Consider the following 72,089-nt stretch of genomic DNA (forward strand, 5'->3'; position numbering starts at 1 on the left):
CTCCATTCAGAAGGCTTTAGTATACATTATATGTAATATACCTAAGAAAATGACAACTGTCTTCTTTTAAGTGAATGGGTTTTCACCATAATTTTTCCATTTTTGGTAAGAGTATTCATGTCTTTCACTTTGAACAGTTTGAAACTATACATTATTTTCTCCACTTTTCACATTCTATATACACGTGAGATTCCAAGCAATTAATTCTGTGATTTAATTAAATGAAGGTGGGTCATGAATGTCTTCAACTTGGCAGCATACACAGTAGCTGACTCCAGTCACTGGATGTATTATTTTCAAGACTGTGAACAAAACTGAAGTCATAATTATTCCGGCAAAATATTCTGATTTTCATACAACCAAGTATTTCTTGAATGCCTATTCTACACAAGACCTTATGCAAAGTGATAATCCCATTACTGTGTCTGTATTGTGTGCTGACAGAGTAATTATTGGCTTTTTATTTCCTACAAAAGAGTACTGAGAAAGATTCGTCATCATTATGAGCTACAAAAGCATAGGTAGGGAGGCAGTCATGGAACCTACTGTTCTTGTTAAAATTGCAGGTGAGTCTTTGACCTTATGCAGTTATAGTCACTGGGTAGATAATATTTGCTTTTAATAGTAGGCAGTTGTACTTTATCATCCTCTTTTTCTGCCTGAACGCTACACCTTTAGGTAAACACCAGCGGTAAGAAATACTGGCCTATGTTCCACACCACCAGCCAGCTACATCAGAATCTCTTAGGGTGTAACCTAAGCATCAGCCATGTGAATCCATTGTGTGGCAGTGGCTGGGCATCACAGCATTAGATGAAGAGACACTTTATGCTCACAAGCAGTGGAGTATTAACATGTTCTTAAATAAAGATGAACATAAAATTAAGAGGGGGATGACTATTTCGTAGGTGTCTAATAAAATTTGTTATTTTTCTAAAAAAAAAAGAAAAAAGGAAACAAATACTGGCCTATGTTGATAATGTAGTAGGGTGGGGGTGAAAGGAGGTTCCTCTGCCTCTCTTAGACACACTAGATTTAGGCATTAGGGTAAAGCAATCTGGGCATGATGCCCTTTGTTAATAGTTAATCCAAGAAAGTTTATAACATCAGCAGGTCAAGGAAAGGGGAGAAACTCTCTTAATATAAGAAGGTACTATTTAGTTAGAAATCAGGTCAAAGTACATAAGAAAGACGAATTTCTTTTGTGGCCCAGTTGAGAATAATTGAAAGGAAACTGTCTCTGACAAGTTGAAATATGAATCATTTCAGACACGTTTTAAGGAAAAGAAAACAGTGGAAGCCTTTCACTGTTCTCAACTCCATTCTTAGGACCAAAGGAAATTCACCACTACCCTCTGAACAGAACAAACGGTAAATGGGCAGACCAAATGCTGTTTACGTGCAATAAAACCCAAGTGCTACATTTCCAAGTCTCAAGGGGCCAAGCTGATTTCCTTAAGCAGACGGGACAGGAAAATGGAGGTAAATGAAAGCACAGAAAAAGCCAGCTGGTGAATAAGAGAAAATGGGAAAGGAGATAGAGTGAGCCAGTTAGGAGCATCAAGAAGGTATACGCTCAACGTGGCTTAAGGAGTGTCCCTGGAAAACACTATCCTTCCACTCCCATCCTCCACCCATGGCTCACAATGACCCAGGCAGCGTGGGGTGTGTGTGTGTGTGTGTGTGTGTGTGTGTGTGCGCGCGCGCATGTGCACACAGTACAAGGAGTGTTGCTGGAGTGCTGTGTTCTTTCCCCACCTGCACCCCTCCCCAGCCTACTTTGTGTTGGAACCATAATCAGATTCAGTTGTGACCTTCCTAGGGCTTCATTTGGGTCAGCATATATTGTGATTCCCGGAAAGGCAGGCCAGAAAGTACTGCGAATAGGTGGAGAGCATCTTTCTACCATTCAAGCCCTCTTCCTTTGTGGTCTGCTGAGCACCCACACTGTGCTTTGCAGGAATCAGACCAAACACTCCATGCTATCCCAAACTATTTATTTTAAATAAACAGCCTACACACTATTCAAGTTGACAATTTTAGTTTCATAACAATAAAGAATCTAAAGAGATGACCATCTGTTACCAACACTTTCTGAAAAATACTATGCTCAATTTAGGTATCCAGAAAAACATCAGCGAGTTAAATATGAACAAACCAAATACTGTAAGTGACAAGCTACTTCCCAAAGTCTGGTAGCGTGAACCCCTCCGCACCCCACACTACTAGAAGCTGGATAAGCATATCAAACACAGGAATGTGAGTGTGAGTGAACCAGGGCAAAAACAAATATAATCATAGCCAGTGACAAGTCAGTGGAAAAAGTCCTTCACTAAATTTGAACTACAGCACATATTCTTTACATCAGTAGTGTTCAACCTTGACTGCCCATTAGCATCACTGAGAAAGCAGTTAAAAATCTGGATGCTAAGGCCACAGTCCACACCATTAAATCTGAATCACTGAGGGCTGGATCCAGTCAGCCATAGTTTTATCAACTCCCTGGCTGATCCCAATGTGCAGCCCATTTTGAGAATCCGGGCTTTACACAAGAGTTTACAACCTTATTGAGAACTATCCCTTCAGTATCTTTTACTGAAGTAATTTATGTCTCTATAATGTACATAATCTAACATAATGTAGACCTCCAAAGATGCAAACGTGATCACATATAAATTTGTGGCAGGCTTGATACTTTCCTAAATTAGATGTTTTAATATGGGCTGTGGTTCTAAGAGCAAATGTTCTTTATCCACAAACTGCTCTCATAGGGCTAGGGGGTTCTGATATGATGCATTTCTCCCATGGTGCATATTAGCATATACAGTAAAAGCCCACAGGGGCAGGCTTCATTAACAGGATGCCAATGGAGTCAGGGGGAAAAATCAATGTGGCCCACTTACTGCCAGCATTGGGAAGCATTTGATATTTAATATTCGCTAGAGTGCAATGCTGAAATGCCATTTTCTATTGATTTGCATTCCATGGAAAGGCGGCAGGGAGGCACAGCTGTCCTGTAAAAGCTCTCATACACCTGTCAATACGGTTTTCATGCCATTGTGGTATTTAGTGTTTTAACTTGTCTTAGTCATTTTATATTCCCAGATTCTGATGAGACAACATACGCCACTTATTACTTGGATAAAAAGTAAGAGTTCAGTCCTACTTTTCAAGAATCTGGGTATTTCTCCTGTAAAATCTTTATTTTCCAAATCCATACACTGCTGAAATCTGCATAACTCTGGCTGAGACACTGAATTATCCTAGGTGCTCACTCTGCTAGAGTTCTTCACTCTTCCTCTCCCTTTTTTATTTCTTACCTATTTCCGTAAGTTCCTGTTAAGAAGTGAAGGAAGAAAGGGGAGATAAAATAGTATCATTCTTATTGACAGCTCTCTTGAACAGTTACCACATAAAACTTGGTTTGGCACAAAGAACACTAATAGACTAGAATTTAACTGGTACTTTAAACATCTAGAATTTATATTAACCCCCCACCAAATTCTTATACTAGTTATAACATATTTAAGTTATAATATTAAGTTTTATTTTTATTCTTATACTACTTCTCATGATATGACTCAGAGTCTTAATAGATTACTGTATCAATTCAGTTTGGAAAACCATCTTTACATAAAAATTTATACAGCTGGGGCCATTCTCAAAATGAAAATGACAAAGTTCTATTTGTGGAAACATTTACTCTTTGATTTGTAAAAGGCTAAAGATGTTACAGTTGGGTTAGAACTCCAAAGTATAAGTGATCTTGAATCAGTGCAGAAGAGATTGATTTAGGTCAAAACACAGAAAATGTTCTCCAAGTCCATGTTCCTGGATCCATAGAATAAGTTCTTAGAAGTTATACAAGGTGGGCTGATTCAAGTTCTTACTTGCAATTACTCACTGAATATCTGGTATTTTTCAAAAACTGATCTGGGCATGAGGATACAATATGTATCTGGGACATTTTCAAGATAGAGAGGAAGACAAACATTTAAACAAATCCACTCAATTTGGAACGCAATGGCTGTGTGTATGAGGATGCTATGGGATCATAGCAAAGGTCATAGCAATGCTTTACTGAGATTCCAGCAACATCTTCTCAGGGAAAATTATAGTTGAGTTGATTTGAAATGCAAAGGCGTTCACAGGAAAGAAGGGAATGAGGGAATTATAGGGAGAGGACAAAGCATGTGCAACTACAGAAAATGGGAGGAGCTTGACAAGGACCTTACTCTCAGAGTGAAAGCTGGGGAGCTGCAGGTGACTGGGCCCAAAGGGCAGCCAGGGCCTCAGAAATTAGGCTCAGGGGTCTGAACTTCATTCATTTGGGAAATCACTGCAGTTCTTCCACTTTGAAAGATAAATCTGACATCAATAGAAAGCTGGAATGGCCCAAAGGGGACAGCTAATTTAGGAGGCCAAGGCAACAGTCCAATTGAGGACCTAAGCAAAGCAATGGCTTTCAGTGTAGTGAGAATGTGACAGTGTGAACAAATTTAGTAAACTGAGCTCCACCTTGGAGCCGAGTTTCCAGGTTCTGATTTTGACCCTCCTGCTGCCTGACGAGTTTTAGGAAACAAACTCTATTTTTCTCTCTCTCTGGGCCTCAGATCTGTCGTCCTTTGCAAAACAAGAAACCCCTATCAGTCCAGGTGATCTCCATGGTCCCATCAAGTTCACAAACACTATGGTTCTTATGACCAGGCTGCAGGGATCCCAACATGATATGGGGGCACATACAAAACTAGAAGTAGGAGGATTAAGGCATCTCAGGGAGTTGTAGGGGATCATTTATTCTCCTTGTATTGCAGCAAGCAGGGCTTTTGACATATGCATGTTTGTCAAGTTTCCCCTTTCCTCAGCCTTGCCCCACCCCATTGATGCTGGTGGTGAACACTGGGCAGATGCATCTCAGCTCATTGATTCTCCACAAAACCCTTCTCAGGCTATTCCATCTTTATTAGTCTTTGTCCACTGGACTTCAACTTCAAAATGCTCACAATGTAGCAAACATGTGTCACCTTTTGACCTCCCAGCACCCAACTCTTTTCTTTAATTTGGAGGAATCTGCCCTAATGGGAATCTTTGTGAAAGACAAGGCCCAAACTCCCAATGAAAAGACCAAATAAGGAGCCTCTCCCTTTCTGTGCCACTGGCAAACAGCCCAACACAACTTAATTTTGTGGTTAGGAAATCTGAATTTTGAGACAGTGTCACAAAGGTGAAGAAATGAACAATTAGGTGTACAGCTCTGGAAACATCTGGCACAAAGGGCTGAGTTCAGCAGCAGGGGAAAAAGCTAGTATCCTTTTATTCTTATACGAGCATCCATCCCTGTGTTTGGAGTTTCTCAGCCTGGTCCTCCAGACATCCAGTCAGTTCTGTGAGCTGACAGATATCCTTGCCATCCATTCACTTTCCACTTAAGTAAGCCAAAGTCAGTTTCAGTTTGCAACACAAAACCTTCACAAATATGTATCAGCTTTTAATTATACTCTTTGCAGATTCTTTGGGTCTTAAATCAGTAATGAACAATATAACACCAGAAACTATATATTTAAGGCAAATTTCATCAAAGTGCTCAAAGCAGTGTAGAATATGTAAGAGGTTATCAATTAATATTTGTTAGCACATAGGTTTATTAATGTTGTCAATTCTTGATGTATGGAATGAGGAGTTTCCATTTCTGTGTATCTATAAAAATATTAATTGCAGATTAATTTCATTTCAATATTTTTATGGGACCTTAAGAGTATTGGAAGAAAAAAATGTAAAAAACATTATTTTATTTTTATAATTTGATAGACTGAATAAATAATGTATTTACAGCTTGTGCTCCTCTAAAAACAGAGCCACATTTTAAAACTGTTGATTAGAAAGCCTTGATCTAGAATTGGGTATTCTATAAGCTTCAAGTTAACGTGCAGCCACTCTACAGGATGGTTTCCAATTTTCCTATGACCTCAAAATAGCAAAGCATTGTCAGGGAGACAATGACACCTAAAAATAGTTTCAAATATCTAAATGTGCTCAGGGTAGCCTTTAAATGCTAGCCGTGGCTACGTTTCTCATCTTGATATAAAATTCCCAGGTAGAAATTATCCCTTTCTGTAGAAGGGTATTTTCTTATTTTTGCTACCTTTTTGTTCAGAATTCTTCAGAATAATTCTATCCATGCCAGTAAAGTTTTATCTATATGTTAACATAATCCTTATTCTATCAACCAAATGGAATTTTTGTGCTTGATAAATCTCCTTTGAAATAAAGAAATTACATACAGAAATACCTACCTTGGCCTTACTCTGGACATTTCTGAAGGGTTTTCCCAATGGCCAACCTCCCTGAGGAAATACTTGGGGTCTCCACTAAGACTGCACTAAAGTTTGACTTTTCCCTCCCATCCCCAGGTGTTGATCCCAAGGGTACTCCTTACTAAACATCCTGCCTGCCAAACTCCACACCAGATTCTGCTACCTGGGGAACCCAGTCCATGACCTTTGTCCAAAATCACCAAGAGAGTAAACAGCAGAGCTAGGATTTAAAAATCTTATCTGTTGACTACAAGTCTGTTTGAAAAATATTTATACCAAACTATGACCAATTCAAGATAATGCTTCAATCAAATACATCCAAGCTGATTCCATGGTCTGAGAACTACCCAAAAGGCCTGTTTCTAAGAGACAAATAAATGTCTGCAGTTGATACTTATTGATCACCTAAGATGATGAAGAGATTGCCATTCAATCAATTATAGGACTGACTAGGCTTTCTCAGATTTCAGAACAAGTGACTTGAATCCTCCATGGAACAGCGTAATTCATAGTTCTGCAATTGGCAGGCTCTCTCAGACAATGAGTTCCCTTTTCAGGCACCTTTATCCATCAGTGGCTGCTCCATGGAGTCCCCTATTTCTCTCCCCTGCGTTACTGTTTTGCCACTTCCTGATCCTAAGTGATGCTTAGTTTTCTTCTTAGCATTTAACATCACCCATCATGACTTTATTAATTTTGTTAATTTTCTTCCTTCTTCCACACTGGACTGTAGCTCCATAAGGACTAATGGATTTCTGTCTGTAACCCCAGCATGTAGAGCAAAGCCTGCTACATATTACACCCTAATTAGCATTTGATGAATAAGTGAATGAATGGTCACATCTTCTGTGCAGAATTCCACAGGCCGAATTGTTTTCCCCTATAAATTTCAAAGCTTTTAGTGTTGAACTGGATTATAAGATCTGTGTCATTATATAACACCATCATATGTTTACTTAAACATCTCCTCATTAAGTCTTCTCCAGTCTTTTCCAGAGCTTACAGCTATATTTTTGGAACTTTCCTCAGGATCAGCCTCAGAATTTCACTAACTACTCACCTGTGTTGTATACCTATTTTCTCCATTCCATGCCTTCCTCTTCCAGGATTTACCTTCTAACTTTTGGTGGAACAGGTTTTCCAGTAGCTTTCCTTATCCATTAGAGAAGGACTATTCACATTCTAAAATGCCTTTATTCTATCCTCATTTTTGAAATTTGGTTGGGTATACTATTTTAGGTTGGAAATAACTTGTCCTTAAAAGTGTTACAGCTATTTCTTCATGATCTTCTAGTTTGCGATGTGGCCAATGAGGTGTCCAGTGCCATTTTGATCTGTGCAATCCCACCTCCCTGTTATATTTTCAGATTTTCTCTTTACCATTGGTGTTTTATAATTGTGTGTTTGTTTGCTTACTTTTAATTCTGCTGTCACTGAGTGGGCCCTTTCAATTCAAGGAATTCATGTCCTTTTCTTCTGGAAAGTTTTCTTGGAGAATTTTTTTTTTATAACTTCCTGCCGTCTTTTTTATTTTTCTTCTCCATTTCTTTCTGAAACTCTTGTTCAGATTCTAGTCATCCCAGATTTATCTCCTAATTTTCTTTTTTTTTAATGTTTATTTGCTTTTGAGAGAGAGAGAGAGAGAGAGAGAGAGAGAGAGAGAGAGAGAGAGAGAGAACAAGTGGGGGAGGGGCAGAGAGACAGAGGGAGACACAGAATCCAAAGCAGGCCACAGGCTCTGAGCTGTCAGCAGAGAGCCAGACATGGGGCTCGAACTCACAAACCATGAGATCATGACCTGAGCCAAAGTTGGACACTCAACCAACTGAGAGATCCAGGCACCCCTCTCCTAATTTTCTTGATTTTCTTCATCCTATTTTGCAACTCTTTACCTTTTTCTTCTGTTTTGTGAAATACTGCTTTGGTATTATCTTCTAACCATTTTATTGACATTTTGATTCCATTTCCAAGATATTTTTCTTAGTCTCTAAAGTTGTTTTTTAAAAAACTGCAATAGCAGAGCACCTGGGTGGCTCAGTCAGTTAAACCTCCAACTTAGCTCAGGTCATGATGTGGTTCCCAGGTTCGAGCCCCGCTTTGGGCTCTCTGCTGACAGCTCGGAGCCTGGAGCCTGCTTCTGATTCTGTGTCTCACTCTCTCTCTGCTCCGTCTCCTGTTCATGCTTTCTCTCAGAAATAAACGTTAAAAAATTTAAATAAAAATAAATAAATAATTGCAATGGCATTCATCATACCTTTGAAGGATTTAAATTTTTCCTTATTTTTCTAAAACGTATTATTATTTTCTTTTCCCTGAACTGTTTTTAACAAGTTTCTTCTCTCTCTGTTCCTTCTTCCTTCCCTGTTCCAACCCTCTACTTTTGTTGCTAGTGGCTTTCCCAAGTATCACAATTCTTATTTGTCCATTCATATTTAGAAATGTGATATAAATATGCTGATTACATATACTTTGTGCATGAATGGGGCTTAAAAAATACTGGTCTTCACAAATCTACAAATCAGTAAGGATTCAAGTAATTTCATCAAGGGCTCTATGAAGGGCAATCTTTGTTGGCCTCTGTTCCTGGGCCAGTTAGGAACCGTTTTACAGTTTCTCAGATTACATACAGAAGGGAGCTGTGGGTTTTCACCATTCTATAATGGATCTCACTTAATTTCTCTGTTTTCACTATGACATCTCACTCCTATCCTCAGTTGTGCCTGGTGTGCTCAAATCCATATCCTCTCTGGTTCAACTTTCGCAAGAGAGTACATCTTAGGCATAGATTAAGGGATCTACGTAATCTTAGGGGTGAAGAAGTTTATATACTCTGTTGGCTAGGGCAAGGGATTTGACAGTGTTGAATTGTAGCTGAGCTCTGTGCTCCTAAGACACAGCAACAAGTAAAGGACTCCTCCCCACCATTTTTGTGCTCTGGACAAGGGCTTACTGCAAAGAACCACCCTTCTCCATATGACTTAGGTAAGATTCACGAATGCTTCCCTTGTTTACTGGTGACAAGGCCAGACACACACCCTCCAAATTTCCATTACTTATCTCATAAAAAATTAGCAAAACTGTTTGTCCACCTCCACTACCCCGCCCCCATCAATGAGAACAAAATGGTTGTTAACCAAATGTTCAGATTCTCTCCTTCCCCCAAGTCCCTGCACTTTGACCCATCCTCAGCCTGAGCCAGCATATAGCCCCTCATTAACAGCCTCCCATGAGAATAGGCTGGACTTAGCATAAAACATGCCCTGATCTTTATCTCACTGCCACCTCTTTTCATTCCTCTTAGCCATACCCAATTTGTTTATTCCTCTCTATAAACTAAAAAACTCCTTTTGCCTAATTCTTGACATTCTTGCTGATTTTACGTTCAGAACATTCTCTTTCACAACAACCTGTGCAATAGTCCTTTTGAACAAAACATTTCCTAAGACTAGATTTGTTTTTTTATTTGACAGATTTAAGGTCAAGTTGTCCCTTGTACAAACATACAACCAATTTTATTTTATATTTACCTGGTGAGCAAAACTTTCAAAATTCTGTCTCCTTCGGTTTAAACTTTCCAGAGTTTTGTTCAAATCATTTTGTTTCGCGTTAGCTTTCTTCTTGCAGGCCTGGCTTTCAGTTCTTCTTGCATATTTAGTCAGTTTGATTTCCATGGGTACAAATATATGTCATGTTCATGATTGCTCAATATTTGAATAATACTTTTATGATATTTGGGCAATTTCCTGCATTGTGAAGCTTACGCATCTCACAAACATAAAAAGCAGAATGTCATCTTCCAAACCTCCCTTTCAGCTAGGAAGAGCCATGTGACCAGGCACACTATGGGCAAATATGATTCAAAACTAAGCAGTGTGGGGAACTGGGACCAGTATGGAACTTCCATTCTATCAGCCTTTCCTGGCATAAGAGGCAACAAGCTTTCAGAAAAGGAATGATGCGCTGTCACAGAAATGGCACTGGTGCTGGAAAGCGGCTGTCAAGTCAGGTTCCCGGTCATTACTGCTGGTGGCAGTTGCTCTCACAGCAGCAGCAACACTTTTCCAATTAGGACAATCGTGTTTCTGAGTTTGGAACCCTAGCCTCTAGACTTTCTCGAGGCCTCCCAAGACTCTGTAAGCTACCCAACATTCTTTAATAAATCCACTTCACTTAAGTCAGCCACAGTGAATTCATCGTGCAGAGGTGGTTACTTCTGTTACATCCTCAGTATCATGCCCAATTTTTAGTAACCATCAGATAAACATTTTTGTACAGAATGATGAATTGTGGTTAAATCTAATTACTGTCAGAGAGATGGTTTCTTTGCTTGAGCAAATCAACACAGGCTTGGTATGCAGCTTATAATCTAATAACCGCTTTTCCTCTCTTTGCTAAAAGGCAAAGGACAGAAGAATAGCATGCTTTCACTTTGCATGGTAGGTAGTATTCCATCAATTCGCTTCAGATCCATGTCAACTCTCTCTTCCTCTCAGACCACAAGGACCTTAACTGCCTCAAAACTTCTACAGGACACTCAATCCACTATATCAGTAAGTAATGCTGACAAATCCTACTAAGAAGGATGTAACAGGGATCATAGATGCTTTGGTAAGACTCCTAACTTTGGCTTCCAAGGTAGGTTACTTGGAGAGCACAGTATACTGCATTATTAGCAAATATTCACATTTCCCTGCACCTTATCTTGTGCTCCACAGAAAAATACAACTCTCTATACCACAGATTTAAGCTTGGCCATAGAATTTGTTTTGGCCATATGATCTGTAACTAGAAGTCAGCTGGGTCACTCTTGAGGAGAAGAGTTCATGGCCAGAATGTACCTTCCTATTCATTTCTTTTTTATCTGCCATGAGACTAGGAGTATCTTAGGGCTATAATCAGCCTGGATCCTGGAATAAAGTCACATCGGGCCCATTAGAGATATGTAAACTGAATGAAAGATAAATCATTATTGTGGCATGCCACTGATATTTTTTGCTGAAAGTTACCATAGCAAAATTGAGCCTGAGTTGACATATAAAAAACTGCTTTACAACTTTGCTTTTATAATCAAGCAGTTAGCTTTCATCTGTTGTCAGTGTATGGGCTTTTAAAGTGAAAGACCCATAGAAAACTACAATACAGATATGAGAAAACTTTGGTAAATTTTTATTTGTGTTAAGCTTTCTAGACAAACTTACCTAGTTGTGCTATGGGAAAATCCTAATAAGCATTCTTTTGGTACTGAAAGCTTTCTTCAACCTGGTTTAATGAACATATTTATGACTCTAATCTTCTTTATAGGAAATCTCTGGACCTTCTTGAGTACACAGAGACTCATAACCAGTCCAGTGTAGACAGTGCCCAAAGCAAATATGGAATTAGCTCACCCCAGTAACTTTAAAATATGGAAAAGAAGATAATTTTCTGAGAACTTAAGCACAAAACCAACAAATGAATGATTATTTATAGGAATGTCTCCATTTCAGTAAGATGGTAATCTACCTGAGTGAATGTGCATCTGAAAAATGCTATTGATGAGAACGGGGTTTACTCAGCTGATAAAGTATAGGAAAAGGAGGATGTGTTTTTTTAAAAGCCACTGAGCAGTACCCATCCCGGTATTGTGCAGCGAGAAGATGGCTCTCATGCCAAGCATATTCCTACCTCAAGGCATGGAAGTTGTAGGCAAACTAAACCTGACATTGTAATTTACTTGTATTTTCTGATTTCATGCCAAGCAAGCAGACTGCTGGTTATAGTTTTGCTTTCTGTGTATAGAGAATGCTCCAGTCAATTTCAATTTCATATGTTCAAGTGCATGTGAAAGTAAGGTCTTGTTGTCAAGTCAGAAATTGGTATTCAGGTTTACACACCAATTTCTATAAAAATGGTGTAGTGTATATTCTCTAATTGCTCCTCCAGACATACTTACTCCATTCATTTCTCCACTTTTCTCTTTGTTCCAGAGGACGGATTTTGTAGACTGCATTACCTGGAACCCTTGCTATGTGTCTTTCACTTGCACGTTTGACCCAAGTGTGGTACCAACAGGAAATCAAAAAGCACAAGGAGGGGTGGAAGTTTTGGAATGATGGAGCAAGGATGACCAAAAAAGCCATAAAAACAAAAGGACACTGGCCCAAATTGTCAAAACCAACCTTCTGAGAGCCCTGAAAATTAAATGCAATCCTACAGTAACCAGGGGAGCATTTATTCAAGGGAAACTGTTAATCTGGGAAAGGACATTGAGCTTTGTGAAGAAGGAACTTTCCCTATTTTCATCCCCCTCTCCAACCCTCCATGGTAGCACTGACAACCACCAGCTTCAACAACCTTGATAGCTATGAAAACCAGCAGCCTAGAAAATACCTGAAAAAGTAGAAAAGGTCTGCAGTTCTGCATGAAGCCCCCTTTCTGGAGAACTGCCACTATTTTCTCTCTCTGGCAGCTCCGTGGGAAAGGCCCATGTACAAGGCTTCTGTCAGTCTGATCCATCTCAGAACGCGCTCGGTGGAAAGGTCCTACCTAAGCATGTGTATATAAAAAAAAAAAGTTAGTGGCAGTTGGTCAACACCACTGCTGCCTAAAAGGGCAATACCAGGGGCGCCTTGGTGGCTCAGTCAGTTAAGTGTCCAACTTTGGCTCAGGTCATGATCTCATGGTTCATGAGTTTGAGTCCCGCATAAGGCTCTGTGCTGACAGCTCAGAGCCTGGAGCCTACTTTGGATTCCTTGTCTTCTTCTCTCTCTGCCCCTTCCCTGCTTTCTCTCTCTCTCTCAAAAGTAAATAAACATTATTTAAAAATTAAAAAAAAAATAGAAAAGGGCAATACCAGTTGGGCAAACAAGAGAATGACCAAAAACCTGAAAGGAAGACCTGGGAAATGAGATATTCATAAAGGGCTTTGAAAAGCTCTGACATAATTGTGGGGATTCAGAGAACCACACGCATGTGCAGGGATATGGACCTGCCCAGGAAAGACCTGAGAAGGCCCTAAACTCTCATCTCATGACAACTTTGTTGAGATGATCCAAAGAAATATATTTCTGGTTTTCATCTTAACAGAAAATTTTGGGATCACCCTGAGCAGCCACAGGAAGCTTCCAAGCATGTATTAAAGGATGTTCTCCAACCACGACAATGTTTATGGCAAGACAACCTTTATATGTCTCACTGCATTTCTTTGTGAGGACCAGTCCCACTGGGCCAAGGTATGGAAAGAACACTGTGATGGCTTGTGGAAAAAAGTAATCTGGCCTGAGGTGGCTTTTACAGGAGCAGGATGGCCAAAGTGGTAGGAGAAGGAGCCTGACATCTAGAAGAAAGTTAAAGTTCAAGAAAGAGCTAAGGTTGCCCTAAGCAGTCCTATGAGGCTATTGGATTCCAAGGAATCTAGCTAGGGATTTCCTAGTGTGAAAGCTAGGAGAGAAAAAAATGATGCTCTTGGAGACAGAAAGAGAAGGGTTTTTTTGCTCTTCTTTAAGAATGATGAGGGAAGTTGTTTCTTCTGACAGGATAGAGCTCAGTTACAGGTAGTGTTATTTTCTCTTGGGGACAGTCTTTTTAACAGATTTTTTTTAATCGTTATGTCACAGGAAAGAGAAAACTAGAATTCTTGAGATAGAAAAAAGTAAGATAGTAGCAGGGAAAATTCTAGCCCAGCTGGGGTTGCAGAAATGTGAACTGAATCGGTTGATTTCATTCCATGTTTATCAGTATGGCTTGTGGCTCTCAGATGGGCGAGCCACTGTTCAAGTGAGGTCTGTAACTTGTTACAATGACCAAGGGACTGTATCACTACTGGGTGCTGAGGGGAGAAGGCAACAGTTGAGAATTCCTACTCCAATCACCCCTAATGGAATAAAAAGGATAAATATCCTGACCGTGTAAGAATTAGAGTCTTACTCAGAGAAACATTTCAGAGATATGTGAACACAAAATAAATTTGAAAACTGGGAGCAATAATAGTAAGAGCAAACATTGAGCTGTTATTTATTATTACCAGGAACTGTTCTAAGTGTAAATGTCGTACATGTATTAGCTCAGTGAATTCCTACAACAATCCTATAAGACAGATACAATTCTATTTTATAAATAAGGTATGTGAGGCAATGAGAATTTAAATGGTTTTTCTAATTACTTAGCATGGAAACCTGTCCCCAGAACCCATACTCTGAAACTTAGATAATAATTATGAACAAGACTTTACATTTAATAGAATTCAGTTATAAATCCTCGGTTTCATCAATATCTGAGCATAAACTCTAGGTTAGATTAAGTGATAGTTAATAATAATTAAAAGATTTTTAAAAGTTATATAACTAGGGGCACCTGGGTGGCTCAGTTGGTTGAGCATCCAACTTTGGCTCAGGTCATGATCTCGCGGTCCGTGAGTTCGAGCCCCGCATCGGGCTCTGTGCTGACTGCTCAGAGCCCGGAGCCTGTTTCAGATTCTGTGTCTCCCTCTCTCTCTGACCCTCCCCCGTTCATGCTCTGTCTCTCTCTGTCTCAAAAATAAATAAATGTTAAACAAATTTTAAAAAAGTTATATAACTGAATACAAAAATACCCCCATAAGACATATCTCTATTACTAAGAAGTATTATTTAATTACATTAACATAATAAGGCTTGAAAAAAGTCATTGATAAATACAAACCATGAGTAACCTGAGTATAATATTCTCTATTTAAATAAAGATATCAGAGAAAGGAACATTACCCTAAAGTCCTCTAAATGTTGAAAATTTAATTATCTCAGATTCTGAGGCAGATATTTGCATGTAAAAATGTTCTCAAGAATTATACTTATAAAGAAGGGCGGGAAGCAGGATTGAAAGCAGAGAAAAGAAAATCTGAATTCTGATGCCCTAGTAACATATGCCTTCCTTGGCTGATGTCAAGCTGGCATGGCCATTCAAGATATCTCGAAGGAAGGGAACCTCATCTTCATATCCCTGTATTGTCCAGCCATTGGGTGTGAGTTGTCCCCGAGGAGGGGGCATAACCTTAGGTGAGAGGCTTCCCTTTGGCTGAGGAAAATTTATGGGGAGGAACTCAGATATATTTTCAGATACCAGTGCTCCTGGCAGTCATAGGAATGAGAACCTCAGTTGTGAAGGATAGGTACAGAAGGTGTGCACCATAGCATCCGGTGAAGGTTATGTGAAGAGCGAGCAACTGTGACCCTCTTAAGAATACTCAGTGGGGGCGCCTGGGTGGCGCAGTCGGTTAAGCGTCCGACTTCAGCCAGGTCACATCTTGCGGTCCGTGAGTTCGAGCCCCGCGTCGGGCTCTGTGCTGACAACTCAGAGCCTGGAGCCTGCTTCCGATTCTGTGTCTCCCTCTCTCTCTGCCCCTCCCCCGTTCATGCTCTGTCTCTCTCTGTCTCAAAAATAAATAAACGTTAATTAAAAAAAAAATAAAAAATAAAAGGTAAATCTCCTTTAAAAAAAAAAAAAAGAATACTCAGTGAACTTGTTCTCTCTGAAATCAATCTCTTTCTTCTTAAGTCTATCCACAAAGCTGCCATGACAGTCACCAACACAAACAAATCAATTCCATCATGTAACTTTCCATTTTAACTGTTCCTCTCATTGCTGAGAGAACAGTCTGGCCTCTTGAGTTTGACACACACAATTCTACCTCTACTTCTCTCTTTGGTGTTCATTCCAAACACTGTACACAGAAATCCTCCCAGTTTTCCACACCTATTTTTACTTTTCAAATATTGACATGCTATTCTCTCTACCTAAAACTTCAGGACTTCTCTGCCTAAAAATCCTCTATTCATATTTAAATATCAAATTAGAAAAAAAAGGTCTCCTTCCATATGACACTGCAGCAGTGAAGATTCTTTTGTCTGAAATAACAGAAAATGCAACACTGGCTGAAACAAATAGGGGTTCTTTTTTCCCCACATACAGCAAAGGGTATGGGAGTAGGTGTTTGACTCAGCTGCTAAACCATGTCAGCTCTTCATCTTCTGTTCTTCTGCTCTGACATCTTCATAATGTGTTTATCTGATGGTTTCCTATCTCATGACTGCCAAATCACTTCCAAAACCTCCAGTATCATGATCTTATTCAAAACCAAGAAACAGGAACATAGCTACAGCAAACACACAAGTAGAGGATGAGGAGCATGGAGAGGAGGAGGAAAGAGGCAGGAAAGGGAGAGGGGATGGAGGGAGACACAAAGAGAGGGAGGGGGAAGACACACACAGAGAGGGAGAGAGAGAGAGTGAGAGGGAGAGAGACAGAGAGAGAGATCTCACATTAAGGAATTTTTCCCTGAAATAGCCCTAAGTAGATTTTCTCCAATATATAATTGGACATAACTGGGTCATATGCCATCCCTGAAGGACAGATTTGGTCCTTACCCGATATGAAGGCATTTGTATACAATAATTCATTAGAATAAGAGTTTATTGGGGTGCCTGGGTGTTTCAGTCAGTTAAGTATCCAACACTTGATTTTGGCTCAGGTCATGATCTCACAGTTCGTAGGTTCAAGCCCTGTGTCAGGTTCTGCACTGACAGCATGGAGTCTGCGTGGGACTCTTGTTCTCCCTCTCTCTGCCCCTCCCTCCCTCATGCTCTCACGCTCTTTCCCTCAAAAATAAATAAACTTTAAAAATAAAAGAATCAGACTTTACTCACAGAGAGGAAGCCAGAAAGAACTGTTGGATAGGTACCCATAATGTTACCACAGAAGCCACTCCATGGCATTTACTATGTTACACTATAATTTGTTCACCTAACTCCCTTTTTCCCTTGACTATGAAGTCCTCGTAGATATAGATCAGGGCATTCATTTTTAGATTTATATTATCTATCATGAAGGCTAACCCATTATAGGTATACAATATTTTTAAAATTAATTGATACTATACTCAACACATAATTGTGTAAAGGACACCACTTTGAAAAACACTGGGCTAAAAGAATGGAAAAAATAGTCTGGTCTATAGTCAAAAGTAAGTTCTTGTTTGTTATAAATTTTTCACGACTGTAAGGATGCTAGAGAGCTTTCCTTGGGGTCTATCACTCCTGGGCCCAATACATTTGATAGCCACTCATCTTTTGTTTAATAATTTTTCACAAGTGACTTTCTGTAATGGCATTTCATTTTAGAAAATTTAGCTATCTTTGAAAGGAACCAAGATCCAGTTTTGGCGAATAAAAGGTATCATCCTTCATGATGTCATCATAATTGCATGAATATTTTACAAAACTGAGCCAGGAGCACTGCAGTTTTCTCCTGGGAGACTGAGACACTGAAGGTTATGACACAGAATTAAAAAATTTAGCTTCATGTTTGAAGGTGATCTACAAGTTTAAACCTCAAAACAAAAACCAAGAAATTAAATATTCATAAAAATCACATGAGTTATGAATATAAAAAGTTTTCAAATACTTTTGTCTTTTGTAATACTCAAAGAAACTAAAAATAAAAACATTTATTCTTGGTTCCTTTGCTTCATTTTGTAACCACTGCAATTATATCAGGTACGTGTTATTCTGTAAACACAGTGCTGTTATTCATAAGTTAGACAAGTTGTCAGAAGAAAAAACTAAGGCGCTTTGGACTCTGGTAATTTCTTTTATTACATTAAAACAATTGTTTGATGGGATAAAGTTTTGAATAATAAAAGTTAGTGAATATTTAGCCCTATTTGATTTGAAGCGGCATATTCCATCTTAAAAATGCAAGTGTACCTCTATTTGTTCTATAAAGCCAGTGAGTGTGTGGTCTTAGAACATTTTGAATAATACCTGATTATAAGCCCAGGAACCAATTATTTCAAGTAAACATAGTAATATGGCAATTTTGTCAAGAACTTGATATCTAGAAGTGTGGTTCAATGAAGGATCTTAATAAAAGAGAGCTTATTAATCTTTTCACGGAATTTTGTCACCCAAGAGAGGTAAAAGACTATTAGGACCAATATCAAGGGCAAGATATGCCAGCATCAGAATCAAAAGCCAGATTTTTTGAAAATCTCTGTTAGAGCCAGAGACAGAACAGCATCTAGGAGTTTTACTAGAATTCTATAGCCAGTGGCCACAGGAAAATTGTTAGACTGTTATCATTAGGAAGGATCAAAGTGCCCAGATACCAGACACTAGAAACACTGGATCTCCATATAAAGGGAACAAAGAAACAGGTTTGATTGTTCCCATCAGACTAGGCATATATATATTGGGAAGCCATGCACAACGGGGTTCGCCTGGGCAGACCCAGTTGTTATCCCTCCAGTTTTGTGACGTCCAGTATAGGAAGTGATTTTGTTAACGCAGAACTTGAAGTTGAACCCTGAAACAGATTCACACGTTTTTTTTTTCAGCAGTAGGATGCTTACATCTTGAAGTGGACCAACATTGGCATGGTTTAGAGAGCCGAGAAAGACAAAAAACCTCACCAAAAAAAAAAAAAAAAAAAAAAAAAAACCAAAAAAAAACAAAAAAAAAAAACTACCTCGTTTCTTTCCAATGGCCTTTACTCACATCTAGGAAGATAACATAGAGAAAACAAGAGAGGTATTTTTGTAACATTCTGTTGTCTTCAGCAAAAGCTGCTCTTTAAAATAATACCTCTATTAAGCAGAATTACTCAAAAGAGTTGAAAAGAGAAAGTAACAACACCGGAATGAGCACAGAGACAGAACTGTCTCAAGAGTGAAACTTTCCCTCAGTGGTAAAGTTGTCAGCCATGAGGAAAATACCTTGGGACTGGTTCTCTACCCATAGTTTTTATGGACAACTAAGAGTAATAAAAAAAGATCAAATCTGGAAATTGTCATGGCCTTCAACAACACTTTTAATATCTTTGGGTCTCAATTTCCCCCAATGGAAAAACAAAGGGGCTGGAACACAGTGATCTCTAAAATCAAGCATGAACATTCTGAGAGTCTTTTCTTTATTGCTGTCTTTTCCTGTTTTGTGCTTGAACTCACCTTTTGTATTCCCTCCACTGTATCCTGAATAAATCTCCCTGATGCCTCTTATCATCTCTGCCAAGAAGGAAACTTGCCTAGAGACTGTCAGAGATGCTACATAATTACCATCAATCCCAGACAACTGGTCCTCATTCAGGGAGAGGAGGGCTGAGCAAGCACGGAAGCAACAGGCACTGGACTGAAATGAATAAACGTGAATATCACCACGCAAAAATGTGTATCACACTGGATTACCTGTTTTTCTTTATTTCAGTGTTCCAATCACCTCCAAACTCCGTGCTGCCAGTAGCGTTTTCTGCTTGTGGTGCTTAAATATGTTGTAAAGTGTGTGTGCATGCGTACACACACACACACACACACACACACTTATTTTTTTGGTCTATATCAGCTTTAGGAAGTCAAACCTTTCATGCTTGTGCTAAATGAAATAACGGATCATTTTGACATCTGATGGTATTTAAAGATAGAAGTTATTTATACTGGAGAGAACCAAATACAGAGGATTACGAATTTAGTGTGGATATTGCTGTTCTTCCTCTATAAAAGAAAAAATTCTTCAGTGTGCTTTGTTGTCATTGAAATGAGTCTTAAACACCAACTGTGGTCATTTTTAGGAGTATCCAGTCAGTCAGTCATTTCATTTAACACCAGATATTCAGTGCAGTCACAGAAAGATGAAGAGAAACAATGTGTCCCGTTGTTGAGTGAAAAGGGATTTACGTTTGTGAAGGGCAGCAAATGTCACACATCAAAAATGGGAGAAGTGAAAAAGCATGAATTTAGAGACAAGAAGATTGCCACCATACCCTACTATTAGGCACAAAAACAGAAGACGATGCTATGAATTGTTAGTTCCATGTCTCAAAAGCCTGGCAGTGAATGAGAATATTAGGTGGGCTAGACTGAGATTTAGACAATGACAGTTTCTGAAAGAGTCAAGAGTAACAAATGGGCATTTATTAGGACAAGTTAATGTACTGGACAACTGAATAAAACATATATTCAGGATCTCAGTTGTGCTGGATCCATAGTACCCAAGGGCCTCCAATGAAAGGGAACTTTAACATGAAATAAGGGAAAAGAAAGGAAAATATCGCTTAACACCATGATCTTGCCTGCTACTTGTATGGATATAGAATAACACACATTTTCAAATCACTGCTTTCTGAAGTCGTGCTGTGCTTCACCAGTTTTTGGTTGTTTGTGACTCAAGCTAGTGCTAACTTCACCAGACTCTGCCACTATCAATATAACTGCTATTTCATTATTTTTTTTAAAAAGAGCATAAAGGTAGGGCGCCTGGGTGGCGCAGTCAGTTGAGCGTCCGACTTCAGCCAGGTCACGATCTTGCGGTCCGTGAGTTCGAGCCCCGCGTCAGGCCCTGGGCTAATGGCTCGGAGCCTGGAGCCTGTTTCCGATTCTGTGTCTCCCTCTCTCTCTCTGCCCCTCCCCCGTTCATGCTCTCTCTCTGTCCCAAAAATAAAAAAAATAAAAACGTTGAAAAAAAATTTTAAAAAAAAGAGCATAAAGGTGACAGGGGGAATAAGGTTGGAGAGAGAGAGAGAGAGAGAGAGAGAGAGAATGAATAATACTAGCAGTAATACTAGGAAGTACCTGTTCATTCATTCACTGAGCAAACATCTATTTCCATGTCCTACAAAATTTCCTAGGAACCAGGAGAAAAGATGGAACACTGTGTCCCTCTTCTGAAAGAACACATAGTATTTAGGAGGAGACAGATCTGTCAACAGAGAATTCAAATGAAATGTGCTAAGTGTAAGTAGCATCCACAAGGTGCTGTAAGAGCATGACGGGGGGTGGAGGAAGGAAGGTCTGACTGCCTGCAATCAGCATTTTTCACCACCATACTTGATTCCTGAAATGTCACTACTAATTTTCAAATAAAAAGGGAAAAGGGGAGCACCTAGTTGGTTCAGTCAGCTAAGCATCTCGACTCTTGGTTTCAGCTCAGGTCATGATCTCACGGTTGGTTTATGGGGTCAAGCCCTGCGTCAGGGCTCACCCTGAGAGTGTGGAGCCTACTTGGGATTCTCTCTCCCTCCCTCTCTCTCTCCCCCACCTCCTGGTCATGTGTACACATGCACCGTCTCAAAATAAATAAAAAAAAAAAAAAAAAGGAAAAGAACCCACCCCATCAAAAAAAGCTCCCAAAGGCCAGTAACATTTGTGAATGATTTCCTCTTGTTATATTTTACAATGTGTTCAGCTTTATTTTATGCCCTTACTTGTTTGCTTTCCGATGTTTTCTCAGATGGAGCAAATGAGGAGATATTAGAGCTAACATGAAGAAATCGCACAGAACCTTTCTCATCTTTTATCTACTTCACTGCCAGAATAAACTACTTTAATGGCTGAGGGGAACAATTACCACAGTATTCCAAAGTTGAGATTTAACTTTTCATTTTGTCTATGATACATTTTCATAAAGAAAAAGGAAAGTATTACTCAAAACACATATATTTAGTTCATATTTTCTTTAACCCTGTGCAAAAAAAAAAATTGTTGGGGGTTATTAAGTTCTGGGCATGGGCAAGGGGACATGTCACTCATCCAAGTGCCTCATGCTAGAAGAAAATGTGTGACCCAGTCATCTACCAGATTCAGGAATGCTATAGAAAGAGGGGGCATTTGGCAACCTTGGGAGTTTGGGTTTATCAGAATGGAACAAAAGTTTTAAGCAGGTTACTTATGTGATTAGCTATGTACATTAGACCAGTCTGTGTGTGTGTAGAATTTGATTCTGTGCTGGCTGAAAAGGGCAGAAAGAATATGAAGATATTTTTGTAATACTTTCAGCCATAAATGAAAGTACTTTGTGTTGAGGAGAGTGGGGGGATGAATCAAGAGAGGAGGGGATAAATAGAGATATAATGGCAAAATGAATATATTAGTAGCCAACTGGTTCTGGTTCAGGCTGTTGCCTTTTGAGTCATAAACATCAGGACAGTCTTGGGGGGAACAAGATAATAGTCAAAGTATAGAAAATGGTAGAGTTTAAAATACCTCTGAAATTGATGAAAGCAAAATATGTAGTGTGATGGTTAATTTTATGTGTCAATTTGACTAGGTAAGGGATGACTGAATAACTGGTAAAACATCATTTCTGGGTGTGTCTGTGAGGGAGTTTCTGGAAAAAATTACAATTTGAACTGGTGAACTGACTAAAGCAGAAGGCCCTCCACAATGTGCATGGGCCTCATTCAATTCACTAACAGCCTAGAAAGAACAAAAAGGTGGAGCAAGGACAAATTTGCTCTCTCTGCTTGAACTGAGACATCCATCTTCTCCTGTCCATGGACATTCTTGCTCCTGGTTCTTGGGCTTTCAAATTCAGACTGGGACTTAAACCATCAGCCCCTCTCTGATTCTTCAATATTTGGAGTCATACTCAATTACACCCCTGGCTTTCCTGGTTCTCCAGCTTGCAGAGAGCAGATCATGAAACTTCTCAGACTCCATAATCACATAAGCCTATTTTTATAATTAAAAAAATCCTAAATGTACTGTCTTCCTATCGTGTACACAATAAGTATCAAAGGTGTGCTTTCTATATGAAAAATCATGCAGAATAATCAAAATTGTGTCTTCTAATTGAGAAAATAGTAAAACATGTTCAAAACATGGTGGGTCCACTCTTCTAGACCTGGTATATAATAAAAGGTAAAACAGTATTTGTTGAATAAATGAATAAATACATGAATGAATGGAAAGAAGGATGTGTGGGATGGGGGTTACTGGCAAATAGCTGCCTATTATAAAGTGTTGCTTTTCTTTCTGGAGTATAGGAGAATACTCTTGATGATCTAGAGTTAGTAAAAACACAAAAACACACCATTTGGTATCAAAATGACCTGCATTCATGGCACTGCTTCTAAACTACTTCATCGTGTGAGGCTGAACAAGGTAGTGAATCAATCTGTACCTCATTTTCCTCAAATTTAACACTGAAACTGGGGTGTTATGTGCATTAAATAACAATGTGATATAAAATGTCTGGAATATACTACAAGATGATACATGTAAGTTTCTTTATAACACAATCTTGTTTTCTACCCTAATTTAAAATCTGATTGTTTTCTATTTTGCTATTGAGTTATGTGAGTTCTTCATGTATTTTGGATATTAACCCTTTATCATATATATGACTTGCAAATGTTTTCTCCCATTCCATAGGCTATTCATTTTGTTGGGTGCTTTCTTTGCTGTGCAGAAGCTCTCTAGTTTGATGTAGTCTCATTTATTAATTTTTGCTTTTGTTGCTTGTGCTTCTGGTATCATATCCAAAAAATCTTTGCCAAGACCAATGTCAAGGAAATGTTTCTGTCTGTTTTCTTCAAGGAGTTTTTGGCTTCAGGCCTTATTTTTAAATCTTTAATTCTTTTTGAGTTAATTTTTGTGAGTAGTGTAAAGATTCTACCCTCTCCTCCTCGAATATTCTTGACTTCTTTGTCAAATATTAGTTCTTCCTATATGTGAGGATTTCTTTCTGGGCTGTTGATTTTGTCCCACTGGTCTATGTATATATTTTTATGCTGGTACCATATTGTTTTGGTTACTATCGTTTTTTTAGTATTATTTAAAATCAGGAGGTATAGTGCCTCTAGCTTTGTTCTTCTTTCTCAGAATTTCTCCGGTTATTCAGGGTCTTTTGTGGCTCCATACATATTTTAAGTTAGTTTTTTTTTTCTATTTCTGTCAATAATGCCATGGAATTTTTATTGAGATTGCATTAAATCTATAAGTTTGGGTAGTATAGACATTTTAACAACATTAACTTTTCACAATCCATGAATAGGAGATATCTTTCCATTTATTTGTGTCTTCTTTCATCAATGTCTTCTGGTTTTCTGTGTACAGATCTTTCACTTCTTTAATTCTATTCCTAAGTATTATATTTTATGCTACTGTGAATGGTATGTTTTCATTATTTCTGAATACACTTTTTTTTCCAAAGAAAACATAAAAATGGCCAATGAGTACAGGAAAAGTTGTTCTGCATCACTAATAATTAGGGAAATGCAAACTGAAACCACAATGAGATGATTTCATACCTGTTAAAGCAGCTATCCCCAAAAAGATGAGACAACAAATATTGGCAAAGATGTAATGAAAAGGGAACCCTTGTGCCCTGGTGGTAGGAATGTAAATTGGTACAGCCACTATAGAAAACACTACGCTGGTTCCTCGAGTAATTAAAAATAAAACTACCACATGATCCAGCAACCCTACTTCTCAATATATATCCAAAGGAAATGAAATCTCTATCTCAGAGAGATGTCTGCATTTTCATGTTCGCTGCAGCATTATTCATAATAGCAAGGTACAGAAACAACCTAAATGTCTGTCAATGGATAAGTGGATAAAGAAGATGTGGTATATATATAAAATAGAATATTGCTCAGCCATGAGAAAGAAGGAATCCTGCCATTTGCAACATCACAAATGGACCTTGAATTCATTATGTAGAATGAAATAGGCAGAGAAATACGAATATAAAAAAGCCAAACTTGTAGAAAGAGAACAGTGGTTACCAGGGTGCTATGGGTGGAGAAAATAGGGTTATGTTAAAGCATACAAACTTCCAGTTATAAGATGATTAAGTTCTGGGGATCTAATATACAGCATGGCAATTACTGTCAGGAATACTCTATTATATACTTGATAGTTGCTATGAGTACATCTTAAACCTCATCACAAAAATAAATGGTAATTATGTGACATGATGAAGGTTTTAGCTAAAGCTATAGTGGTAATCATTTTGCAATATGTAAGTGTATTAAATCACCGTGTTGTACACCTTAAAACTGTACAGTGTTATATGTCAATTATGTCTCAATCAAGTTGGGGAAAAACGTTTTTTTTTCTACCTTAGACATTTCCATTGTTCCCCTCTTCAACACACACACACACACACACACACACACACACACACACAAAACCACCACAGACAGTAAGACCTAAAATACTAAAGACCACCCTGATTATGTGTCTTTGAAACTAACAAAAAAATTAATAAATTATTCCACATGATGACTTTAAATTATTTATGGTAAATTTCTTCACCATCTTAATTTGTTCAAATGGCTTTTTGTAATTTACTGAGAGAAATTAATCTTCCTTCTGTTGTGCTCAAATTCTTCCTACTCTTCCAGACACCTTGTATCTTTTCAGGACACAAAGTTACTTTGTGACTCCTCTACTTTTCTCTTCTGATAAATTCCTTCCTAATTTATGAACACCTCTTCAATCCAGTATTTCTCTCCTCTGCCTTGAAACATGACTCTTTACTTCAGTACTCAATGGTTTTGGGTCATATGCAAATTTTAAGTTGAGAAAAACGGAACATCTCATCATTTTGCTACCAAAAGCCTTCATAATGGAGTTAAATACTATTAATTCCAGTGTTAAACATTTCTACTTGTGGCTTTTCCAAAGGCCTTCAGGAGTTGGCAAAAGTAGAGAAAGACACAACAGTGGACATAAAATGTGCATGGAATAAGCAAAGATCATAGAAAAGCAGCACAAAGTCTTACTACAAATCAGAACAAGATATTTAGACAAAAGGGAATCATCCTGGTTTTTTTTTCCCAGTTATTCCAATTTCAGTAAAAAGAAAAAAAGGAAAAGAATTTCTTTGAATGCATGCATCAGGGAAACAAACAATGCCTTTCAGAAATGAAATGAGTCAAGACTTTGTAAATAAATCAGGGGAGATCAGAAGGCTCTGGATCTCTCTGATGAAGGCTACTTTTCTATCATTACTTGGCTTGTTCTATTTTGTTCTTTAGACCTAGGATATATTCTTGATGTGCAACTGAGATTTACTTTCTTTGTATATTTCCAAGAGTCATTGAAAGGTAAACTCTTGGTTAAAGTTTTGTACAATATTTTACAAAACAAATTGAAATTTAAATATATTTGAGTTTTGGAGCTCCTGGGTGGCTCAGTCAGTTAAGCATTCGACCTCAGCTCAGGTCATGATCTCACAGTCTGTGAGTTTGAGGCCCACCGTCGGGCTCTGTGCCAAAAACTCAGAGCCTGGAGCCTGCTGTGGATTCTGTGTCTTCCTCTCTCTCTGCCCCTCCCCTGCTTGCACTCTGTCTCTGTCTCAAAAATAAAATAAAAACATAAAAAATTAAATATATTTGAGGTCAACTGTGTGAGGAATTGATGTGGAAATTTTATTGCCAAGGAATGCTCCCAAGTGAAACAGGAGACAAATATCTCTTGTCCCTAATCCTGTTCACTATGTTTTTTCTCAATCTCTTCTTTGCAATGATTTCTGGATTACTCCTTAACTTTGCATTAAAAAAAATTAACTCTGTCATTTTGCCCTTTCGCCCTCAATTGCTCCTCTCCTTTTCTTCATTAGGCACTTTCTCATTACCTTTCTTTTTCTCGATGTTGATCTTGTATTCCAGCTAGAAATATCCCTATCACCTCCAAATTTCTGAGGAGAGAATCTAGATTTTGTGGAACATAATCTGGGGCAAAAGGACTCTTTAAGAAAAGTTATATAAATTTGACACAACCAGACAGAGCTTTGGAAGAGACCTGTATACGTGAAAGTCCCTGAAGTTTGTGGTCATGGTAAATTTCCCATTACTATTAGTCCATCCCAAACCTGTTCTTCTTTTCCGTTGATTTCTCATTATATATTTACTAGAGGACAAAATATAAGAGGCTTTGGCTATCGTTATTTAGTGCCCCCATTTTCACCAACTATGAGGCAGCCAGTTGTGTGAAGCAGCAGCTGTGAACTTGGTAGAAACTCCCAGAGATAAAATTCTTATCAACGTACACCTGTCTCTGAACAAAATTGGAACTAGATGAGATTCTGAGCTGGGAAGGCAATTGTTTAGCAATACAATTTTCACTTTGAAAGAGAAGGAGCTGGAGATAGAAAGGCATGGATAAACAGAGTTGACACGCAGGAAACCAGTTTTGCATTTCTTAGGGTGAAAAAATAATGTATAAATACAAAAGGAATTTTGGAAGCAGTGGTCAATAGTGAGTTAAGAGATACACCAACTTATTCATTTAAAATTAGTTAATCTTTAACACTCCTATTCATACTGCTAGACAATCAGTATGAAGTGATTTAGAAAAACCGCAGGCTTTGAAATTAAATCGACCTCAGTGAAAACCTTGAGTCTGACACTTACTAGCTGTGAGATTCTAACAACTCTGAGGGAAATATGGAGAGGGGAATGTCCACGTTGTTGTAGAGATTCATTAGATTTGTGTGTGCAAATACTAGATATATTAGTCATCATTTTCATGATTATTAAATACACATACATAAAACAGGTATCTAATGTATACATAGAATGAATACAATTGGCATTTAAATAGGAATTAGAGGTTAAATGTATACCCATCTCTTAGAACAATAAGCATAGTGTTTAAATACTTTTCACCATAATCCTCTTTGTTCAAAGTATTTTTCCAAAAGATTTCTGCATTTACTGTAATTTTAGTCACAAGTTTAAGTAGTTGTGGATTAATAGATGCATCTTTCTTTCATTTCTTGCATTCCACACCTTGAACCAGAGAACTACACTGTATCACTTTTCCCTCCAAAAGTTGTGTATTAACAACTGTAAACTAAGCTGATATCCCTATTAAGCAATTAGATTCCTAAAATTTATCCTCAAAAGGACAGTTTTTTCTATCCCCATTAGCATCTTTCTGTTGAAAGTCACAAGCCACCTTGAGCCAAAACTCAGTTGGGCTAGATGAGGTCAAAAGGGAATTTATTTATTGGTGGCACCTGGCTGGCTCAGTCAGTTAAGTGTCCGATTCTTGATCATGGCTCCGGTCATGATCTCACATTTCCTGAATTCAAGCCCCGCAGCAGGCTCTGTGCTGACAGTGTGGAGCCTGCTTGGGATTCTCTCTCTCCCTCCCCCTCTGTCCATGCCCTGCTCTCTCTCTCTTTCTGTCTCTCAAAATAAACACTTTTTAAAAGGGGAATTTATTGAAAGTCTCATTGAAAAGATAATCTAGAATAAAATACAGTTGGTATATAGTTCCTCAGTCACAGACATGCATCAATAAGAGAGATCTGTAGACGACTGTTTCTCAACATAAGCCCAAATCATGATCTTGCCCCATACAGTTTCCAGAATTTACCTTATTTACTACAAATACATTTTATATATACGATATTTTTAAACTGTCATATAATGTGCATGCAAAACATTCAATCTTTTAAATCTATGCAATTCAGTGAGGTCTGACAAATATATACACCCATTAAAACCACCATCCCAATTAAGATAATGAACCTTCTATCATTCCAGAAATTTCCCTCGTTCACCATTTTAAGAAATCTCCCAATTTAGACAGAGGCCTATTCTGTTCTCATTTGTCTTTATCACTTATTTTTTGCAGTCTAGAAATTCATGTGAAAGAAAGCATATAGTATGAACTCTTTTAGGTTTGATTTCTTTTGATCAACATTGTGTTTTTGAAACTCTTCTACATTGCTGTGAATATCCTAAGTTCAAATCTTTTTATACCTTTTTAGTAGTGCACTGAATAAATACAGAATAACATGGATAAACATTTGGATTTTTCCCAAGTTCTGCTAAAATGATTAAAGCTGTTATGAACATCTTGTCACATATATTCTTGTTGCTATGTGTTTTTATTTCTCTTGGTTCTCTAAGAATACAATTGCCTAGTTATTACACTTCCAAACCAATATTGCAGTTTTAGTTTAGTTTTGTTTTATTCTGTGACTAAGAAACTTCCAGTTGTCTTCAAAGGAAAGGCAAACCAGGGGATCAACAGTCTTTCTCACACACTGTTGCTAAGAGTTTAAAATGGGACAAGTGATATGGAGATAAACTGAACAACCTCTAACAAAATTACATGGGTTTTTTTGCATATTGTATTTGCAAATGTGTAATCTTAGAATCCAAGAAATGTGACTGGATTGAAGGGAAAATGTTTATGAAGAACAAGTTTATTCTACCTTAAATCAAGACTCTTTAAACATTTATTAATGAAAATTATGTAGTGTTGGTACAGATATACAGACCTAAAGAACAGCGATCACAAAACTGACCTGTATGGGTCAGTTGATTTATGACATGTCCTATATCCATGGGGACAAAATTGCCTATTCAAGAAATAGTGTTGAAATAATACGAAATTCAAATGAGATAAAAGCAAATCTAAGCCCTATCTCATACTATACACCCAAAATCAATTCCAGGTGTAATGAAGACTGAAACATGAAAGCAAAGTTTAAAATATTTAAACTATAAATGTGAAAATGTTATTTAGGACATTATGGTATGTAAGACATGAAAAGCATAAATAATAATGGAAAGATGAATAAATACAGCTATTTTTTAAAAGTTTTTATTTAAATTCCAGTTTAGAGTGAAATATTACTCTCAGGTGTACAACATAGTGATTCAACACTTCCAAACAACACCCAGGGCTCATCACAAGTGCACTCCTTAATCCCTATCACCTGTTTAACCCATCCCCCCCCCCCCACCTACCTCCCCTGTGGTAACCATCATCAAGAGTGGTAACCATCATCAAGAGTCTGTTTCTTGGCTTGCCTCTCTCTTTTTTCCCCCTTTGCTTGTTTGTATTGTTTCTTAAATTCCACATATGACTGAAATCAGGTGGTATTTGTCTTTCTCTGACTTTTTTCACTTAGCATATTTTCCAGCTCCATCCATGTTGTTGCAAATGGTTAAGAGTTCATTCTTTCTTATGGCTGAGTGATGTTCCATTGTATGTATATGTATACACATAGTGCACTTATTTATTTGTGTATTTTTTGGTATACACACACACACATCTTATTTGTACATTCATCAATCAATGGACATTTGGGCTGTTTCCATAATTTGACTATTGCAGATAATGCTGCTATAAACATTGGGGTACATGTCTCCCTTTGAATTAATATTTTTGTATTCTTCGGGTAAATACATAGTAGTGCAATTGCTGGATTATAGAGTAGTTCTATTCTTAACTTTTTGAGGAGTCTCCATACTGCTTTCCACAGTGGTTGCACTAGTTTGCATTCTCACCAACAGTGCAAGAGAGTTCCCCTTTCTCCACACACTCGCCAATGCCTGTTGTTTCTTGTGTTGTTAATTTTAGCTGTCTGACAGATGTGAGGTGGTAGTTCATTGTGGTTTTGATTTGTATTTTCCTAATGATGAGTGATGTTGAACATCTTTTCCTGTGTCTGTTGACCATCTGGATATCTTTGTAAAAATGTCTATTCCTGTCTTCCGCCCATTTTTTAATTAGATTATTCACTTTTTGGGTGTTGAGTTTTATAACTTCTTTGTATATTTAGGATTCTAACCCTTTATCAGTTATGTCATTTGCCAATATCCTCTCCTATTCCATAGGTTGTCTTTCAGTATTGTTAACTGTTTCCTTCATTGTGTACAAGCTTCTTATTTTGATTAAATCCCAAAACCTTATTTTTGTTTTTGTTTCCCTTGCCTCAGGAGACATATCTAGAAAGAAGTTGTTATGGTCAACATCAAAGAAGTTACTGCCTGTGTTCCCTTCTAGGATTTTAACAGTTTCCTGTCTCACATTTGGGTCTTTCATCCATTTTAAATTTATTTTTATATATGGTATAAGAAAGTGGTCCAGTTTTCCCAACACTATTTCTTGAAGAGACTGTCTTTTTTCTATTGGATATTCTTTCCACTTTGTCAAAAACTAATTGACCATCTAGCTCTGGGCTTATTTCTGGGTTTTCCATTCTGTTCTATTGATCTATGTGTCTATTTTTGTGCCAGTACCATACTGCTTTGATCACTACAGCTTAGTAATATAAGTTGAAGTCCAAAATTGTGATGCTTCACGCATTGCTTTTCTTTTTCAAGGTTGCTTTGATGTCTTCTATTCTTTTTTTAAGCCCAGAGTACCCTTATGATTATTGCTTTAAATTCTCCATCAGGCATGTTATTTATCTTTCACTTAGATCTCTGGCTGTAGCCTTATCTTGTTCTTTCATGTGAGATAAATTCCTCCACCTTCTCATTTTGTATCGAAGTCTCTGCCTTTTCTGTGTTAAAAAGCCAGTTATGTCTCCTGCATCTGAAAGTAATGGCCTTATGAAGAAGAGGTTTTGCAATGCCCAGGGCCTGGGGCTTCAGGGAGTGTCTCTGGTGCATGCTGCATGCACTCCACTATTGTGTATTGGCTGCTCTATCCTTCAGGCCAGTCTTTTGAAGGGGTGTTCTGTACCTAATGTGGGCATTGTTTGGTCCCTAACTTGAAGGTGGTGAGTTTTAACTATGTATGCTCTGGTCTGTGAAATGAGACCTGTCACCACCTCCTCCAGAAACGAGGCCCTGCAGAACTCTCCATAGTCAGAAGACAGTGGTGTGGGCAAGGGCTTAAGCTGGTCTTCTGGAGGAGGGGCCCACTGTGTTGGGACTGAGGCAAGCTTGATTGAGAAGGGTAGTTCCACCAGAGTGCAGTGGGGTAAGGCTTGGTGTAAGCCAGTTAGGCAGCTAGCATCTGCACTGCACTACTTCATGCAAGTAGCTCTGTCGTTTATGCTGAGGGGTGGGGGAAGGAAATACCACCACCCTGCCAGATATTTTGTTCCCAGAGAGATGTCTCTGTGAACACTACCTCTCAAGGATGAGCTGCAATAAGAATGAATAATCTCCCCCACTGTGTGTCCCAGGTGCCCTTCAGATTGCTGTTTCCATACTATCTGCCCTCAGGTTGTTTGCCTGCCTTCTCTCCAGGAGCAGCACAGGGCCCTCCAGGCTCTATCCCAGCCAAGTCCACTAACCTTTAAAACTTCAGATTTTAGGCCCCACTGGTTACAAGAACTCATGAAATTCAGCCCTCTTGTTTTCCAAGCTGATGGCTTTAGGGAAACATTCTCCTTCTGAGTTCCCCTGTGTGCTCCTCTCTCTCACACACTTTATCACCATGGCTCCCTCATCACCACAGCTCCCTCCCCTCCTCAGCACCTGTGATTTGTTTCTCCCCTAAACCATGTCTCCACACTTGCTATCTTCTTTGATATTCTCTCACTTGAGTTGTGGAGTTTGCTCTGTCAGTTTTCAGGTCAATTTCTGGAGTATTCAGGATAATTTGATAGTTATCTAGTTGTGTTTTTAGGATGAGGAGAGCCTAGAGTCCTACTCTGCTGCCATCTTCCTCTCCATCCACAAAAATGAATACAGCTACTTTATCTTAAGAAGTTCTGTTCATCATCATCAAGAAATGAAAATGCAATTCACACACTGGGTTTGGCTATTTGAAAAGTACATAACCAACATGAATTAATATCTAGACTATATATTTTTAGAATCTTATCAATTAAAACAATCTATTCATTAGTCAAAGGTCAATAACAGCTATTTCATAAATGGAATCATGTAATTTATGTATAAAGAGACAATTTAATTAATAATAAAGAAATCAAAATTGAAGCCACAATTCAGGACCATTTTAGATTCATCAAATTCTCAAAAGTGGAGAAAATATGATAATAACAAATGTTGTCAAGAACGAAGACCAATAGGAATGCTTCTAAGATGTTGCTGACAATGCAAGTTAGTTGTCATTAGGTTGCAATGAAAGTGTCAGAAAACCCAACTACCAGTGACCTAACCTAAATAGTGGCTTATATGTATCTCTTATTGACATTAGAAGTCCATCACTAATATGGAGTTCCATTATCATCTGGGACCCAAGCCCCTTCTATATTTTTTAAAGTGTTGTTCCCATTCTTTAAAAACAAGTGTGGGTCAGCTGGGTGGCTCAGTCAGTTAAGTATCTAACTCTTTATTTTGGCTCAGGTCATGATCTCAGTTTGTGAGATCTACCCCCATGTCAGGTTCTACACTGACAGCACAAAGCCTGCTTAGGATTCTCACTCTCCCTTTCTCTCTGCCCCCCCCCCCCCGCTTGCATATTCTCTCTCTCTCTCTCTCTCTCTCTCTCTCTCTCTCTCTGTCTCTCTCTCTCTCTCTCTCTAATAAATTTAAAAAATTTTGTTCCCACCATCCTTAAGGCATGATTTATTCCCTTATGATTTAAGATTCCTCCCCCTGCCAGCCATCTTCTCTTCATTCCAGCCAGAAGAAAATAAGAATGATAAGGAGAAGGATACATTTCTCTCTTTCAAGACTGCATACTATCTCTGCCTACTTTCTGTTGGTCAGAACTCAGCCACTAGATGAAAGGGAAAGTGACAAATAGGTATTGGATATCCTTACTAACTATCCTCTACAGGCAGGAACATTTTACATCCTTTTAGAAAACAATGTAATATTACCTGATAAATGGAATAAGCATAAACCTTACAAACCAAAAATCACACTCCTAGGTATATACTCCAGAGATACCTATGTTTACAATGAGAGATAGACATGGATATTCCAAGTAGAATTTCTAGGAAAAGAAAAAGTAAAAATAGCCAAAATATATGTTAATATCCATTGCTTTAAGGATAAACAGTTGCATGTTTAGTGAAATATTATAAAGGTCACAGGAAATTTAGAAAAATTATTGAGCAAAAATGTACATTAGAGAAGAAAGCAATCTTCCAGAAGGCTTTCCCAATTGCTATGCTATGCACCACGGATCTATAGTTTTCAGAGGACATCTTTCAGTTGGATTCACATAGACCTCAGGATGTGCCTAAAACTTGATATTTGGTTCATTTCGGCTTTGGTCTCAGCACTTGGAAAGCTGAAGTGCTCAATGTCTACTTCATTGTTGTCTGTGACACTCTTCAATTGTATTTGATCATATGATCACCTACTTCATTCTTGTCAGTGTAATAATCAATAATACACACAAGGCATATTATTCAGATTTATTTTTAAGATTGGGAAATAATGGCTTTCAAAGATAGATTCCCATGATAAGTATAACATGAGGCAAAAATCCTAGGTGTTTTATTATTTCAATTCTGTCATTCAATTGATATGTAAGTTTATATATATTTCTGTAAAAGTAAATTTAACAATGATGAGGAAGGATACACAATTGTTAAGAATTTACAAATTTTTTAAATAAACATTAAAAAAATAATTTTCAAATAGTTAAAAAGGAAATAGATTGCCAATAGGAATTTTAAGGGAACATAAGCTAAAACTTTATGGAGGATGTGGTATCTAATTTGAACCAATGAATGTGCATTTAAATTTAAATGTCAATTTCAGGCAGAATAAAGACTATGTCATGCTGTTTGCCATACTTCGTTCATAAAGATATAAGCCTTATGAAAATATTTAGTATTATTTTTTAAGTTTTATGTATGTATGTATGTATGTATGTATGTATGCATTCTGAGAGAGAGCACAAGCTGGAGAGGGGCAGAGAGAGAGGGAGAAAGAAAATCCCAAGCAGACTCCACACCAGCAGCAGAGAGCCAGAAACAAGGCTCGAAATCATGAACCGTGAGATTGTGAGCTGAGCCAAAATCAAGAGTTGGATGCTTAACCAAATGAGCCATGCCATACCCCTAGTTTTATTTTTTTTAATTCCAGTTAAGCCATGAGTCTTTCAAGTATAAGTTTCATTTCAAAAAACTTCATATCTGATGAAGATAAAGTAAAATGTTAAATTTGCCACCCCAGTTTTTCCTAAGAAAAATTCCAGAATTATCTACTATACATAATAAAGAATAAAAAGATTATGAAAAAGAAGAAAATGTGAGATGTTCCTCCAGAAACACTAGCTGAAAGTGAGTGTGTAGTGTCACCAATGACCAGTTGTGATTGCTGGAGCAATCCTGAAGTTTGCCATACTTCAAAATGGTTACTAAATTTTAATAATTTTATAGTAATTATTAGTTTTAAAACATTTCAGATTTATTCTTGTATTCCACAGGTTCATTTTATAGCATTGGCCAAACCTTGTTTTTACTGTTTGCTCGTATGGCATTTAGCAAAACCGTATACTCAGTGCATTCTATTTTATCATTAATGACCACTGCCTGGGCTTCCCCCTTAAAGGTCAATTAGAAACAAAATCATTTTCTTTCATCTTTTATATCTGCCTCATGTGGTTCTAAGTTCTTAAAGTAAATCTCTCTTTATCAGCTTAATTAGTCCATATTCCGTTATTTTCTTTTATTTTCCTACTGCTCCCATGCAGATAGTAAGTCTGAAAGACAGATGTCAAATTACTCTGGATCCTCCCTGCCTTCTTGAATAAATTTGATTCTCTGGGACAAAATATTTCAATAATAGGTACTTATGTTCCTCTAAACTTTTGGTATTTCAATTTCATTCTGATGTTTCTCTAACAACACAAGATAGCACATCATCCTTATTTTAAGTCTCTCTTTCTTTCTAATTGTTCATTGACAAAATCTACCCCCCTTTCCCAGATGAAAACGTAGTCTGGGTCAATGAGAACCAACATCTTGGCCCAAATTTGGGTAATTAATAAACCAGGTCCGAGTTGAGGTGATATGGGGAGGTCTTAGACTTGAGCATTAATTCCACTTAATTCCAAAAGACTGGACTATCCACTTTTTTCCTCTTAGTTCTCAATATAATTCAAAATTACATTAAGAGGAACTGAACTTGGGGCTTCCCAATTAGCATTACTTATTTACACCTGACACAAAACACATATTGTTGGCCTCTATCCCCCATGATTCTTTCAGCATTTCCTTCTTTCTCACGGCTGAATAATATTCCATATATAGATCTCAAATCTTCTTTATGCATTCATCAGTTGACACTTAGGTTGTTTCCATATCTTGACTGCTGTAACTACAATAAACATGGGAGCACAGATACCTTTTCAATACCCTGTTTTCATTTCCTTTGGATACATATACTCAGAAGTGGGATTATGGTATCACTTATATACAGAATGTAAAAAAACTGAACTTATAGGGGTACCTGGATGGCTCAGTCGGTTAAGCGTCTGGCTTCGGCTCAGGTCAGGATCTCGCGGTCAGCAGGTTGGAGCACCACATCGGGATCTGTGCTGACAGCTCAGAGCCTGAAGCCTGCTTCAGATGCTATGTTTCCCTCTCTCTGTGCCCCTCCCCTGCTTATGCTCTCTTTCTCTCTCTCAAAAATAAATAAAAATTTAAAAAAAGTTTTTAAAGCTGAACTCATATGAACAGAATTGTGGTTACCAGGGGCTGGGGGTGGGAGAAATTGGGAGGTGTTAGTCAAAGGGTATAAACTTACAGTTAGCAGATGAATAAGTTCTGGGGATCCAGTGCCTAGCACTGTGATTATGTTTAACAATACTGTATTACATACTTGAAAGTTGCTAAGAAAGAGGATCGATTTTAAATGTTCTTACCACAAAAAACAAAAGATAATCATGTGACTCGATGGAGGTATTAGTGAACACTATGGTGTGAATTGTATTACAATATATAAGTGTATTTAACACATTACACCCCTTAAATTTATACAATGTTATATCAATTACATCTCAAATTTTTTAATAATTCAATATGTACACTTGACCGTGAAAACAGAAGTTTTCTTTTTTCCCCTTTTCTCTAATGCACAAATGCTTGGAAAGCTCAAACACTTGGAAGGCTCAGCTTGTTTTGATATAAGCCTTAACAAGGACTAAATAGCTTTTTCCTTTGATCATTTAATCCTTATGTCAGCAGACCCTGCTTGGTTAAAAGCTAAGCCAGTGTGGGTCAGGATAAGGGCAGTCATAGTGTCCCATTTTTTATGCTTACTGAGGCCTGTCCTGCCTGATCCAGTTAAAAACCTACTGAAATATAAACTGCTGCAACCAACTAAGGTCAAAAGCTCACATGACATATAAAAGCATTGAAACCTGATGCCTTCTGCTCAGGATGTGCCAGAAATGTGATTTTTTTTTTCTCCCCAAATATCAGGGCAAGATTTCTAGCCAAATATACAAGATGTTGAGATATTTGGTGTCCAAGGAACAGCATTCCTATTCCCTATATGCATGTTAGAAACTAGTTAAAAGGCCAAAAAAATTTGAAAGGAAATTAATCAAAGAACAGTTTTATTACTCTGGAAGCCTGAACTGGTGGCAGCTATAGAGGGATTCCTAAAACTCTTTGTGAATTAGATGAACTTAACTTTAAAGGATCATAAAGAAGCTCATATATGGCCAAGCTAAGCATACACACAATCCTGTATGACTTGAAACTGTACAAGTCCTAGAAGAAAGTACAGGGGGAAAAATCCTTGACATCAGTCTTGGAATGGTTTTTGGGATCTGACACCAAGAGCATAGGCAACAAAACCAAAAATGAACAAGTAGCATTGGGTCACAAATAAAAAATTTATGCACACCAAAGGAATAAAATAAAAAGGCAACCTACAGAATGGGAGAAAATATTTCCAAATCATGTATCTAACAAAAGGTTAATATACAAAATACATAAGGAACTCATATAACTCAATAGCAAAACAACAAACAAATAAGCAAACAAACCAGCAACCAAAAAACCCCATAAAAACCTGATTAGAAAATGGGCAAAGGACCTGAATACATTTTCCCAAAGACATACAAATACCCAAAAAGTATACAAAAAGGTGCTCAACTCCACTAACCAGCAGGGAAATGCAAATCAAAACCACAATGAGGTATGACCTCACACCTGTCAGAATGGCCATCACCAAAAATACAAGAGAGAGGGAGTGTTGTTGAGGATGTGGGGAAAAGGGACCCCTTTTCCCACTGTTTTTTCACTCTTGGTGAGAATGTAAATTAATACAATCACTATGAAAAAAGAGTATGGACTTTTCTCAAAAAAATTAAAAAGATAACTACTCGTCAAATCCAGGAAACTCACTTGTGGGCATATATCCAAGGGAAATAAAATCACTGTGCCAAAGAGATAGCTATACTCCCATATTCATGGCACCATTATTCACAATAGCCAATATATGTCTGTCTACAGAGGAACAGACAAAATGTGTTTTATATAAAAAGGAATATTACTCAGCCATGAAAAAGCAGGAAATCCCACTGTTTGTGACAATATGGGTAAACTCAGGGACACTATGTTAAGTGAAATAATCCAAAGATGCAAAATATTTTAAGATGCCACTTATATGTGGATCTAAAAATGACAAACAAACAAAGCACAATCCTAAACTCACAGTAATAGAGTACAATGGTGGTTGCCAGAAGCTGAGGCTACTGCATGGGGGGAATTGGGAGATAAAAAACAATAAAACCAAGTAAAATAATGATTTCCAGAGACTTCAGGTAGGGGTTATGGGAAGCTAATGTTTAATGGGTACAGAGTTTCAGTTTTACAAGAGATGGATAGTGATGATGGCTGAACAGTATAAATGTCCTTAATACCACCAAACTGTACACTTAAAAATGGTCAAGATGGCTCATTTTATATTGTGTGCAATTTTACCACAGTAAAACAATTGGGGGAAAAAACGAGAAAATAGTGTCAACTGAAAAGTTCCCAGATAAAATTCTTATTTGATATTTATTATGAAACTTGTATTTTTTCTATTGATGACATTAGCAAGTGCCCTATAACTAACTAGGAACCTTAGTTTTTGACAGCATGGACACTACTCAAAATGCTGCCCTGAGCAGAAAAGAAATTTGTAAATGAAAAACCTTCAGAAATTATAAAAAGAGAATACAAGTATCCCATTTGGAAAAAATGCATGCAATTTTAATACAGAAAAGCCATTTTGAGAATAGTAAATTTGGGAAACTGAACTATTAGTTAAATATCTTCCAGAAAATTGATACTTGGCCATTTGATCTCCCCACCCTGTGAGTTGTGTTTTTAGCAACACTCACCTCTATCACTTCCTCGGGTAGGTTCAGCTCCTACTTGCTTTTCCTGTGGTCTGAAATTTTCTTTCTCCTTTTTCACCTGAAAAGTTCCTATGCATCCTTCAGGTCACAGTGAGCAACTCAGGAGCCTATATTATTAATTTTCAATACAAGAAAAGAACATAGTGTTAAAACATCATGAAGCATACTGAAATGTAATGAACAAAGATACATTTTCAGAAAGTGTTAGCAAACTTTTAATGTCTTTATTATATAAAAATATGTAAATGTATTTAGTTATATGAAACTGTAAGAGACACTAAATCCCCTAATTTAAAAATGATTAAAAATAGGAAAGTAACCTAAGAGAATATGCAATGACTAATAAAAAAAATAAAGTATTCAGGGATGCCTGGGTGGCTCAGTTGGGTAAGCACCTGATCCTTGATCTTAGCTCAGGCCTTAGTCTCAGGGTCATGAGTTCAAGCCCCACGTTGGGCTCTGTACTGAGCATGAAGCCTACTTTAAGACAAACAGAACTATTCAATCTTGCTATTGATCAAAGATATGTATATTAAAAATCAGTGAGATTCCAGTTTTCTTCTACTAAATTAACAAATAGTTTGTAAAATGCTCATATTAATGCTGGCAAGAATACATTGAGAGAGACATTCTGATGCACTGTAGTATGGATATAAGAGACTGGTAAAAGCAATTTGATAATATATATCAAGTATCTGAAATAAATCCTAACTGGTCATTTAATTATTTGGCTTTCAACAATCCATTCAAAAAGGAAAAGAGAGAAATGAACAGAGCACTATTTATAATAGTGAGAAACTGGAAATGGTCCCAATGAACACTTTTCAGAGTCACAAAGCAAAATCTGTACCAAAATTCAGTTTTCTATAAATCTTACATTTTAGAACAAGTTAAACAAAGGGATTTAGGGGAAACTTTCACCTAGGTTGAATTTTTAGTAAATGGGTTACCAATTATTTAAAATATTTTAATTGCTATTTATAGAAATTCTGACTGGTGGGCCTTGAAGTATTTTTAAACGCAGGGTGTGCGGGAGCTTAACTATTCTAATAGGTTTTCTGGAGTGAATTCAGGTATAATTTAAGAAAGTGCAGAAAATATTGGTTAGTTTTCCAACAGTCTGACAGCCTTGCTAGAAATCAGTATCAAAATAAAGGAAGAGGATAGAGAATTTTATATTCAATATCTTCTTAATATTAATCTAAATGGTTAGATTGATACTTTGTGAGAAGGTAAGAAATATAAATTCCAATTAATTTATAAGTTATTATATCAATGCATTGATACTTTATATGAATATACCAACACAATTTACTCCAAATAGTTATTTTTCTGCAGAAACAAAGTATCTTGCAATTGGAAAAAAAGTTTAAAATAATTACTCACAAAAAGAACAAAGCTGAAAATAACACAATCCCAGATTTCCACATATACTACAAAACTTTAGCATCAAAATAGTATGGTACTGGCACAAAAACAGACACATAGATAAATGGAACAGAATAGAGAGGCCAGAAATAAACTTATGTTTATATGGTCCATTAATCTATGACAAAGGAGGCAAGAATATACAGTGAGGAAAAGACAGCCTCGTCAACAAATGGTTTTGGGGAAACTGAACAGCTATATGCAAAAGAATGAAACTGGACCACTTTCTTACACCATACAAAAAATAAAACCAAAATGAATTAAAGATTTAAATGTGAGACCTGAAACCATAAAACTCTTAGAAGAAAACATAAGCAATAATTTACAGCATCTGTAGAAACATTTTTCTGAGGTAAGAGAAATAAAAGCAATATTAAACTACTGAGATTAAACCAAAGTAAAAAACTTTTGGACAGACAAGGAAACCATCGACAAAACAAAAAGGCAACCCACTGAATGGGAGAAGATATGTGCAAAGGATATATCTGATAAGAGGTTAATATTCAAAATATATAAAGAATTTACACAAGTCAACACCAGAAAAACAATCCAGTTAAAATGGGCATAGGACCTGAATAGACATTTTTTCAAAGAAAACATCCAGACGGCCAAGAGACACATGGAAAGATGCTCAACCTCACTTATCATCAGGGAAATGCAAATCAAAACCACAATGAGATATCACTTTTTACCTGTCAGAACAACTAAAACCAAAAACCTAAAAAAATAAGTGTTGATGAGGATGTGGAAAAAAAAGGAACCTTCATGCATTGTTGGTGGGAATACAAATTGGTGCAGCCATTTTGAAAAATATGGAAATTCCTCAAAAAATTAAAAAACAGAATTACCATATGGTCCAGTAATTCCACTACTTGATATTTACCCAAAGAAAACAAAAATATCAATTTCAAAAGGTATATGCACCCCTGTGTTTATTACAGCATTAGAGTAGCCAACTTATGGAAGGAACCCAAGTGTCCATCCACAGATGAATAAAGAAACTGTGGTGTGTGTGTAATATACAATTAAATATTACTCAGCCACATAAAAGAAAGAGATCTTGCCATTCCAATAACATGGATGGACCTAGAGGTTATAGTGCTAGTGAAATAAGTCAGAGAAAGATAAATCCCGTATGATTTCACTCATATGTGAAATTCAAGAAATAAATAAAGAAAAATGAAATAAAAAAACCAGATTCTTTTTTTAATATGTATTTATTTTGGGTAGATCACAAGTGGGGGAGGGGCAGAGAGAGGGGGACAGAGGATCCAAAGTGGCCTCTGTGATGACAGGCTGATAGCAGCAAGCCTGATGTGGAGTTCCAACTCATGAACCGCAAGATCATGACTGGAGCCAAAGTTAGACACTCAAGTGCCCCCCAAACCAGATTCTTAAATAGAACTGTTGGTTGCTAGAGGGAAGGGGAGGGGAGATAGGTGGGTAGAGAGGAGAAATAACAATCACCAGTACATTTGTCTTAATGAGCACTGATAATGTATACAAATTTTGATTCATTATATTGTACACCTGAAACAGTATATGTTAATTATCTTCATTACAAAGATAAATAAACCAACAGTTAAGGGTATATACATACTCTAATCACAGAGTGGTTGTCATGTATCACAAAATACACGATTCTCATTTCACAAACTTTAGTAGACAACGTCTTTATTCTCTTAGAATTCACATTTAATCTGACTTCCATTCCACATCCTATAGTGTTGCCTGTAATTTCAATCCCTGTCAATATTGGGAATCCCTAAAACCTTACCCCTTCCATGGCTGCTTCCAACTCAGCATTGTATGAAGTTTCCAGAAAGACAAATAGGTAAATTTCTGTTAATTGGTCCACATGGTGAGATGCCCATAGTCCAAGTCAGCATGGCTTCTTGGTGTTGGATAGCTTAACTGTGTCTAGCACTTATGATGCATGAAACTTGATAAAAGCTATAGCCAGGGCACAAGGATCAGCCTCCCTATTTGTACCAAGCAGTCATTTCCCTTCAACAGAACCAAAACTGGAGTTAATAAGTCCTACTACTCAGACAACTTATTAACCTCAATTTCCTTCCTATAATCTCCCTTTGCTACTTCCAAAACTATCATCTTTCTTCCCTCTTTTCAAGAAGTTTAATCTTCAGAAAAACAAAAGCCAGGACTATTGTTTTGTTTCCTATTTATAGAAACCCATCGTGAGTTAAGGAAGCAATAAAGATTACCTTTTCCTAGAATAGAGGAGTAAAACATGAAGAAAACAAAGCATAATCTAATAACTCAATAGCTTTAACCAGCATTATTTCTATGGATGTTTATGTTTGAGAGCCATATAGTTATTGTGTGTATTACCAGCATGAATAACAAGAATTTTTACATAATTGAAGGAGAACATTTTTCCCCAAAAATATAAGTTTAGATTATGCATCAAACAAATAGCATTAGCTCTCAAAGTCTGAAGTAAATGTAGTATCCAAAGTGTTTCCTAAAAGATGAAATGAGGTCAAATGACATCTCTACTTGTAAGTAAAACAAGTGTATCTAATTCCTGATTTCTGGAATTCTCTCTGCCTGCCTCCTCCCACCCCCAGCTTTATCTGATTTGCTCCCATGTCGGACATTAACAGAGATCACTTCACACACTCATTTCTACGGCACTGTGCCTGGCTCACTTCGTTCACTAATTAGTAAAATGCCATCAATTCTAGCCCCAAAGGAACCAGTTAATTTGTTCTATCTCCAGTGCCACAGACTGTACCATTCATCTCAATCAGCCATTCTACAGTCAGCATCACTGGTCACAGGAGGGAATGGACCAGAGAAGAACAAAGAACAGGAGATGAAAAAAATCCCTCAAAGCATCATGTATTTCCCAGGAGCCAAGAGGTGGTATCAATCCAAGGGCAGGGCTCCCTTTTGTTAACTCCCAGCACAAATCATCAGTCAATCCAAACTAAGTATCTCAATAACATTCCAGGAAAAAAAGAAAAAAAACAAAAAACTTCTTTAAGTAAAAATTTGCAATTCCATTTTGGAGTTTCTTTTGCATTTATACCACAACTCAGACATTAAATTGACAGAAACAATTCAGACTCTGGAAGTTGAAGTTACAGTTATTTACACAGTAGGAAAACCAAGTCATGCTGTGAAGCTTTTGGTTCAACAGTAGCAAAGCTAGAATTCCTTTCCCACCCCCCCCACCCCCCACGAAGGGAGATACGATTCCAGGTCTGATCCATTCCCACAGATCGAGTCAAAACATCATTAGAAGTGCCCAAAAATGTTTGATTGAAATATTTCAAGAAGTTTCACCTCACCAATATGTTATTTCACATTTAGCCGGAAAACTTATCTTAGGAATAGAGACATGTTAAAATGTTTACATCTTACATGAAACAGAAATAGTGCTAGTAATTTTGCTTTTATTTGCCATAGAGTCAAAAATACATTATTGTATTTCATAAATTTAACACATGGTTTCTGGAAACAACTTGTTTTCATGATCATTGCATAATTAGAATTACAGGTTAACTATCTTCTGACTAAATGTGTAATTACTTATCACTAGGTAAATTTCACTGTCAGCGGTAGTTACTACTTATTTTTAACTTAGAATATCTTATAAAACTAATAAAATTTTCTCAATAAATATTCCCATAATTTAGAAAAGGTATCAACTTGCTACTTTAAGAATTACTCTTTTAAAAGCCCTTTCAAGACATCTGCCTGATGATAGGCACAATTTAATAAAATGTCCTCCTTTTTAGCAGCCCAAAGATAAAATGTCTTAAACTGCATTGAGCTTCAAATTTCAGATGAGGCAGCAGTTTCTTGAGATAATTATTCAAGTGTCTTCTTGAATGGGACAAAATATCTCCGAAACTACCAGGAAGATATTTTCACATAACAGCGGTAAGTTGTTGTTGTAGTTAAATGTTACCTCACCTCATTTTAACTATAAGTTTAAAAGTTACTGTGTTATTAAAAGTCTTTGAAATGCTTGTAACTAAGAACAGAAAAAAATTAAATTTAGAATAAGAATGATTTCCTTAATTTTTCCTTCTTGCTTTTGTTTAGTCTAAAACATTATTAAAACTTTGTAAATATTTTGATTTGACATATCTTGGATCTTGCTACTTTATCATTCAAGCCTCATTATCTTAATGCAGAGGGAAAATTTTTAGCAATTTCTTTTTATCTTGCTAACACATAAAGTTTGCCATACAGTTATTTTAGAGCAATCCCCAGCATGTCAGCAATATGCATGTTCTGTTAATGTTTATTTATTCTGAGAGAGAGCACAAGCAGGGGAGGGGCAGACAGAGAGGGACACATGGAATCCAAAGCAGGCTCCAGGCTCCGAGCTGTCAGTGCAGATCCTGACACAGAGCTCAAACTCAGAAACTATAAGATCATGACCTGAACCGAAGTTGGATGCTTAACCAACTGAGCTACCCAGGCACCCCAGCAATATGTATTTTAATTCACATTATTTCTATTTTAGAGAAGTTCTGAAAAGCATATAATGTGCCACCAATTGTCATATTATTTTTAGAGGCCATAACATAGCCATCAAAATTGATAGTAAGTAATGTTTAATATGGTATGTAAACTTCATGAGATCATCATTTTCACATTAAATATAAAAAAAATTAACTTTTTAAAATTATTTTTTAGAGACAGAGAGCATGAGTGGGGAAGGGGCAGAAAGAGGGAGACACAGCATCAGAAGCAGGCTCCCGGCTCTGAGCTGTCAGCATACAGCCTGATGCAGGGCTTGAACCCATGAACCGTGAGATCATGACCTGAGCAGAAGTCAGACACTTAACTGACTGAGCCACCCGGGCACCCAGAAAAAAAAAATGCTTATTTATTCTTGAGAGAGACAGAGAGACACAGCATGAGTGGGGGAGAGGGGTAGAGAGAAAGGGAGACACAGGATCTGAAGCAGGCTCCTGTCTCTGAGCTGAGTTGGGGCTCAAACCCAGAAGCCATGAGATTATGACCTGAGCTGAAATTGACACTTAACTGAGCCCCCTAGGCACCCCTAAATGTGAATTTTTTTTAATGCCCAGGAAAAGTACTTTCTGGTTGACTTTCCTGGCTCTGAACCACATATAGAATTTATTCATTAATCCAAGCAACTAAATCCACCTGTTTCTCATTTTTAGGGAGATGCTAAAGGTAGACAAGAGCCTCCATATGAATCCACAGAGCAACTTGCCTATTTGAGAAATATGTCCTATATTGCAATTGAATATTTTCCAAAACAGCTTGTGGATCATATACTCCAACATAAAGTGGACCCATATACTCCGTCCGAAATTATAAAGGATGTTTCATAGTATTCTGAGGCTTGAAGTAATGTGAAATACACCCCTAAGGAAATTGTGATAAAAAGGGCTTAGACTGTGTGCTTTCGATTGCCTTCTATTAGGCTGTGATGGGCTCAAGTGATTGACACTCTGGAGGCTAATAGTACAGAGGTGTTGAGTAAAGGGATTTCTAGGGCATTGAGAGGAGTAATACCTGTGGGTGGTTAGGAGCCCTCCCAACTCCGGAGTTGGGGCAAGGCTTGAGTAGTAAAAGGCTCAGAAAAAGCCTGTGAAGAAAAATACTTGTGAAATGATGAAGAGAGTTATTCCATACTTCAGGCCTTTTTGAGCAATAGGTGTGTGGTGGCCTTGGAATGTGCTTTATCAAACGATACCTCCTCATCACCTGTATATAGTTAGTAGGTTGGTTGTCAACCCTAGATTATACATAGTATGTATTATATAATATTAATAGATATATTGTATGGTTTGTGTCATCACGGGGAAATGAGAACATATTGGGCAAGCACAGTACAAAAGTATGCAATATATGAATTATAAAAGTTAGGGTATCAATTTCTGGTATTGCAGTTAATAGTTTAAAAGGAATTTCAGCTTTGGGTGCTGATGGTGGGGCTGCTGCTTCTTCCTTGAAGTCTTAGGGAGGGAAGATATTCTCCTTTTTGGTTTACAAGACCAAGGTATGTTATATACTACGAAGAGTCTTCATTTTAAAAGATGATTTTATTAATACCAGAAATAGGTAGGAAGATTAGGAGAGTTGAGAAGTATAGGATGGAGGTTAATTAACCAATGGTAATTAAAGGGTATTCTACTGTCCTCCAATTCATGTTAGGGCTAGTAGGTCCACTACTAAGAATCAGAAGAGGCATTGGCTAAGTGATCAGAATATCATTCCTTGTTATTTTGAAGTGTGAAGTAACGGAATGGTTGCTAGAATTAGGATACAGAGGATTAGGGCTAAGACTCCTCCTAGTTTATTAGGGATGGATCGGAGGATTGCATATGCAAACAGGAAATACCATTCAGGCTTGATACTGGATCCCCAAATATCCTCTGGGAAATATTTACATAGTTTGGGCTGTTTCTTATCACTAATTACCACTGTTTATAAGAGTCATTCTCAATTGTATGGCCTCAATATTAATACTGTTAAATGTGGGCTTCAGTCTCCTTAAAATTAATCCTTATTAAATTGCATACTTAAGTGCAATGGAATAGAAGGACTGCAAACAAATGGACCAAAAAATAAAAAAATCAAAGGTAGAAAATCAACAACAGAAAAGAGAAGGCCTCTGTTTAACGTTAGTCGCAGCTTTCGTGTCTTTTCCTCTAAGACAGAATAGCTCCTGCATTAACCATATCCAAGATTCTTCACCTCTTGGCTGTATGCCTGTTCAGCTGCCCTACAAGTGCAAGATTCATTAGTGTCACCTCAAATTTCCCCCAACGTATCCAGTGACAGATTGGGCAGGTAGCAAACATTGTTGCTCTAATCATTGAGAGAAAAACATGAAATCAATCCTGTGCTAAAATGGATCTTCCAAGAAATATTTTGGAAACTAGACAACTCTTTTGTTATAAAAGTTGTGGCTAATTTTAACGTGAATAAAAAGAACACCCTGCACAAATAGACATTACGGTATAATAAATCATTTATGTCACTTAACACAGGATGGAGAGTAGCAGGAAATTAGACTCTTGAAACAGTTTTATTTTACTGTTGATGGTCAGATGTTTACAACTCGCAATTCTCAAACATCAGATATTAATGAACAGGTTATACACCTGCTGCAATATTACGAAGTCATGATGCTTTGCTAAGGAATGAGGTATACACTCTCAAGCAAACTATTAGATTCCCCATAATATACACATTCATAGTTACCTTTAAAGGTCTCTGGGTAGTATCTGCAGTTATAATAATTAAAGGAATAAATGAACCTTCAAATGCATGGTGTAAGAATAGCACCCATCTGGGTTAAGCAAGACAAGAGAGAGTCTTGAGGCAGCGTGTTATTAAATGTCTGGCTCTGTGTGATCCTCTGGCTCTGCAGTAGATACATGCAGTCATATTATCTGTTATCATTACAAAATGACAGCAGAGATTAGGGATTTGAATTTATGGCAAAGACAAATGCACTTCTGAAAACTGCAAGTCTACTATGATGTCTTTTGTAATTTCTTAACTTTTATATAGCACAGAATGTTAAGTCATCTGTATTTTGCCCCTTTAAAAATCTTTAGAGCCTCATCACATCTCCATGAGCACCACACTGAACATTTTTAGTTCCTTCCATGTTTTAGCAGCTGCCAAAAAGGAAAAAGTTTCATCTAAAATGAAGCAATGGTTCATGCCACTTCTTATTCACAATGAAATTCAGGCACTTGGAAGGAACTGAATATAAAAGAGTATGTGTTGAACTTTGTCTCAATTAGCTTTTGAGATTTGAGGGTTTAAAATCAAATAAATACATTCTTCCAAATATTTCTCTCCTCAAAGAAAACATATAAAAAGAAATCAGACTTATCTTTCCTTTCAAACACGCTTCTCCATCTCTACTTCTATAAAACACAAGAGTTATGATTCTCTCAATTATACAAACTCAAAGGCTCAAAGTCATCTTTCATTTTTCAGATTGGTCATACACTGGGCTAGTATCCAGGGATGTAAAGTAGAGGTTTCCTTCCCTCAAAGGAAACCACACTTTGGTAGCCAGCCACCAAGACGTCCCCCAGTGATTCTTTCCTCCTGGTATCCATACCCTTGTATACTCCTCTCCCACTTTGAATTAAGGCTGACCTAGATGACCAGGAAGATATTGTAAAAGTAACAGTGTGAGACTATTGAAGCTAGGTTGTAAAAGACATTACAGCTTCTACCTTGAAATCTTCAATTACTCACTCTGGGGGAAGCCAGCCACCAAGATGTGAAGATATACTAGCAGGCTTAGGGAGAAACTTACGTGGAGAACAACTGAAACCTCCTGCCAGCAGCCAGCACTACCTTGCCAGCCATGCGAGTGAGTCACCTTTGAGGTGGGTAATCCAGCCTCGCACAAGCCTTCATACAGCAAGAGCCTTGGCTGACATCGGTCTATAACCTCATGAGGTATCCTGAGCCAAACTTCCCACCCCCACCCAGCCAAACCACTCTTGGGAATTGTATGAGATAGTAAATATTTATTATTGTCTTATGCCAGTAAGTTTTGTGAATAATTTGTTACATACACCCCTTACCACCATTCAATCAGCTACTAAATATTAAAAATTCTACCTCCACGATCCATTCTCTTTCATTCTCCTCATGAGAGTCTTGGTTCAGAAGTTTATATTCTCTCCGTTATACTATCACACTTGCTCCACAAGTGGTAATGATGAGCCTAGCCTTTCATGTCATAATGAAACTGTTGAATTAATGTGAAATGGTATATCAAAAGCTCTAAATAGTTGTCCATTTCCAAAAGTGATTCCCAGTTCTTTATTCTTTTTTTTTATGAAATTCATTGACAAATTGGTTTCCATACAACACCCAGTGCTCATCCCAAAAGGTGCCCTCCTCAATACCCATCACCCACCCTCTCCTCCCTCCCACCCCCTATCAACCCTCAGTTTGTTCTCAGTTTTTAACAGTCTCTTATGCTTTGGCTCTCTCCCATTCTAACCTCTTTTTTTTTTCCTTCCCCTCCCCCATGGGTTTCTGTTAAGTTTCTCAGGATCCACATAAGAGTGAAACCATATGGTATCTGTCTTTCTCTGTATGGCTTATTTCACTTAGCATCACACTCTCCAGTTCCATCCACGTTGCTACAAAAGGCCATATTTCATTCTTTCTCATTGCCACGTAATATTCCATTGTGTATTTAAACCACAATTTCTTTATCCATTCATCAGAGGATGGACATTTAGACTCTTTCCATTATTTGGCTATTGTTGAGAGTGCTGCTATGAACATTGGGGTACAAGTGGCCCTATGCATCAGTCCTCCTGTATCCCTTGGATAAATTCCTAGCAGTGCTATTGCTGGGTCATAGGGTAGGTCTATTTTTAATTTTCTGAGGAACCTCCACACTGCTTTCCAGAGCGGCTGCACCAATTTGCATTCCCACCAACAGTGCAAGAGGGTTCCCGTTTCTCCACATCCTCTCCAGCATCTATAGTCTCCTGATTTGTTCATTTTGGCCACTCTGACTGGCGTGAGGTGATACCTGAGTGTGGTTTTGATTTGTATTTCCCTGATAAGGAGCGACGCTGAACATCTTTTCATGTGCCTGTTGGCCATCCAGATGTCTTCTTTAGAGAAGTGTCTATTCATCTTTTCTGCCCATTTCTTCACCGGGTTATTTGTTTTTCGGGTGTGGAGTTTGGTGAGCTCTTTATAGATTTTGGATACTAGCCCTTTGTCCGATATGTCATTTGCAAATATCTTTTCCCATTCCGTTGGTTGCCTTTTAGTTTTGTTGGTTGTTTCCTTTGCTGTGCAGAAGCTTTTTATCTTCATAAGGTCCCAGTAATTCACTTTTGCTTTTAATTCCCTTGCCTTTGGGGATGTGTCGAGTAAGAGATTGCTACGGCTGAGGTCAGAGAGGTCTTTTCCTGCTTTCTCCTCTAAGGTTTTGGATGGTTTCCTGTCTCACATTTAGGTCCTTTATCCATTTTGAGTTTATTTTTGTGAATGCTGTGAGAAAGTGGTCTAGTTTCAAGCTTCTGCATGTTGCTGTCCAGTTCTCCCAGCACCATTTGTTAAAGAGGCTGTCTTTTTTCCATTGGATGTTCTTTCCTGCTTTGTCAAAGATGAGTTGGCCATACGTTTGTGGGTCTAGTTCTGGGGTTTCTATTCTATTCCATTGGTCTATGTGTCTGTTTTTGTGCCAATACCATGCTGTCTTGATGATGACAGCTTTGTAGTAGAGGCTAAAGTCTGGGATTGTGATGCCTCCTGCTTTGGTCTTCTTCTTCAAAATTCCTTTGGCTATTCGGGGCCTTTTCTGGTTCCATATGAATTTTAGGATTGCTTGTTCTAGTTTCGAGAAGAATGCTGGTGCAATTTTGATTGGGATTGCATTGAATGTGTAGATAGCTTTGGGGAGTATTGACATTTTGACAATATTTATTCTTCCAATCCATGAGCAGGGAATGTCTTTCCATTTCTTTAAATCTTCTTCAATTTCCTTCAGAAGCTTTCTATAGTTTTCAGCATACAGATCCTTTACATCTTTGGTTAGATTTATTCCTAGGTATTTTATGCTTCTTGGTGCAATTGTGAATGGGATCAGTTTCTTTATTTGTCTTTCTGTTGCTTCATTGTTAGTGTATAAGAATGCAATTGATTTCTGTACATTGATTTTGTATCCTGCAACTTTGCTGAATTCCTGTATCAGTTCTAGCAGACTTTTGGTGGAGTCTATCGGATTTTCCATGTATAATATCATGTCATCTGCAAAAAGCGAAAGCTTGACTTCATCTTTGCCAATTTTGATGCCTTTGATTTCCTTTTGTTGTCTGATTGCTGATGCTAGAACTTCCAGCACTATGTTAAACAGCAGCGGTGAGAGTGGGCATCTTTGTCGTGTTCCTGATCTCAGGGAAAAAGCTCTCAGTTTTTCCCCATTGAGGATGATGTTAGCTGTGGGCTTCTCATAAATGGCTTTTATGATCTTTAAGTATGTTCCTTCTATCCCGACTTTCTCGAGGGTTTTTATTAAGAAAGGATGCTGAATTTTGTCAAAGGCCTTTTCTGCATCGATTGACAGGATCATATGGTTCTTCTCTCTTTTTTTGTTAATGTGATGTATCACGTTGATTGATTTGCGGATGTTGAACCAGCCCTGCATCCCAGGAATGAATCCCACTTGATCATGGTGAATAATTCTTTTTATATGCCGTTGAATTCGATTTGCTAGTATCTTATTGAGAATTTTTGCATCCATATTCATCAGGGATATTGGCCTGTAGTTCTCTTTTTTTACTGGGTCTCTGTCTGGTTTAGGAATCAAAGTAATACTGGCTTCATAGAATGAGTCTGGAAGTTTTCCTTCCCTTTCTATTTCTTGGAATAGCTTGAGAAGGATAGGTATTATCTCTGCTTTAAACATCTGGTAGAACTCCCCTGGGAAGCCATCTGGTCCTGGACTCTTATTTGTTGGGAGATTTTTGATAACCGATTCAATTTCTTCACTGGTTATGGGTCTGTTCAAGCTTTCTATTTCCTCCTGACTGAGTTTTGGAAGAGTGTGGGTGTTCAGGAATTTGTCCATTTCTTCCAGGTTGTCCAGTTTGTTGGCATATAATTTTTCATAGTATTCCCTGATAATTGTATCTCTGAGGGATTGGTTGTAATAATTCCCTTTTCATTCATGATTTTATCTATTTGGGTCATCTCCCTTTTCTTTTTGAGAAGCCTGGCTAGAGGTTTGTCAATTTTGTTTATTTTTTCAAAAAACCAACTCTTGGTTTCGTTGATCTGCTCTACAGTTTTTTTAGATTCTATATTGTTTATTTCTGCTCTGATCTTTATTATTTCTCTTCTTCTGCTGGGTTTAGGCTGCCTTTGCTGTTCTGCTTCTAGTTCCTTTAGGTGTGCTGTTAGATTTTGTATTTGGGATTTTTCTTGTTTCTTGAGATAGGCCTGGATTGCAATGTATTTTCCTCTCAGGACTGCCTTTGCTGCGTCCCAAAGCGTTTGGATTGTTGTATTTTCATTTTCGTTTGTTTCCATATATTTTTAAATTTCTTCTCTAATTGCCTGGTTGACCCACTCATTCGTTAGTAGGGTGTTCTTTAACCTCCATGCTTTTGGAGGTTTTCCAGACTTTTTTCTGTGGTTGATTTCAAGCTTCATAGCATTGTGGTCTGAAAGTAAGCATGGTATAATTTCAATTCTTGTAAACTTATGAAGGGCTGTTTTGTGTCCCAGTATATGATCTATCTTGGAGAATGTTCCATGTGCACTCGAGAAGAAAGTATATTCTGTTGCTTTGGGATGCAGAGTTCTAAATATATCTGTCAAGTCCATCTGATCCAATGTATCATTCAGGGCCCTTGTTTCTTTATTGACCATGTGTCTAGATGATCTATCCATTTCTGTAAGTGGGATGTTAAAGTCCCCTGCAATTACCACATTCTTATCAATAAGGTTGCTTATGTTTATGAGTAATTGTTTTATATATTTGGGGGCTCCGGTATTCGGCACATAGACATTTATAATTGTTAGCTCTTCCTGATGGATAGACCCTGTAACTATTATATAATGTCCTTCTTCATCTCTTGTTACAGCCTTTAATTTAAAGTCTAGTTTGTCTGATATAAGTATGGCTACTCCAGCTTTCTTTTGGCTTCCAGTAGCATGATAAATAGTTCTCCATCCCCTCACTCTCAATCTAAAGGTGTCCTCAGGTCTAAAATGAGTCTCTTGTAGACAGCAAATAGATGGGTCTTGTTTTTTTATCCATTCTGATACCCTATGTCTTTTGGTTGCCCATTTAATCCATTTACATTCAGTGTTATTATAGAAAGATACGGGTTTAGAGTCATTGTGATGTCTGTATGTTTTATGCTTGTAGTGACGTCTCTGGGACTTTGTCTCACAGGGTCCCCCTTAGGATCTCTTGTAGGGCTGGTTTAGTGGTGACAAATTCCTTCAGTTTTTGTTTGTTTGGGAAGACCTTTATCTCTCCTTCTATTCTAAATGACAGACTTGCTGGATAAAGGATTCTTGGCTGCATATTTTTTCTGTCTAGCACCCTGAAAATCTCGTGCCAATTCTTTCTGGCCTGCCAAGTTTCAAAAGAGAGATCAGTCACGAGTCTTATAGGTCTCCCTTTATATGTGAGGGCACGTTTACCCCTTGCTGCTTTCAGAATTTTCTCTTTATCCTTGTATTTTGCCAGTTTCACTATGATATGTCGTGCAGAAGATCGATTCAAGTTACGTCTGAAGGGAGTTCTCTGTGCCTCTTGGATTTCAATGCCTTTTTCCTTCCCCAGTTCAGGGAAGTTCTCAGCTATGATTTCTTCAAGTACCCCTTCAGCCCCTTTCCCTCTCTCTTCCTCCTCTGGGATACCAATTATGCGTATATTATTTCTTTTTAGTGTATCACTTAGTTCTCTAATTTTCCCCTCATACTCCTGGATTTTTTTATCTCTCTTTTTCTCAGCTTCCTCTTTTTCCATAACTTTATCTTCTAGTTCACCTATTCTCTCCTCTGCCTCTTCAAGCCGAGCTGTGGTGGTTTCCATTTTGTTATGCATTTCGTTTAAAGCATTTTTCAGCTCCTCGTGACTGTTCCTTAGTCCCTTGATCTCTGTAGCAAGAGATTCTCTGCTGTCCTCTATACTGTTTTCAAGCCCAGCGATTAATTTTATGACTATTATTCTAAATTCACTTTCTGTTATATTATTTAAATCCTTTTTGATCAGCTCATTAGCTGTTGTTATTTCCTGGAGATTATTCTGAGGGGAATTCTTCCACTTGGTCATTTTGGATATTCCCTGGCGTGGTGAGGACCTGCAGGGCACTTCCCCTGTGCTGTGGTGTATAACTGGAGTTGGTGGGCGGGGCCGCAGTCAGACCTGATGTCTGCCCCCAGCCCACCACTGGGGCCACAGTCAGACTGGTGTGTGCCTTCTCTTCCCCTCTCCTAGGGGCGGGATTCACTGTGGGGTAGTGTGGCTCGTCTGGGCTACTTGCACACTGCCAGGCTTGTGATGCTGGGGATCTGGCGTATTAGCTGGGGTGGGTAGGCAAGGTGCACAGGGGCAGGAGGGGCAGGCTTAGATCGCTTCTCCTTAGGTGATCCACTTCAGGAGGGGCCCTGTGGCAGCGGGAGGGAGTCAGATCCGCTGCCGGAGGTTTGGTTCCGCAGAAGCGCAGAGTTGGGTGTTTGCGCGGAGGGAGCAAGTTCCCTGGCAGGAACTGGTTCTCTTTGGGATTTTGGCCGGGGGATGGGCGGGGGAGAAGGCGCTGGCGAGCGCCTTTGTTCCCCACCAAACTCAGCTCTGTTGTCAGGGGGCTCAGCAGCTCTCCCTCCCTTTGTCCTCCAGCCTTCCCGCTTTCCGAGCAGAGCTGTTAACTCATGACCTCCCAGACGCTAAGTCGCGCTTGTTGTGGGAACACAGTCTGTCAGGCCCCTCCGCTTTTGCAAGCCAGACTCGGGGGCTCTGCTTGGCCGGCGAGCCGCCCCTCCGCCCCGGCTCCCTCCCGCCAGTCCGTGGAGCGCGCACCGCCTCGCCGCCCTTCCTACTCTCTTCCGTGGGCCTCTCGTCTGCGTTTGGCTCCGGAGACTCTGTTCTGCTAATCCTCTGGCGGTTTTCTGGGTTATTTAGGCAGGTGTAGATGGAATCTAAGTGATCAGCAGGACGTGCGGTGAGCCCAGCGGCCTCCTAAGCCGCCATCTTGCCTAATCTCCCCAGTTCTTTATTCTTATAATTGACGGGCCTGATAGTGTATACAATCTTTTTTGCCACTTACATTCCATATTATCATGTATTTAACCAATGCCAGAACTGAACTGACTAGAAGTTCTATCTTTGCCCCTCTTTTTAGGTTCTTCCCTTCAAAAGCAGGACCTAATTATCCATTATTAGCTACCAAAGCATGGATCAAATGCTTCTTCTTTCATGGAGCCATTCATGTATCTTCTGGGGTTGCCTCAATTGGGATGGGGTGGGGAGAGCTGCAATTTCCTTCATGTATATTGTACCTATTTCTTGTTTCTGTGCATTTTCAATGCTTTTTCTGACTGCTATTGTCTATATGCCCTATAGTATCCCATGCTGGACCTCACTGGTTTCCCTTCAATTACATAATTTAAAAACTGCTCCCTGTAGCAGACTTTTACTAAAAGTGTGAGGTAATGGAGGACGATTACAGAATAGTAGCAGCCACATTTACTACTGGATAACGCTTTTCTAACATCATTATCAAAACTCTGTAAGAGACATTTCTGTTTTCCTTTCCATGAACATAAGTTCATGTTTTCTTGTTAAGACTTGGTTTGGGGCAATGCCTGGTGGCTCAGTTAAGCATCTGACTCTGTTTTGGCTCAGGTCCTGATCTCACAGTTGGGAAGTTTGAGCCCCACATCAGGCTCTGACAGCACAGAGCCTTCTTAGGATTCTCTCTCTCCCTGCTCCTCCTCTGCTTGTGGGCGTGTGCACACGCATGCACACTCACACGCGCGCATGCACACACACTCTCTCTCTCTCTCTTAAAATAAACTCAAAAAACTACTTGGTTTAACACCTCCTTCACCCTCTCAGACTCTTTTGCATTCCCATCATATCCCACCTCCTCTCTCCTTGTAACTAAGAGTAATAATAATACAAATTTCTCTTGGCTTACCATCTATTTCCTAAGAAGAAATCTTACTTTTCACAACCAGGTCAAATCTGTCCAATCAGGATGATTTAAGAATAAAAGAATAATTTCTTTGAGATACTTGTAGCCACTCTTTGAGAATAATTAAGCATAACAGTTATTACTCCCAGGTAAAAACTTCTTTCTTTATACCATATGAAATTTTATTACTTTAAAAAAATGTTAACGTTTATTATTGAGAGACAGAGACAGAGCATGAGAATGGGAGGGGCAGACACAGAATCTGAAGCAGGCTCCAGGCTCTGAGCTGTCAGCACAGACCCTGACGTGGGGCTCAAACCCACAAACTGTGAGATTATGACCTGAGCTGAAGTTGGACGCTCAACTGACTGAGCCATCCAGGCGCCCCAGAAATTTTATTACTTTAAAAAAAATTCTCCTTTCACTCTGAACTTTGGCACCCTCAAATCAAAAATAGCATTCTTCCAAGTCTTATTTAGTCTTTCTTATCACAAACATTTATTGGCTGCCCTCTGTGTATGAGGTGCTATCCTGAGCCATAGTATCCAATGAGGTAAAACTTTGAACATGGATTTCTGGCTAGATTTAAGTTAACTTAGCCATTTCTCTTTACTCCAAAGTTTCAGGTACTCCATTACCTCCCTGACACTCTAGTTCTTGAGTATCTTCCACTGATCACCTGCCTAGTGAAGCTCCCTCCTGCAGGGCGAAGCCAAGAACTATGGCAATCACTGCCCACTCCATCTTGAATACATTCTCTGGATCATGACCACACAGGAATCCTTGGCTCATTAACTCTGGTAAGAACTTCCAACTTTTCCCCTTTGCTTCTAGTGAACCCTCTGTCAAACAGGACAGTAACAATCATTTTATGAGTGTTAACTCAAAGCATAGCCTTTCCCTTCTCAGGAAGATTTCTGTCCTTCCACCATGAACAAATCCAAATTCATGTAGGAGGTCACTTTAGGTGTTCTGGTAGATTTTCAGCTTTGACTACTAGGATTCTCTTTCCAGTCCCTCATACCTCAGCCTTCTTTCTTCCCCAGCATAGCTTTCAGCTAGGATATCTTTAAGATTCTGCTGAGCGTCTGACAAACGTTTCCATCCCTGTATTTCTGGGATCCCACCACTGCCTTATTTGTACAGTAGAAAGACTTCAGATTCTTTAAGGATAGAATTAGCATTTGAGCTGAAATCACCACTCCCATAAAACAGGATTTCTCCAAAAGTAGACAGATGTGCACAAGATGTTTATGTTGCATTAGCCAATTAAATATGGATACAGATGGGTGTTTAATAAAATGCATGTGAAAGTTGCTAATTATGATAAAACAGAGAGCTGAATAACAAATTAGAAAGTCAATAACAGGACCTACACTCATCAATAAATTTTACCAATGGGGTTTAACATTTATTCTATTTTACCAAGGTGTGAGCCACTCTAGGGAAATCATTACTTCACTTCTGTGGGATTGGTAAAATGGGAAAGAAGTTTCATATCTGTGTTCCCTGGAAATATCCAGGAGGCCTCTGAGTCAAGGAAAAAGCACTGGATAAAGCTTTGGGGGAAAGGTATTTCAGTTTTGTAGAACATAGTACATTAAAAGACAGATTTAACCCATAGCCACCCCCTATCCCAGCACTGCCCCAATACAAAGGCCATTCTGAAAGGGTGTAATCACCCAAATGGGGCTTTCCTGCCTTAGCACACCAATTTTATAACTTACAGTTGCCTAGTATCTGAAATTGGGAAATTAATACTATTATTTTGGTTTATATACTCATTTCATGTATTTGTTCCTAAAAAAACCCAACGGTGTAAGTTATTAGGATTTTATAAAGATAACAAAGAGGAATATAAAAACAAAATTCAATAACTGAGCCAAGTACACTGAAAACTATAAAAAATTTCTGGAAGAAATTAGAGAATGACTAAAGAAATGGAAAACTTTCTATGATCATGGATTAGAAGACATAATGGTATAACAGCAACACTCAGTAAGTGATATACAGATTCAATGCAATCTCTATCAAAATACCAAATACCTTTTTTGGAAAAATGGAAAAACTGATCCTAAAATTCAATTTCCCAGACCACAGCAAGAAAAAAAAAATTAAAACAAAAAACAAAGAAGACAAAGATTTCCCAACTTTCCATCTTCAAAACTTATTGTAAAGCTACAATAATCAGGGCACATGGGTGGCTCAGGTGGTTAAGCATCTGAATTTTGGTTTCAGTTCAGGTCATGATTTCATGGGTTTTGAGTTCAGGCCCTGTGTTGGGCTCTGCACTGAGTGTGGAGCCTGCTTGAGATTCTCTCTCTCTTCACCTCTCCCCACTGCTTGCATGCTCACTCTCTCTCAAAATGAATAAACTAAAAAAAAAATAAAATAAAATTTTAAAATGCTATAATGATTGAAGAAATATCAAAATAAAGAAATTTAAAAAATAAAAATAAAATATTTAAAAAGCTACAATAATCAGAGGAGTATGGTACTGACATAAGGACAAACTTAAAGATCAATGGAATAAACTTCAGAGTCCAGAAATAAATTCCTACATCTCTGACCAACTGATTTTCAACAAGAGTACCAAGACCACTCAGTGCAAAAAGAATGGTCTCTTAAACAAATGGTGCTGGGGCGAATGAATATTCACATGCAAAACAATCAAGTTGGACCCTTACTTCACACTTTATAAAAATTAGCTCCAAATGGGTCAAATGCCTAAATATAACAGCTAACCATAGAAGAAAACTCAAAAGGTAAATCTTTATGACCTTTGATTTGGTAATTTTTTAATGTATGACAACAAAATAAACAAGAAACAATAAATGGGATTACATCAAACTTTTTTTTAAATTATGCATTAAAGAACACTAACAATAAAGTTAAAAGACAATCTATAAAATGGAAGCATGTATTTGCAAATCATGGATCTGATAAGGATCTAGCAAAGAACACATAAACAACTTCTACAACTAAACAAAATGAAAACCCAATTATAAAATGGACAAAAGACTGAAAAATATTTCTCCAAAGAAGATGTACAAATGGCCAAAAAGCACACAAAAAAAATGCTCATCATCATTAGTCATTAGAGAAATATAAATGAAACCCATAGTGAGATACTATTTCACACCCACTAGGATGGGTATAATTTTTCAAAAGGAAAGCAACAAGTGGTGGTAAGGATAGGGAGAAATTCAAATCCTCAAACATTGCTTGTGAGGATATAAAATGGTTTAGCATCTATATAAAACAGATTGCAGTTCTTCAATAAGTTAAACACAAAGGGGCGCCTGGGTGACTCAGTTAAGTGTCTGACTTCGGCTCAGGTCATGATCTCACAGTTCCTAAGTTCGAACTCTGCATCAGGCTCTGTGCTGACAACTCAGAGCCTGGAGCCTGCTTCAGATTCTGTGTCTCTCTCTCTCTCTGACCCTCCCCCACTCATGCTCTGTCTCTCTCTCAAAAGTTTAAAAACATTAATTTTTTTAAATAAGATAAACACAGAATTATTATATGATGCAACATTCCTAGGTATATAACCCCCAAATTGAAAGCAAGTATTCCCCCCCACAAGAAACTTGTACATGAATGTTCATAGCAGCACTATTCATAATAGCCATAAGGTGTACACAGCCCAAATGCCCATCAGGGGATGAATGTATACACAAATTGTGACATATCCTTACACAGGACTATTATTCAGCTATAAAAGGGAACCAATTTTGATTGGGATTGCATTGAATGTGTAGATTGCTTTGGGTACTATTGACATTTTAACAATATTTATTCTTCCAATCCATGAGCATGGAATGTTTTTCCATTTCTTTGTATCTTCTTCAATTTGCTTCATAAGCTTTCTATAGTTTTCAGCATACAGATCCTTTTAGGTTGATTCCTAGGTATTTTATGATTCTTGGTGCAATTGTGAATGGGATCAGTTTCTTTATTTCTTTCTGTTGCTGCATTCTTCTCAAAGCTACAACAAGCAATCCTAAAATTTGTGTGGAACCACAAAAGACCCCAAATAGCCAAAGTCATCTTGAAGAAGAAGACCAAAGCGGGAGGCATCAAAATCCCAGACTTCAGCCTCTACTACAAAGCTGTAATCATCAAGACAGCATGGTATTGGCACAAAAACAGACACATAGACCAATGGAATAGAATAGAGACTCCAGAATTCAATCAACAGAAGTGTGGTCAACTAACCTTTAACAAAGGAAGAAAGAATATCCAATGGAAAAAAGACAGTCTCTTTAACAAATGGTGCTGGGAGAGCTGGACACAAACATGCAGAAGAATGAAACCAGACCACTTGCTTACACCATTCACAGAAATAAACTCAAAATGGATAAAGGACCTGAATGTGAGACAGGAAACCACCAAAACCCTAGAGGAGAAAGCAGGAAAAGACCTCTCTGACTTCAGCCGCAGCAGTTTGTTACTTGACACATCCCCAAAGGCAAGGGAATTCAAAGCAAAAATGAACTATTGGGACCTCATGAAGATAAAAAGCTTCTGCACTGCAAAGGAAACAATCAACACAACTAAAAAGCAACCAACAGAATGGGAAAAGATGTTTGTAAATGACATATTGGACAAAGGGCTAGTATCCAAAATCTATAAAGAACTCACCAAACTCCACACCTTAAAAACGAATAATCCAGTGAAGAAATGGGCAGAAAAGATGAATAGACACTTCTCTAAAGAAGACATCCAGATGGCCAACAGGCACATGAGAAGATGCTCAATGTCACTCCTCATCAGGAAAATACATATCAAAACCACACTCAGATATCACCTCACGCCAGTCAGAGTGGCTAAAATGAACAAATCAGGAGACTATAGATGCTGGCGAGGATGTGGAGAAACGGGAACCCTCTTGCACTGTTGGTGGGAATGCAAACTGGTACAGCCACTCTGGAAAACAGTGTGGAGGTTCCTCAAAAAATTAAAAATAGATCTACCCTATGACCCAGCAGTAGCGCTGCTAGGAATTTACCCAAGGGATACAGGAGTACTGATGCATAGGGACACTTGTACCCCAACGTTTACAGCAGCACTCACAACAATAGCCAAATTATGGAAACAGCCTAAACGTCCATCAACTGATGAATGGATAAAGAAATTGTGGTTTACATACACAATGCAATACTATGTGGCAATGAGAAAGAATGAAATATGGCCTTTTGTAGCAACGTGGATGGAACTGGAGAGTGTGATGCTAAGTGAAATAAGCCATATAGAGAAAGACAGATACCCTATGTTTTCACTCTTATGTGGATCCTGAGAAACTTAACAGAAGACCATGGGGGAGGGGAAGGACAAAAAAAATTAGAGAGGGAGAGAGCCAAACCATAAGAGACTCTTAAAAACTGAGAATAAACTGAGGGTTGATGGGAGGTGGGAGGGAGGGGAAAGTGGGTGGGTGATGGGCATTGAGGAGGGCACCCGTTGGGATGAGCACTGGGTGTTGTATGGAAACCAATTTGACAATAAATTTCATATTAAAAAAAATAAAAAAATAAAAGGGAATCAAGTACTGAGAGATGCTATAACATGGATGGACCTTGAAAATACTTTAAATGCTTTCACAAGACACAAAAGGCCACATATTTTATGATTGCATCTATATCAAATATCCATAATGAGAAAATCAACAGAGAGAATATTGGTGCTTATTAGTGCTGAGGGGAAGGGATAATGGGAGTGGCTGTTTTATGAGTACAAAGTATTGCCTTTTGGAGTGATAAATATTTTCTGGAATAAGATAGTGGTGATGGTTGCACACATTGTGAAGGTACCAAATGTTACTGGATTTTACATTTTCAAATGGTTAAAATGGTAAATGCCTAAGTTTTACTACATTAAAAAAAGAGACAGATCCTTACGTAACTATCTAGCAAGTAGTTTATGTTATGTGGTCTTTAAAAAGAAAGTTGCAGAAATGTGTACTTAACATGATGTGGCATAGATGCATGCATGTGTGTCAATTTAGAATACTTCTAAAGTTTTAGTTAAGATCACGCTAGCTGTTTTAACAGGTCAGTCCCCAAATCTCATTGGTTTAAGGCAACTGAAGTAAATTTGCTGCTCATGTAAAATTCAAAATGTGTTATTCTGTTGTGAGACAAAGTCAACCTCTCACTAGTGATTCTGGCCTTTAAGATGTCTGCCATCTTCAATATGGTGAGTTTTATCAACCTGTAGGTGAAGAATATGAAGGTACACATGTGGAAGTTTTTGTGGGTCTGGCATAAAAGTGTCACACACCACTCAGAACTACCTTTCATTGGTCAAAATGCAGTGACAAGGCCTACATTTACCTATAAGGGAGACTGGTAAATAGAGTCTAGCTTTTTACCGAGGAAGGAAAAAGAACAGGTTTACTGAACAGCATATTAATCTTTCACACTAAGGCTTAAGAATAAATGGAGTCCTCTGGAAATTGAATCAGAGAGGAGTAGAGGGAGATTTTTCCTTTTCACCCTATTACTTTCTGCTTATTTTGAATTTTTCTTATTTAAAAAAATTTTATTGGTCATTTATTTTTGAGAGAGAGAGGGAGGGAGAGAGAGCACAAGCACAAGTTGGGGAGGGGCCGAGAGAAAGGGAGACACAGAATCTGAAGCAGGGTCCAGGCTCTGAGCTGTCAACACAGAGCCCGACACGGGGCTTGAACTCAGGAACCGTGGGATCGTGACCTGAGTCCAAGTCAATGCTTAACTGACTGAGTCACCCAGGCGCCCCAATTTTGAATTATTTTTAATGAATGTGACTGTTATGGGCTGAATTATGTCATCCTCCCTCAAAAGTCTTATGTTGAAACCCTAACCCCCAGAACCTCTGAATGTGAAGCTAAGCCCTTTAAAAAAAAAAGTGATTAAGGTGGGAGGTGCCTGGGTGGTTTAGTCAGTTGAGCGCTTAACTCATGGTCTCTGCTCAGACTTGGGTCATGATCTCACAGTCTGTGAGTTCGAGCCCTGCCTCGGACTACACACTGATAATGGAGAGCCTGCTTGGGACTCTCCCTCTCTCTCTGTCCCTACCCCACTTGTGTGCATGTGTGCTCTCTCTTTCCCAAAATAAATAAACTAATAATAATAATAATAAAATAAAAAATGATTAAGGTAAAATGAGGCCATTAGAGTGGGCCCCAATCCAATCTGATTGGTGTCCTTAAAAGAAGAGGGCATTTGGACACACAGAAAGACATCAGGGGTGCACACACACAGAGGAGAGGCCATGTGAGAACACAAAGAGAAGACAGCCATCTGTAAGCCAAGGAGAGAGGACTCACAAGAAACTAAGCCTGCAAATTCCTTAATTTTGGACTTTTAGCCTCCAGAACTATGAGAAATGAAATTTTGCTGTTTAACACCCCCGCCCCCAGTCTGTGATACTTTGTTATATCAGCTCTAGAAAACACAATATTTTTTTCATAATAAAATAAAAATTAAACCTTGACAGGATTACCTAAACTCCGTTGTCAAAAGTGAGAGAAATAGCCTCCCCATACCTCAATATCAAAACCTCTTCCTTTTCTGCTAAGTGCCTAAAATACTCTAACAGTTTCACATAAAAAGGTTTACAATCCACAGTTTAAAAACACCCAGAAAACAGTATATCAATTTCTAGGAACAATTAAGTTTCAAATTAACTAGAAAATTAATTGGCTAACTTGGATTGTGACAATGCCTGTGTACTACACACAATACTGTGTTCCCAATTTGCAGAGATGGAGAGTTCAATCTTTTCATGCTTTTGACTACTTTTTCATTTTTCCAGTTTTATTGTAAATACTGAATATTATGACCAGAAATAGAAATTTATGTCCTTTGCATACAGCTGTTGGTTAAGCAACAAGCAAAAATGTGGCTATCAACAAATACTTATTAAGCAATCACTACAACACACACACAAGCAAAAGAAGATTCTATACATTGTTGACACATAATTAACGTATGCATATAACATGCAACAAATTGCAAATTAACTGACTGCTAACTACTTCTTCCTGAGATATGGAGAGGACTAAGGTATTGTCTTCCGGATTTTCTTCTTCCATTGCTTTGATTCTGGATTGCCTTGTCTAACAAGAGTTACCATGTTCTACATCCAATACAGCTCTGTGCAAGATTATTCTCCTACAGCTCTCAAAGGCAACATGCTGATTACAGAATTGTCAATCCATACAATCCACATATTGTCTCCATCCCACAAAATTCAGCAACTGTATTTGATTTACTTCTCTATTTCCACATCAGTTTGAACTACTATTATTCCAACTGTGCCATGTAGAACTCCACTATGTAACATCGTGCCCCCAAATTCTGACAAATGCTTTTTCTGTGCATCTTGATTGCACATATCTCTAAAGTTTGCACATACTTCCACAGTTTTAGAAAGAAAAGTATTACCTCTTGCAGGGATAAGCTCTGTCATTCAAAAGCCCTTTAATTTGTGGAGGTATTTTTTTTCTGTTTCAAGGAAACGAAGTCAGAGACTGAAACAAGGGAAGGAAAGAGTGTTCCAAGGTTCAGTGAACTTTTTTCAGGTTTTACAGGTGATACCGGGGTCTAACATCATAACTGAAGACTAGAGTTCCTATTCATACTAGCCATATTCCAATAATTCTAAAGATCTGATCCTGTGATCTTCACTGTTCTTTGAATTTAGCCCTGTGGTTTTCACATTTCTAAGAATATTTTACTTTTCCTGTGATCATTATTAATATCCTTCTGTGAAGCTATCATTAGAGAAAGACTGGTATTCTAGGAGCTGATGTGGTCAGTCAGGGAACCCAGTGGTGACTTTTTTTTTTTAAAGTAAACACAAGGGTATTGGGTCAGAGTAGATGCAAAGTTTGTCCACATACACAATCACTAACTTACTAAAGCTTCCTCTTAAGACTACTTAAACATCGGAATTTTATTTTGTGCATGTGTACATATGTGTGTATATGTATGTGTTTCTTCAGAAAACGCATGATATAAAATTTGCTGACACAAATTTAATGGCTTCCAGGATATTAAAAAAATGAAAAAGTTGGGAGCCCATTTGGAGAGAAGCAGGACATTGTTTATTTTTCTGTAAATGAAATGAAGGCTCCCTTCGCCACAAGCAGCAACAGTCCAAGGCTATGATTCACAGAGCGAAATTACCACCTGACCCTTGGAAATTGTAAGCGCATCAGCAACAGCACAGTCTCTTCCTTTGTTGTATGCCCAGAGAGGATCTGCTAACCACTCCAGCCCTTCACCCCTGAATACAAACACACACAAGCAGCGAGAAAGACCAGGGTTCAGCAACCCTGGCAACATTCTAAAAATCAAGATAACAGAGAACGTGATGCCCTCTCTTGAAATAAATAATTCCCTTTGAGTGAAAAGGAAATTACAAAAACAAAATTCAATCAGGAGAACAGATTGAAAGCATTGTACATAGCTTCATTTCTGTTTTCTTGATTTGACATATGAGATCAGTCAGATCATGAGTGTTTACTGAAAATATAAAAAACTAAATCTTGCCTCTGTAATTTTTTCCTGAGAAGTCAACATATCTCTCAATTTACTAGAATATAATCATCTCAGGCTCTAATTTACACAACCTAAGGCCCCAGTTATGTATTATTTTGCCCACGTTTCTTATAAAATCTAAAATTTCCCTTTTTCTACTTTAGTTTACAAAGACTTAAAAGAAATACAAGCCAACACTATACACTGAGACTGAAAATACTCCTGTGTAATGATAGTATTTACCATCATGAAACTAACAACTATGTTATGTTGTAATAACAGCTTAACAATTAGAATTGGTGAAGCAGACATACTAGCTGTTGTTGTTTTATAATCACATGCTTTTATTCTGCTGCCAATAACTATGGGATACATTTTTGGTGTGGTCAGTAGGGTTCAGATGGTTTATTACATTATACTGATTATAGCCAGTAGAATATTTGAATATCGAGTTCTTATTTGAAAGCATAAGTCTTCTGGGGCACCTGGGTGGCTCAGTTGGTTAACGGTCCAATTTTTGCTTAGGTCATGATCTCACAATTTGTGAGTTCGAGCCCCACATCGGGCTCTGTGCTGACAGCTTGGAGCCTAAAGCCTGCTTCAGATTCTGTGTCTTCTTCTCTCTTTGCCCCTCCCCTTCTCGTGCTCTGTCTCTGTCTCTCAGAAATAAAAAAAAAATAAAAATAAAAAGAATTAAAAAAATTAAAAATAAATAAAAGTGTAAGTCTTCTGATTTGAATGTGTTGGTGTAAATCAACGTGAAATCTCCATTATAGCATTCTGAGAATTAGAATATAGACAGCTGCCTACTTGGGGTGACCTACTCTTGATCTGGTCAGTGGACACAGAGATGGGCAGAACCCAAATCACCTATTTAAACAGAATTAAATAGTTAATAAAAGCAACTCTTTGGGCCTCTGTTTTCATGGAATTGTCTTCATCAGTTATTTTTATTTCAGATAATAAAACATTTGTTTCATGAAAGACAATTATGGGAAATGTTGTGAAGATATGAAGTGCATTTTTAGGCTTTAACAAATAAAAGTTAATATTTATTAAATACTTATAAATTAAGATTACTCCATATAGTATACATATTTGAGCCATTATATTTAATCTTATCATTAAAGTAAGTATAAATTTTCTCTCTTTTCAGCTAGATTAAGTGACTTGCCCCAGATTACACACTAGCAAGTGGCATATTAACTGTCTAAATGAAGATTCTCAATGCCCTCAAATTCCAATACTGGTTCTAAGTAACTCAAAAACAAAGGAGTCAATCAACTCAATGAAGTGCTTAACTTTCTGCTTGCCATTAAGTAGAGTTTCTAATTTTTTAAAGATATTTTTAGAGCAGTTTTTGATTCATAGCAAAACAGAAAGGAAGGTAACCAGAGTGCCCACACACACATCACCCCTGCCCCCATCCCCACATGCACAACCTTCCAACTATCAACATCCTGCACCACAGTGGTATGTTTGTTTCAACCAATGAACCAATAGTGAAAAAATCACTGTCACCCCAAATCCGTAGTTTACATTAGGGTTCATGGTGTTCATTCTATAGGTTTGGACAAATGTATAATGACATGCATCTATCACTGTGGCATACAAAATAGTTTCACTGTCCTAAAAATCTGCTGTGCCCTGCCTATTAATCCCTCCCTCTCCCAATCCCACTAAACCACTGATCTTTTACTGTGTCTATAGTTTTGCCTTTTCCAGAATGCCATATAGTTGGAATCCTACAGTATGTAGCCTTTTTATATTGGCTTCTTTCACTTAGTAACATGCATTTAAGGTTACTCCATTCTTTTCCTAACTTCTTAGCTCATTTCCTTTTAGTGCTGAATAATATTCCATTGTCCAGATGCCCCATAGTTCATTTATCCATTCACAGATTTGCTGATGTTAAACATTTACATTAAGCAGCAGAGTGAGATTCTAAGTAACTCTAGAGTAAGAATATATCACCAGCTCAAGTACACATCATGCAAGTCTTCATGGCTAGTCCTGCATGAATCTGCTCCAAGTCTCTACAAACTCTTTGCCCATTATTTGGGCTCAAGAATATATACTTGCTTGGATCAGGAACCATCCAACAAAGAATATGATCTCTAACAGCAGTTCCCAAACAACATTTTGTGAAAGAACATAGTTGTACTTCAAGGCACCAACACTAAATATTCTGTCATGGCTCTACAAACCCTGGTTTTTTCTCAGTTATCTAGTAATCAATCACATAAAAATAAAGGTCCCTTAAAGTATACACAAAGACAAAACAGTCATACAGTAATTAATCATATTAACAAGGATGTTCTTGGTTTACTGAGCACTAAAGGACGCTTATATCTGGGAGTTATCAAATCACATTTAATGCTGAAAGTGAACAGATTAGATAATTCAAGACTTAAAATAGATTTTAATAACTGATGTCTTTCTTTAATTTCTTTTGCTTTGGATCACCAATGATATCATGTTCTTCTTTCAGAAAACAAATCTGAAAACACCAGGATATAGAAATGCAAAAGTACATTTCTTAGTGTTCATTTTTTTTTTCATATGTTTGGCCTTTTAGTACACATTTATTAACAGAATGGATATAGTACATATCAAGTCTTTGCAATACACCATGCAAATAATGAGGCCAATTCTTTGTAGTTCCTATTCTTTTATCTTCCAAATAGCAAGATTACATTTACATATTTTTAATTGCAGTAAAATACACAGGATATAAAATTTACCAGTCTAATAATTTTAAGTGTAAAACATGGGGGCACTAAGTATATATACATTATTGTACACCCATAACTACAGTTTGTGTTTGGAATTTTCTCATGTTCTTGAACTGAAACCCTGTACCCTTTAAACAGTAACTCCCATTATCCCTTTCCTCAGGTCCCATCAACTACCATTTTACTTTCTGTCTCTGAATTTGACTATCCTGGATGCCTGTTATAGGTGGAATCATAAAGTAGTTGCCTTTTTCTGACTGGCTTAACTTAGCATTAATGTCTTCAAGGTCTATCCATGTTGCAGCATGTGCCAGAATTCCCTTCCTTTTCAAGCCTGAATAATACTCCATTGCATGGACACACAACATTCTGTTCATCCACCTGTTAACAGACAGTTGTGTTGCCTCCACCTTTTGGTTGTGAATAATACTGCTGTGAACATAGATGTACAAATATTTGAGTCCCTGCTTTGAATTCTCTTGGGTGGATATCTAGAATTGGAATTGATGGATCCTATGGTGATTCTATGCTTAATGAGGAACTGTCAGATTATTTTCTTCAGAGGATGCACCATTATTACATTTCTGTCAGCAAGGCACACGGGTTTTAATGTCTTCACATGCCAACATTTCCTATTTTCTGTTTTTTTTAAAATAGCCATATTAATATCCAGTAAGGTGCTTATATATTTAGAGCCCCCAAATCTTACTAATATTACTATCACCATTAGCATCATATTAAAGGCACATTTTGAAAAGGATCTCATGGTATTACAAATATCAAGGCACTATGACTTATTACAAACAGAAAATTAACAAACACCCATCATAGAAAGAATGAGAGGTGCTAATTTCTGTGCCACTCAGAGTTTTCTTGTCAACCTTCTCAAATATACACACTCATAATTACGTTCTAATAGGTACATTACTTTGAATTTTTCCTCCTTGGGGCTATTTAAATGCAAATGTTATTACCTCTAATTTGAGCTACTCTCAATGCTCTGAAGTCAGACTGGGCCCATCTGGCTATTTAAAGGCAACCCAAGCACACACATCTGCCAAAGGGCAGGTTTGCATATGTGCTCTTGTGCCTCCAGTGCTGGCTTCAGCCTGTGCCAGGTGCCTTCAGGACATAGGCTTCCAGGGTGAACTTCTTCATGCATCGCAGCTTCTGTTTGGTTGTTTCAAGTTGAGCATATCTGTTCTTTTCTAACCTATCATCCGTTCTTCCATGAGTCTATTGATCTGCTCTTGACAAAAAAAGGACAAGATCTAAATAGAGCAAAACCAATTGAGCTCTAAAATCTGCAAACAAACTTGTTAAATATAAGCAGTTTGAGAAATGTAACATTTAGCCATTGCTCATAATCGCTAACAGGAACTTCCTTGACACCAAAGCAAAAAAGAGCCCTTCTGGAAAAATTTCCAATAACCCTGTTTCAAAATGGTAAACATCTGGCTGGTCACACAGGAATTCAGCCTTTTAGCCACCTTCTTTATGAGCTCTCTTCTGATGCCTATATGGGCACCTGGATTGTCTAAACATTCAGTACTGTGGGGCTGATGGAATGCCTATAGTGCTGTTTTTATTGGAGTGCTTTAAAAGTTCCTCTATGGATAAAGCCTAGAAGACAGTGATTCAAGCTAGAAATTTTGGAGTGTTTCCTAAACCTGCCAACCATTGTAAATGCTGTTAAATCTCAAGTGTGTTATGTACATGAAGAGCAGTTCTTAAATATTTTGTCTTCAGTCTGTGATACTTACTAAACTCTTGGGAGACTCCTTTTAAAGTATAAAATACAATAACGCCCTTATGTAAATGTTGGCTACAGAGAAAGCATGTTCTACTTTTAGCAAGACAAAAGAGAAAGGAATGGTATTTGGGCTCTTTCCCAGAAAGAAATAGAAAATAAGGCCACTGATTCTGAAGGAAAGAAGTGATACCATCTACTGACTATGACTGTCTTAACATTCCCTTTAGCTTGATTCAACTTTAGACAGGTTTCTTCTTGACTATAGGCCCCATGATCTGCCTTTAAGGATTTGCTTTAGAAAACAATTAATTGTTCATTCCTCCTTTGCTTCTTTGAAATGTATGTAAATCTTCTCCCAGCCTCTTGCTAGCTTTGCAACTCAGGAAACATCTTGCTCTGTATCTGAGAACCATCTCTTTGAAGAGTAAATATCAATGATGATAGGATGATCGCACCCCTATCTCTCAGTCTCTGTGGGACAGAATCCGAACTTCAATGGATGTCAATTAGCAAGCACAGATGGTCTAATCACAGTAAAAAAAACAAAAAAAACCCAAAAAAACAAAACAAAAAAAAAAATTTGCAAACTCAGGAATAAACTCCGTGTGTTCCACACATCCCATTAATTAACCTCCTCCCTATCATCCTCCAGTACTTTTCCACTAGCTCACCCCAGTGCTTAAAAACTCCCACTTTTTGTTTCAGTGAATGTGAATTCACTCTCTCTCCCTTATTCCAACAGCCTTGAGTAAAGTCTTCCTTGCCTGTTTGACTTTGGTGCAGTTTTGGCTTTCATATTACATAATGGTGGAGATGCTAGGTTAGTTCTACAATTGTCAGCTTATCTCAACTTTTTAGTATTTACTTAAGAGGAGAAGGAAATGATCTTTTTTTTTTGCTTTGATATGTATAATATGCTTAACAATGTGCTACTCACATTATTTCATTCACACCTTTAAGGAGACAAACTGCCCCCATTTGCTCAGGACTGAAGGCTTTCCCAGGAAATGGTGCTCTCAGTTCTAAAACCCAGGGAAACCAGGGCAGTTGGTTACCCTACATCCAATTTGGCATTGCATTATGCATTAACACCTGATTTGGGGCATTTAGGAACATTCAATAGCCAAGTGACTATATAATATATTCAGGTTTCATGGTCTGAATCTTAGGCTCCCAAGGTCAAGCTCCAGATTTGACCACTTAATATATTTAACACGTGGGTTTTTTTTATCAACTTAAATTCCAGTTAGTTAACATACAGCATATTAGCTTCATAAGCAGAATTTAGTGATTCATCACTTACATACAACACCCAGTGCTCACGTGCCCTCCTTAATACCCATCACCCATTTAACCCATTCCCCTGCCCACCTCCACTCCAGTAACCCTCAGTTTGTTCTCTATAGTTAAGAGTCTGTTTTCTGGTTTGCCTCTTCCCCCCCATATGTTCATCTGTTTTGTTTTTTTAAATTCCACATATGAGTGAAATCATATGGTATTTGTCTTTCTCTGACTTACTTTGCTTAGAATACATTCTAGTTCCATCCATGGCATTGCAAATGGCAAAATTTGATTCATTTTTATGGCTAAATATTACACACACACACACACACACACACACACATTTTCCTTATCATCAGTCAATGGACATTTGAGCTTTTTCCATAATTTAGCTATTGTTGATAGTGCTGCTATAAACACATGCATGTGTCCCTTCAAATAAGTATTTTTGTATCCTTTGAGTAAATACCTAGTAGTGCAATTGCTGGATTATAAAGCATTGTTGATAATGGCACTAGAGTTACAAAGACATAAGTGACCTGTCCTGTCATCAAAGAATTTATGTAATGAAATGCCAAATGCTAGGAGATCCCACTTAATA

This window comes from Prionailurus bengalensis, chromosome X, assembly GCF_016509475.1.
Source record: "Prionailurus bengalensis isolate Pbe53 chromosome X, Fcat_Pben_1.1_paternal_pri, whole genome shotgun sequence".
In the NCBI taxonomy this organism is placed as follows: Eukaryota; Metazoa; Chordata; class Mammalia; order Carnivora; family Felidae; genus Prionailurus; species Prionailurus bengalensis.